The following is a 70,572-nucleotide window of genomic DNA, read 5'->3' as shown; positions in this document are numbered from 1 at the left end:
AGAACACACCTCCCTCCCCCAAAAAAGACTGTTGGCATATCTATCTATAATTCCAGTAATCTCTGTGTGTATGTATGTATGTATGTCTGTATGTCTGTGACCGCTGTTTCTCGACAACCACGGGTCCGATATACTTTAAACTTGCCAGGTATATTGCTGGGGACCCGAGGATGTGCCTTTTCAAGGTTTCATATTAATCGGACAAGTAGTTAGCGAGCTATGTCCAAAAAACGATTCAACCAATCAGAGAGCAGCGAGCTATCACGTGTGCCGAACGTGGCGAACAGACTCTGCCTCGGACGGCACATTTGAGAGCGTATTCATTTATTTCACGTTGGCAAACTATGTTGGCGTTAAACTATGTTTTAAAACTAATTAAAACTACTTTGCGATTCTTTCGCTTTCCTGCGCGTTTGTGCACGCTATGGCGATTTCTTTACCAAACTCCGCAAGCCGTTCGCTTTGGACCAAACCATTTCATGTAAATAGAGGGGGGGGATTGTCACCGTACTCGCAAGCCGTTCGCTTTGGACCAAACCATTTCATGTAAATAGAGGGGGGGGGGGGGGGTTGTCACCGTACTCGCAAGCCGTTCGCTTTGGACCAAACCATTTCATGTAAATAGAGGGGGGGGGATATAATTTTAGATATATATATAGTACGGGCATGCCCTAGTATTATACAAAAAGCGGACCTCTTATCTATCTATAATTCCAGTAATCTCTGTGTGTATGTATGTATGTATGTATGTATGTATGTATGTATGTATGTATGTCTGTATGTCTGTGACCGCTGTTTCTCGACAACCACGGGTTCGATATACTTGAAACTTGCCAGGTATATTGCTGGGGACCCGAGGATGTGCCTTTTCAAGGTTTCATATTAATCGGACAAGTAGTTACCGAGCTATGTCCAAAAAACGATTCAACCAATCAGAGAGCAGCGAGCTATCACGTGTGCCGAACGTGCCGAACAGACTCTGCCTCGGACGGCACATTTGAGAGCGTATTCATTTATTTCACGTTGGCAAACTATGTTGCCGCTATGTTGGCGTTAAACTATGTTTTAAAACTAATTAAAACTAATTTGCGATTCTTTCGCTTTCCTGCGCGTTTGGGCATGTTATGGCGATTTCTTTACCAAACTCCGCAAGCCGTTCGCTTTGGACCAAACCATTTCATGTAAATAGAGGGGGGGGGGATTGTCACCGTACTCGCAAGCCGTTCGCTTTGGACCAAACCATTTCATGTAAATAGAGGGGGGGGATTGTCACCGTACTCGCAAGCCGTTCGCTTTGGACCAAACCATTTCATGTAAATAGAGGGGGGGGATATAATTTTAGATATAGATATAGTACGGGCATGCCCTAGTTTTATAAAACCGCACATGTATTTTTGTATATATATATATATATATATATATATATATATATATATATATATATATATATATATATATATATATATATATATATTGTTGCGGATATGGGATTTGCATCCATCCATATCCGCTTGTAAATATTCCCCTATTTCCTCAATACTTCCCAACTATCCCCAATCCCCCATTCCCTAGTCCCATTTTCTGTAAACAACACTCTGTAGACCCGACCTCCCCCTATTTCCCCCATTAAATGTCGCACCCAGGTTCACCGCATCTCATGTAAGACAACTATAGGACATCTTGCTAGTTATTCTTAGTCTATGTCAGTTAAGGACTCGTTTCCATTAATTCTGACTCTTCGTTGCACCAGAATGTGATTGTATGGCACCGTTAGGAAGTTTAGGACCTCCCAATACCTCCCCGCAGCTCTTCCTCACGGTTCAGCAACAACAACAACAACAACAACGGCGGCGGCGCGGGGAGTGCGCGTCCTCACTCCGGCTTGGGGGGTAGGGGGTGTTGGGAGGGCACCAGGCCTTTCCAACGAGCCGCCATCGAACATGTGCTCGACGGGGTTACCAAGTAGGGGCTCGCTGTCAGCTCCTCGTCAAGGGCGGAGCCCGGTAACCCCCGCACCCAATAGAAGCGGCGGACCGGTCCCATCTGGGGCGGAGCCAACCAGCCGAGGGCGTGTGACTCCCCGCTGAGCATGCGCAGGAAGAGGGAGGTGACGTCAGATGCGCGCTGAGCTTGGAGAGAGAAGGACGCCACCTCCGAGCGCTGTGACACCTCCCCGCATCTCTGGACTGGACCGCGCTTTATCCTTTCCCTGAGCCAAGGTGCACCTTGTGCTATCGACTGCCTGTCCTTCCCTGCCATCAATCCCTGTGTAAGTCAGCCTTGTTCCGTTTGTCTGTGGTCTGTCTGGGATAGATAAGATTGTATCGAAGTGCCTATCTCTTCTGTGTCTTATACCTCACTCTACCTTGTAATCTACCCCTTTTCTCCACCACTAATTATATCCTCCTCCGGAGGTCTTGAGAACTGTACCCCTTGCGTCGTTTCATTTATCCCAGTCGTTGTGTCCTTTCCAATCATTGATTTAGCGTAGCGCGATTTGGCCAACGTTCGAGTGGAATCGGGTGAGTTGGGGGTAATCGGGTAAACTGTGCGAACACGGCGGCCATTCCGCTCGGTCAAGCAACATCTTTAGCCGTGTCCATAACAATTGGTGTCAGGAAGTGAGATTGGACCCGAAGCGCGCTTCACGCGCTCGAAATTATTAACGGTGAAATTTGTTTTGTTTTAAAATAAAAACCCGAATTTTGAAAGTCGCGCTATGGCAGATCAAGACGGCTGGGTTCCTTCCGGTAGAGGAGAGTGAGGCAGGGTCGATCCAGGACCAAATTGAGGGACAAGAGGAGAGCGAAGCAGTGAGGGCGGCAGGTTCGCAAAATGGCGTCCTCGCGCACGAGGTTACGGGCGCGCAAAATGGCGCCTCGCACATGGCTACGGCGGCCGCACCCGCTGCACAAGTGGGAGGGATGGCCCAAATGCAGGCCCTCATGGAGCAATTTATGGTACAAATGCAGGCGTCCCTCAACCTGCAGAAGGACGAGATGAGGGCTGATAGTGAGCGATTGGGTGAGCGATTGGAGGGCCAAATGGGGGTAATGAGGGACGAAGCGAGGGGTACCGGTGAGGGGTTAGACAATGGGATAAAAGAGGTAAAGAATGGGTTAACGGGGGTAGAAAACAGAATGGCCGCTCAAGAGAATCAAATGGAAGGGATGAAAAAGGGGTTAGAGGGGTTAGAAAACAGTATGGAAGGCAAATTGAGGGACATGAGGAACCAAGCGGAAAGGGAAGTTTAAAAAATGGGGCAGCAGATAGAGGGGGTCAGAATGGGGGTAGAAACTAAATTGGATGCTCACAGGGAGGAAATGGAGCAGATGAGGGTGGCATCTGGGCAGGAGATGCAAGTGATGGGAGAGGAGATCAGAAGAGGTGTGAGTGAGGAGGTCGGAGGAGTGCGCGAGGAGGTGAGGCACTGTAAGGAGCGCATGGAGAAGGAGGTGAGAAAGGGGACTGTAAAATTGCAAGGTGGTATAGAGGAGTTGACGCTGGGAGTAGAACAACTGACAGTGGGACAAAAGGAGTTGGGGGACAGGTAAAGAAGAACACAGCGGTAATAGAGGGTTTAAAATCGACACAGAAGGAGATGAAAAAGGACGTAGGGGTAATTAAAAAAGAGTGTCAGACGGTACATGAGGACCTGACGAGGAAAATGAACAAGGTGGTAGAGGTGATGGAGGTTAAAGAGCGGGAGGTGCGGGAGAACATAGAAAAAAATAAGGTGGAGTTAGAGGAAGAACTTAAGGGGGCGCACGAGGAGATGAAGGAGGTGAAGCAGAAATTAGAAGAAGTGGAAGAAGGGGTGAGCGAAATTAAGAAGCGACGGAGAGAGGATAAGAAAGAGATAAAGGAGGAAGTAAAAGAATTGGTCCAAAGTCTGTGTTCGGATCGTGATGATGTGCTCATTAACCGGATGAGGGATTCGCAGGTGATGGAGGAGAAGCGAAGAGAAAGAGGACCCGGTGTAAGTGGTGACCAATATGGTCGTGCGTATGATGCGCCAGGTGATTTAATAAGCTTGGGGGTCGAGATGGACCCGGATGTTCGTGAGAGGCCAAGAGTGAGGTGTATGGCTGGTCCGGAGGGTATGGAACGAGGGTGCGAGCGGGAGGGTCCGGTGATGGGAGAGGTGCGAGGTGTGAGTGAGCAAGGTTGTGGTGGTATGGAATGGGTAGCGGGTTGCGGAAGTGTGACCCATGCATCGACACCAACAGGGGTAGTTTTTAGAGGGACAGGGGAGGCACGGGAGCCCCTTGGGGGTAATGTACTGTGGGGGCCCGGCCGGTTCGGCCCCGCGCTGACCCCGCAAGGGGCGACGCACGGGGTCCGGCAGGCGGGCAACGACTCGCATACGAGGTGGTCCCACAAGGTCCCACTCGCGCCGTATGACGGCAAGAGTGATCTACGCGCGTACCTGGCGCAGTTTGACTGTGTGTGTAAGGGCAACGGTTGGGGTGAGGACGAAGGTGGAGTACACCTGGTGGCCGCATTGCGCGGCGCGGCGGCGGAGGTGCTGACGGCATTACCACCAGGTGCTCTCACCCTGCCAGCCCTCTGCGACGCCCTAATTAATCGATTCGGCATTGAACAGCAGAGCGAGCTTGTTAAAGCTCAGCTCGCGCTGCGAAAACGCAAGCCCCAGGAAGCCATCGGGGAACTTGCCCACGACATTCGCCGCGCAGTGGGGATCGCACATGCTAGCATGGCAGCGGATTCCCGGGAAAGCCTGGCGCTGGACCATTTTATCCAGGCCCTCCCGGATATTGAGCTCCGGCAACAGCTCGCCATGTGGCGCCCGCAGACTCTGAGCCAGGCGGCTGACGCTGCGGCCCGTTGGGAAGCAGCGAGGCCCCTGGCCCGGGGGAGCGAGCGTCACGCAATGGCGGTCCGCCAGTTGGGACCCCCGATGGAGGGCGGACCCCTTAGGGGGCCCGCCCCCGACGTGAGTCCTGACCTGGCGGGCATGGTCCGGAGGCTGGTGGACCAGCGCCTGGCGGGACCTGGACCATGGCAGGCGGCCCCGGAGGTGGCCCGCGGTGGACCACGAGCGGGTAATCCAATTCGGACCTTCAGGGGGGGAAATTTGGAATTCCGGAGACAAGCACCTTATCAGGTGAGGTGCTATACTTGCAACCGTCTGGGTCACCTGGCGCGGCACTGTCGAGCCACGCGCCGGGATGATCCCCGGCGGTTGAGGTCCTCAACTCCGCCCAGGGGGGAGCGGGTTAGCCGACCCCAGACACCCCCCCGCCAGACCCCGGGAAACTAGAAGGTGTCGGGCACGTAGGGCGGTGTTCGGCAGAAGAGGATGGAGGAGAGCCCTCATTGACGCGACAGGTCATTTATTGTGGCCAGATTGGAACCGGTAGCCTGACAATCAGATGCAAAATTGCCGGCGTGGGGGTAGATGCCGTAGTGGACACAGGAGCTAGCGCCACGATCATCAGCCCTGTGGTCCTTGATTCGAGCGCAGGTGGCTGGGATAAGATCCAGCGCCTGCAAAATTATAGTTTGCAGCTTGCTACCGGGGTAACGGCCCCGATCATAGGGCGTGGTTCTGTGACCCTCAAGTTAGGGTCGGTAAGGAGGGAGATAGATGTTTGGGTGGCGGAGGTGTGCGACCCATGTTTAATAGGGTTGGATTTGTTGACTGCCAGCGGTTGTAAAATCGACTTGTGCCAGGGGATCCTGCAGGTGGGAGTAGAAGAGCTGCCGTCAGGGGGAGTGAGCACGGCCGAGAGAGCGGAGCTGGAGGCTTCCGAGGCCGTGACCATTCCCCCAAGGGCCGAGGCGATAGTGCCGGCCCGGTGGGCAGCTCGCCCAACATGGCAGGAGTCCTGCGGCCTGGTCGAACCGGTGGCAGCGCAGTCCATACCGGGTTTGATTGTGGGCCGCACCCTTGTAAAAACGGACGGACCGGTAGTGGCCGTCCGAGTAATAAATATGAGTACAGAACCACGCACTATAGTAAGGGGCACGAGGGTAGCTGGCTGCACCCCAGTTGAGGAAGTCGCGACAGTGAGGGGCGAGAACGTCCAGCCGAGCCGGCCCCGGGGGGAGCCTTCAATAAGAAGTAGGAATTGGCCCGATCCCATTTGCGAGATGGTAAATCGTAGTAGCGTAGAGTTGGGAGGTACCCAGAGGGAGGCCTTACACAAACTGGTTGGGTCCCATTTGGACCTCTTCTCCCTGTCCACCGAGGATATTGGACGTACGGGCCTGGTGAAACATCAGATCCACACCGGTGAGGCCCGGCCTATTCGTCAGGCCGCCCGACGGCTCCCTTGGAGCAAGAGGGCGGAAGCTGACGAGCAGGTTGAAAAAATGCTCGACGCAGGCGTGATCGAGCCCTCGGGAAGTCCTTGGATGTCACCTGTTGTGCTGGTCAAAAAGAAGGATGGGACCACGCGGTTCTGCGTGGACTATCGCCAGCTAAACAACGTGACACTCAAGGACTCATATCCCCTGCCAAGGATTGATGACACCCTCGATGCCGTTGCGGGCTCAAATTGGTTCTCAACTTTGGACCTCAAGAGTGGGTATTGGCAGGTGGAGATGGATAGGGCAGGGAAGGAGAAAACGGCATTTTCCACAGGTAAGGGACTGTATCAGTTTACTGTGATGCCATTTGGTTTGTGTAACGCCCCCGCCACCTTTGAAAGATTGATGGAGCATGTACTGGGCGGCATGCCATGGCAATCATGCCTGGTGTACCTGGATGACGTCCTGGTACATGCCAAAACGTTCCCCCAGGCAGTAGCTAATTTGGACCAGGTGTTGGGGTGCCTCAGACAGGCAGGGTTGAAGCTGAACCCGAGTAAGTGCACTTTGTTTGCAAGAGAGGTGGCCTATCTAGGTCACGTGATCGGCCGCGAGGGGGTAAAAACGGACCCAGACAAAATTAAAGCGGTAGAGGAGTGGCCCGCACCACGTACCATCAAGGAGGTGCGGGGATTTTTGGGACTCTGCTCCTACTACCGGCGCTTTGTGGCGAAATTTGCGGAGTTGGCCCGTCCCCTCCACCGGCTTACGGAGAAGGGGACGCGATTTAATTGGACACGGGAGTGCCACGAGGCCTTCCAAAAATTGAAGGGGTGTCTAACATCCGCACCCCTTCTAGCTTACCCCACTAGCAACGGGGCATTTACCCTGGACACGGATGCGAGCCAGGAAGGATTGGGCGCAGTTTTGTCTCAGACACAGGAGGGCGTGGAGAGAGTGATTGGTTACTATAGTCGGGCCTTAAGTAGGCCCGAGCGAAATTATTGTGTCACTCGCAAAGAGTTATTGGCTATGCTGGCTGCCATGAACCATTTCCACCCGTACCTGTACGGGCGGAAATTTTTGGTTAGAACTGACCATTCCTCCTTGCAATGGCTCCTTCGGTTCAAGGAACCGGAGGGCCAAATTGCAAGGTGGTTGGAAAAGTTGCAGCAGTACGATTTTGATGTGGCCCATAGGGCCGGGAAGGCCCATGGTAATGCGGACGCACTCTCTCGGCGTCCTTGTCTGGGGGAAAACTGTAAATTTTGTGCGAGACACGAGGAGAGGGAGCAATTGGGCGATTCCGCCCCGATTCTCGTCGTCCGGGCAACCCGGGTGAGAGGGCCAATTTTGCCACGAACCGCAGATGAGGAATTCGGAACTTTGGCTTGGAGCGCGGCCCAGCGGGAGGACCCCGTACTGGGGCCGGTGCACGAATGGGTGAGATTGGGGCAAAGACCTAATGGGGAAGAGGTCACCCCCCTCGGGGCACAGACCAAGGCATATTGGGTTCAGTGGAAAACCCTGGAATTGAAGGATAACATCTTGTATCGCAAGTGGGTGGAGGTTCCCTCTGATAAAACTTCCTGGCTGGTGGTAGTCCCAAATAAATTTAAGACCGATATATTGCAACAGGTGCATGGTACCCGCCCCGGCGGCCATTTGGGCAGGACAAAGACGACATCGCAGGTACGCCGGAGGTTTTATTGGGTGAATATGGGGCGCGACATACAGGACTGGTGTCGGAGATGCGACGCCTGTACTGCCAAAAAGGGACCAGCACGGAGGATGAGGGCCCCCCTTCAATTACACCAGGTGGGGGCCCCCCTAGAGCGGGTGGCCATGGATATCCTAGGCCCACTACCCCGCACCCGCCTAGGTAATAAGTACATCCTCGTTGTGATGGACTACTTCACCAAGTGGCCGGAGGCCTACGCCCTCCCCAACCAAGAAGCAGGGGTGGTAGCGCAGGCCTTCGTGGAAGGATTTGTGTGCCGGCATGGGATTCCACAGGAGTTGCACACCGACCAGGGACGAAATTTTGAGAGCAAATTGCTAAAAGATGTGTGCAGTCTCCTGTCAATTCGGAAAACAAGAACAACGCCTTTAAGACCTCAATCTGACGGGATGGTGGAAAGATTCAACCGAACTTTAATCCAACAACTGGCACTGTTCACCGCCACCCGTCAGGATGACTGGGACGAACATCTCCCTTATTTGCTCATGGCCTACCGAACCAGCCAGCACGGGGCCACCGCATGCAGTCCAGCGTTGCTTATGTATGGGCAGGAGTTACGGGCTCCCGCCGACTTGCTATGCGGTCCCGTACCAGACACAGTGGTTAACCCGCCGAGGGAGGGGTACGCACGTCACCTAGAGGAAGGCATGGAGCTAGTCCATGCCTTCGCCCGCCGCCAACTCCATCTGGCGGGGGAAAAGATGAAGCGCAGGTACGACCACCGGAGCCAGGGGAGTCAGTACACTCCGGGGATGAAGATTTGGTTCTTCAATCCCCGGAGGAGGAAGGGTAGGTGCCCGAAACTCACCTCTCCCTGGCAAGGCCCGGGGGTCGTCCTGTCGCAAGTCTGTGACGTGGTAGTAAAAATCAAAATGGGGCCACGAGCCCTCCCTCGGATCGTCCACGCCGACCGGATAAGGCCTTACACCGGCGAGCAGGCGCCCCCGTGGATTGCCTCGGCTTTAGATGCCGAGGCGGGACCCAGTACCTCTGAATAAGGGGGGCTTATTAGTGCCAGAGGACTGGGGGATTGATGAGCGATGGGCCCGGTGGGTAAGGGTGGCATCCCTGCCACCCTTCCCATGAAGTGGGGGCAAATGCGCTATAGTTTATGGGGTGTATGGCAGTGAAAACTAGCCCGGGTGGGTTAGGATATTGTGTGTAGGGCCCTAGAAGATGACATTAGGTAACGTTAAGGTTAGTTAGTGACAAGGATACCTGTAGAGGGGACGCAGGTAGATTAGAGTGGATGATAATGACGAGGGAGCGCAATAGTTTAAAGGGACGACTGGGAAGCGCAAGTTTCAGAGGGGAGTAGTTAGATGAGATGATGCTGTGTGAGAACTGGACAGGTGTGTGGAGCAGTGTATGAGTAGTGAGTGTTGTGGATCAGCGCGAATGCGCTTGGGGGAGAGAAGGGTGCAGGCGGCACCGAGTATGAGAGCACAGGTGTGCAAGGACAGGTGTGTGGAGCAGTGTATGAGTAGTGAGTGTTGTGGATCAGCGCGAATGCGCTTGGGGGAGAGAAGGGTGCAGGCGGCACCAAGTATGAGAGCACAGGTGTGCAAGTACAGGTGTGTGGAATACATGGAGTATTGGAATGAGTGGTGTGGAGAGAGTTGGAGTAAGTGGTACGGAGTGGTGTGCATGGTGCGAAGGTGTGGATGGGGGAAGAGTGGACCCCTTTTCACGAGTACCCGGGGAGGGTAGTTTAAAGAATAGTTAGAAGGTATAGGTAAATTGTGGTTGGATATTGGCATTTGTGGTGCGGATGCAGAATGGTATTGTGGATGGGTGCATTGGTGTGGTGAAATTGGCTGGTCGTGTGGCCTGTTAGTATGAGTGTGAATGGTTGGGCACTCCGCCACTGTTAGATGTCGGCCAGGTGGGGCCGCAGGTGGGCTCTGGGAGCCGTTAGTGTCAGTGGGTGCCTGAGGATCCCGGGTGTGGATCGGGCAGCCCGTGCCAGAGAGGGCACTGAGGGGGTGAGAGTGCGAGAGGGCCTTCCCCAGTTAGTTAGGTTAGGGTGAGGAGCAGGTGAGCTCGGTAGGCAACAACAGTGGTGGAGGTGTGCAGGTGGGCGGACCAGCTGGGAGCGTCACACGACCCAGCCACCGAAATTGTGCGGGGGCACCGAATGATGAATCGGGGGAGTGAGACCCCAACTTGAGAAGCACCACAGTTTGGTCAATGGGAATTGGTTTTTAGAACCCATAGTGTAAGTTGGCCAATGGATTGGCAGGGAAAGACCCCGGGTAATGTAAAGTTGTTAAAGTCATTTAGGAAATAGTTAGGATTGATGAACCTGTCGCACCATACGCAGCCACTTACCTGAGGTGGTGATGATGACTCCACACCTGTGTTCCTTTGTTCTGTGTTGCAGGAAAGGAGAATTGCTGTGGATTTGTGAGACGCATCACGACGTGGATAAGACATTGGGGTGATTCCATCTCTCCCTCCTTAGGAGGGACTGATGATGAATTGGTGATGGCAAATTTTGATGAGAGTTGGAAATGGCAAATTTGATTGGTTAGGAGGGAGAGAAGACGAATTTGGTTTATGGGAGGAACGGGGAAGACAGTAGGGACGTTTGTTGATGTGTAAAGTAGATGTTTATGGGTAGTGTTGTGTTTTGTGGATACAGTAAGGGGTAAGGGAGGGGCAATGTAGGTTACCTGGTGGGGGGTGGAGGCGTACGGTAGGAACGTACCTGTCTCACCTGGTTCCCATGTGCCCTCAGTGTGCATTACCTTATATTGCATGCACTTTTGCGCCCTTACCACCTTACTCAATTGTCTTCTTTTGTCTCCCACCTCCGAGGATCTGGCTTTGGGGCAGAGAGAGAGGAGAGAGAGGTGCTGGCTCCGCAGTTGTGGGCCTGCACTTCCGCTGCTTGCTGCCTGGATCGATACACCATATGGACCGCAATTTTTGTGGCCGCCCACAATGGACCGCAGTTCTTTTGCGGGCAAGCACCACCCGTTGATGGACCTCTGGGTCAACGTGGCACCTATGCCATACAGGTGAACCACTTTTAGTTGGCCCCCTGACGGCCACAATTCAGAAATGGACGCGGTTGGCGCCTTTCTTTATTTCTAAAGAAGCCAGAAGGCCAAGTGCACTCCATGAAGGCAAGACCAGCGGCAGAACATCGGCCGGCTGCGACACCACCGGTGACCATGGACACTTAATTGTGCATTTTTATTGAACACTTTATTGGTGCACCGGATGGTGCCGACTGTACATAATGGGGTGGTGCTTTTGGTGCTTGGACGGGGTGCTCTGCACATTATTAAAGGCCGTAGGGCCACAGGGCACTCGTGGGTTGGTGTATCGATGCTGGCATGCGTGCTCTCTCTATGCATAACATCTGCATGTGTTCCTCAAAGAACAGGTCCTGGATCGTAGTGTAAATATCAGTGTAGTGTTGTATAAATGATGCTCCCTACCGGCTGTATGTTTAGTTTGAGGATGCTTTCCGCGATTCGGTTATCCTGTGGGTGTGTTTCTGTTAGGAGAAGGGTGCAACGTCGCAGGGGGACATATTTACTCATTTGTGAACATCTGTAAAACTGTCGCACTCAGGGTTGAGTTAATAGTAGAGGGAACTACATCTGAGTGCCACACTAACGTAGGCAAAAATTTATCGGGTCGGGTCGCCCCGAGGTAGAGAAGGGTGCAATGTTGCGGATATGGGATTTGCATCCATCCATATCCGCTTGTAAATATTCCCCTATTTCCTCAATACTTCCCAACTATCCCCAATCCCCCATTCCCTAGTCCCATTTTCTGTAAACAACACTCTGTAGACCCGACCTCCCCCTATTTCCCCCATTAAATGTCGCACCCAGGTTCACCGCATCTCATGTAAGACAACTATAGGACATCTTGCTAGTTATTCTTAGTCTATGTCAGTTAAGGACTCGTTTCCATTAATTCTGACTCTTCGTTGCACCAGAATGTGATTGTATGGCACCGTTAGGAGGTTTAGGACCTCCCAATACCTCCCCGCAGCTTTTCCTCACGGTTCAGCAACAACAACAACAACAACAACAACAACAACAACGGCGGCGGCGCGGGGAGTGCGCGTCCTCACGCCTGCTTGGGGGATAGGGGGTGTTGGGAGGGCACCAGGCCTTTCCAACGAGCCGCCATCGAACATGTGCTCGACGGGGTTACCAAGTAGGGGCTCGCTGTCAGCTCCTCATCAAGGGCGGAGCCCGGTAACCCCCGCACCCAATAGAAGCCACGGACCGGTCCCATCTGGGGCGGAGCCAACCAGCCGAGGGCGTGTGACTCCCCGCTGAGCATGCGCAGGAAGAGGGAGGTGACGTCAGATGCGCGCTGAGCTTGGAGAGAGAAGGACGTCACCTCCGAGCGCTGTGACACCTCCCCGCATCTCTGGACTGGACCGCGCTTTATCCTGTCCCTGAGCCAAGGTGCACCTTGTGCTATCGACTGCCTGTCCTTCCCTGCCATCAATCCCTGTGTAAGTCAGCCTTGTTCCGTTTGTCTGTGGTCTGTCTGGGATAGATAAGATTGTATCGAAGTGCCTATCTCTTCTGTGTCTTATACCTCACTCTACCTTGTAATCTACCCCTTTTCTCCACCACTAATTATATCCTCCTCCGGAGGTCTTGAGAACTGTACCCCTTGCGTCGTTTCATTTATCCCAGTCGTTGTGTCCTTTCCAATCATTGATTTAGCGTAGCGCGATTTGGCCAACGTTCGAGTGGAATCGGGTGAGTTGGGGGTAATCGGGTAAACTGTGCGAACACGGCGGCCATTCCGCTCGGTCAAGCAACATCTTTAGCCGTGTCCGTAACAATATATATATATATATATATATATATATATATATATATATATATATATATATATATATACAGTATATCTATATGTATATATATATACAGTCACGTGAAAAAGTAAGTACACCCCATGTAAAGTTTTGACTTTTTCAACATATTTCAACATACAGCTATTTGATCTTCATTTCAACAATATTGACAGATAAAGGTGATATAATATAACAAATATCATGCAACATTTACATTTTGTAGTCCATTGTATAATTTAAATAAACATAAATGCAAATTTCGCATGTGGAAAAAGTAAGTACACCCCTACATTTATCACTACTTCAAATACCTAAAATTAGAATCAGGTGCACCAGCTCAGGTGCAAATGATTAGAACATCGTGAGAGAGGATCTTGGAGGAACCTGTCTTATTTAAACCTCATACATTTAGTTTGGTTTGCTCTTTGTTGTTGAAGTGTGCGGCATCACCATGCCTAGATCAAAAGAGCTCTCTGAGGCCTTCAGAAAGAAGGTTATAGATGCCTACGAGTCTGGGAAGGGATTTAAAAAGATCTCCAAGCAATTTGAAATCAATCATTCCACTGTCCGGAAGATCATCTACAAGTGGAGAAGATTCCAAACAACTGCCAACTTGTTCAGGCCAGGCCGCCCCAGCAAGTTCAGCCCGAGAGCAGACCGCAAGATGCTGAAAGAAGTCTCTAAGAACCCCAGAATGTCATCACAGGACCAACAGGTAGCTATTGCCACTGTTGTTGTCAAAGTGCACGAGTGTACCATTAGAAAGAGGCTGCACAAATTTGATCTACATGGGAGGTGTACCAGGAGGAAACCTTTGCTGTCCAGAAAAAATATCAGGGCAAGACTAAAGTTTGCCAATGAACACCTCGGCAAAGACCAGCACTTCTGGAACAATGTGCTCTGGACAGATGAGTCAAAGGTAGAGCTATTTGGACACAGTACCAGAAGACATGTTTGGCGAAAACCAAAGACAGCATTTGACCACAAGAACCTGATACCAACTATAAAGCATGGTGGTGGAAATATTATGGTTTGGGGCAGCTTTGCTGCATCAGGTCCTGGGCAGCTCACCATCATAGAATCCACTATGAATTCTTCATTGCACCAGAGGGTGCTTGAGGATAATGCGAGGCCATCTGTCGGAAAGTTGAAGCTCAACCGAAGGTGGACCTTGCAACATGACAATGAACTGAAACATACCAGTAAATCCACCAAGGAATTGCTGAAAAGAAAGAAATGGAGGGTTCTGAAATGGCCAAGTCAAAGCCCGGATCTAAATCCCATCGAGATGTTGTGGAGGGATTTGAAACGAGCGGTGCATGCAAGAAACCCCTCAAACATCGCACAGCTGAAAGAATTCTGCATGGAGGAGTGGGCAAATATTTCTCCCAGTCGATGTCAGAGACTGGTAGACAGTTATGAGAAACGCCTACTTGAGGTTGTTTCTGCCAAAGGGGGCAATACCACCTATTAGAGCCAAGGGTGTACTTACTTTTTCCACATGCGAAATTTGCATTTATGTTTATTTAAATTATACAATGGACTACAAAATGTAAATGTTTCATGATATTTGTTATATTATATCACCTTTATCTATCAATATTGTTGAAATGAAGATCAAATAGCTGTATGTTGAAATATGTTGAAAAAGTCAAAACTTTACATGGGGTGTACTTACTTTTTCACGTGACTGTATATATATACATATATATATATATATATATATATATATATATATATATATTTATATATATATATATATATATATTTATATCTATATATATATATATTGTTGGGGATATGAGATTGGCCTCCATCCATATCCGCTTGTAAATATTCCCCTATTTCCTCCATACTTCCCAACTATCCCCAATCCCCCATTCCCTAGTCCCATTTTCTGTAAACACTCTGTAGACCCGACCTTCCCCTATTTCCCCCATTAAATGTCGCATCCAGGTCCACCGCATCTCACGTAGACAACTATAGGACATCTTGCTAGTTATTCTTAGTCTATGTCAGTTAAGGACTCGTTTCCATTAATTCTGACTCTTCGTTGCACCAGAATGTGATTGTATGGCACCGTTAGGAAGTTTAGGACCTCCCAATACCTCCCCGCAGCTCTTCCTCACGGTTCAGCAACAACAACAACAACAGCAACAACAACGGCGGCGGCGCGGGGAGTGCGCGTCCTCACTCCGGCTTGGTTAGCCGCCATCGAGCATGTGCTCGACGGGGTTACCACGTAGGGGCTCGCTGTCAGCTCCTCGTCAAGGGCGGAGCCCGGTAACCCCCCGCACCCAATAGAAGCGGCGGACCGATCCCATCTGGGGCGGAGCTAACGAGCCGAGGGCGTGTCACTCCCCGCTGAGCATGCGCAGGAAGAGGGAGGTGACGTCAGATGCGCGCTGGACTTGAAGGAAGAGAGATGCCACCTCCGAGCGCTGCAATACCTCCCCGCATCTCTGGACTGGACCGTGCTTGATTCTGCCCCTGAGCCAAGGTGCACCTTGTGCTATCGACTGCCTGTCCTTCCCTGCCATCAATTCCTGTGTAAGTCAGTCTTGTTCCGTTTGTCTATGGTCTGTCTGGGTTAGATAAGATTGTGTCTAAGTGCCTATCTCTTCTGTGCTTTACCTCTTACCTTGTAATCTACCCCTTTTCTCCACCACCAATTATATCCTCCTCCGGAGGTCTTGAGAACTGTACCCCTTGTGTCGTTTCATTTATCCCAGCCGTTGTGTCCTTTCCTTCATTGATTTAGCATAGCGCGATTTGGTCAACGTCGGGTGGAATCGGGTAAACTGTGCGAACACGGCGGCCATTCCGCTCGGCCCATCATAACATCTTAATCCGCGTGTCCGTAACAATATATATATATATATATTGTTGTGGATATGAGGATTGTGTTTTTTTATTGTGTTTTTTTATTATTGCTTTATTCTGGACCCTCCTTCCTCCAGTTGTGTATAAAGGTCAAAAGGGCGTCCCGTAATTAGGTCATCAACAATCACGTTAGCCAATCATAGATTTCCTCCTTGTTGGTAGTTTATTTCCTTATTCTGTGTATTAGGCTAAGGATTTGTCTTCCATTAATTGACACTCCATTGCACCGAATTCAAATCAATAGATCCCCTTTTATTCCCATTCCCAAAGCCTTTCCTGCTTGCAAACCGCATTTGCTGCAGCTGTGGGTTGCTGTTTTTACCGCGACTCCATTATGCAAGAGGTAACCTCGGAGAAGAAAGGCGTGTCCCCACCTCGTCATAGAGGGGAGGAGTGAGTCAGCCCCACTCAACCAACCAAGAACAAGGGGTTGGACTTGGAGAGGGTGTGGAGAGAAACATCGAGTAGGTTCGCGAAGGTTCAAGGGCGTGGCATATATAACCCGCACGACGACGCCCCCGAGAGAGATGCACAAGGAGAGAGAAATACGTGCAGCGACAACCAGCCCCTGCCGCGTGCAAAGAGATACGTGTGCCGACGTCGCCCTGCTCGCTCCCAGCCTGACAAGGACCGGCTTGCTGTGCGCCCTGCCAAGCCTTCCAGCTTGTGGTTCGACCTTCTCCCTCCAGCAAAAAAAACCAACCTGCAATTTCCCCATTAGTGTACGTGAGTTTGTTCTGTGCGTCTTGTCCCTGGGTTAATTAAGACTGTAGGTAAGCTAGCATTGCACTGTGTCTCCTTGATTCCTTCTGTCTTTATTTTATTATCTTTCCTTCTTCCTTGGTTTCTTTGGTCCTGTACATAGTAATAAATTATATTCGTATTGCAAAACCTTTTTGCCTTCTTCTTCTTCTTCACATCCGTGTCGCCTTTGTCTTTTCCCTCATTGAATATCTGTGGCACGATTTGGCCAACGTTCAGGAATCGGGTTAGTCGGGGTAACTGTTCTGGTGCGGCGGCCATCCGCTCGGCCAATTAACATCCTAGCCGCGTCCGTAACAATTGGTGTCAGGAGTGGGATTCGAACCTGGGACTAAATTTATTTAGCCCAAATTTTGGACACAATTGTACAATTGGCCGTAACAATTGGTGTCTGGGAGTGAGATTCGGGTCCCGAACCAAATTTTTTATAACATAAAAAAAAAAAGATTTGGTCAAAATTTGGAGCGGCCGAAATTTTGTTATAACATCCCAAATTGAATCGTGCCATGGCTGGTCAAGGTGATCGGATGCAGGTGGGTGAGCTAGAAGGGGGGTTAGGGGTAACCCAGGACGAGAGGGAAGAAATGGAGGAGAGCAATGAGGAGGTGGTTGAGGAGGTGTCAGGTGCACAAAATGGCGCCCTCGCGCACGTGGTTGAAGGGACGCAAAAGGCCGCCACCATATATATGTCTGAACCTTGTGAGCGAAATATCTTGAAAAACAAGCATTCTGAGTATTTCACTGCAATACATGTCCCTTACCAAAGTTCAAAGTGCCATAACTTTGTCAAAAATGATCGAATATGCAAATTTATGCACAGTTGATGCTGGTTTTCAAACTTGATCTGAGGTATGCTGAGACAGATGTGTGTCATGCCTCGCCTCGTTGATAAGCCCGCAACGTCGCTCCGTGGAGCAGCCTGCACGTATTGCACTGTGTGAATTATATAATTACCAACTCACGGTCTGAGGTACTAGCGATTCATGAGATATCCATTTTTTAAAAAATATTCTCGTTTAATTAACGATATCTGCCAAACCACGTGCCCTATCGCAAATTCCAAAACGACATTTTAGTAGACTGACATGCTGAACAGATCTGTGAAGTTTCCCCTCGATTGGATCAAAAATGAGGGAGGAGCTTTGTTTTAAAGGTTCATGCTTAAAATCGTCATAACTCTGAAACCATGTGACGCATCACCTCATGCTCATTGACTTTTTTGTTCATCATGGGTATGCAATTCTGCCTGCAAAGTTTGGCCCGAATCTTTTCAGGCGTTGCAGAGAAAAAGGGGTTTTCGGTTTTCATGAAAAACAATATGGCGGCCGAGCCACGTGACCTGTGACGTCATAATTACCATTACAATATTCTACAGACCGAGTCCCCCCTTCGGTGAAAATTTGATCTCAATCGGTCCTATTATTGCTGAGAAAATCTTTTTTAAAGGAAATTAAAACTTAAAATGGCACTGAGTTAAAGATCATCAGAATTATCAGAATTAGCAAAGTTCAAAGTGCCATAACTTTGTCAAAAATGATCGAAACGTCGGGAAGTTCGAACTTGATCTGTAACTCAACATGAGGAAACCATGTACCAAGTTTGAAATCATTAGCGTTAAGAGTTTAGACAAAAAGTCCGGAAAACTGTTCTTTGCGTGACGGACTGACAGACTGACAGACTGATGGACTGACAGACGGAGGGACGGCGTGCAAACCTATAGTCCCCTCTGGTGTACACTGGTAGGGGACAAATAACAGAGGCCATTACATACAGGGGATTTACCATTAATCCCTCGCTAATTAACATATTCCACCTCTCGTGATGGGAACGAAGATACGATCTTCCACGACATACGGTCTACCAGATCCCTACTTATGATACTTGGGGTTTCTTCTTCTTCGTGAGAGTCGGAGCATACTACCTATGCAATTCTACCTGGACTAAGGTATTGCTTACCCCCACAAACTTAACAAGTTCAAAACACACCTGGTCACAAGTGTGCCGCACTGACCGGGTCCTTAGTCGAGGTCCTCAGCATCATCCCGTTTCGGCCCTTCAACCTCGATACGGTCAGCTAAGGTGGGTCAGCAGGGGCACATACACATCCACATGCAGCAACTACACCTGGATGCGTACATAGCCCCACCCCCAGCCAGTGCAAACGCAGACTACAACAACAACAACACCTCCGCATCCAGAATCCACAGCACCAAACAAACATGGTGGAACACTCAAACACCCACCTTTATACCCTTCACCACTCACCAACAAAACACACCAGATCATTCATACACACACATACACACCCATACACACACATACACACACACACAACACCAACCAACCAACCACCTACCCTTACAACATAGACCACTCAACATACAAAAACACACACTCATGCAAATATTAATTCATGCAAAAACGCACACCCTCACCCACTCACTCATACACAAAATAAGAAATAATAATAGTAACAAAACAACAACAAAAAAAAAAAAACACACACAACCAACCTACACCGTTCGACGTGCCTCCATAAACTTCCTCCATATCCAAAATGAGCCTTTCAAGGCAACCTGGGCCACCTTGTCACACATCCTCCTTCTTTCTGTCCCACACACTCCCAGCCGAGCAAGAAATGCAGAAAAGGAATTGCCAATATACCCGCTACACCCCACCTCAAATGGCTGACACGAAACTCGCCAACCCTTCTCCCGGCACTCTGCCTCCAGCTCATTGTACGTTCCTCTCTTCCACCTCCTCAATGTTTTCTTCCCAAGGTACCGGCAACTCCCCTAAGATGACCTGTCTTGTTGCACGTGACCAAATGACAATGTCAGGCCGCAACCTTGTCACACAGATCTCCTCTGGGAATACCAATTGTGGCTGGCTTTAGGTCTGCCACCACCTGCCAATCACAAGCATCTGACAGCCCTCTTGCTTTCCACCTCCTCCTCTTTCCACCTCTTACCACTTGGCCCTCTTTGACAAACCACACCTCTCCCCCATCAGTCTCCTTCTCCACTCTTCTTTCTCTCGACCTCAGCACCTCTTGTTGCACCATCTGCACCACCACCGCCAGCACCTGATCATGTCGCCACCTGTATCTTCCTGCTGCCAATGCTACTGAGTATCATGCTGCACCGTTCCCACACCTACACACAAATAACATCTCTCCTCCTGCAACAACCCCCACAATCTCAAGTTTACTGGTGACGGAAGCACATCATATGTTGCCCACAACAGGAAATTCAACAATATTGGCTCCATCCTCCAAATCTCTTGCCACTTCAAGATCCTCACCCACACACCTTCCCACTTAGTCCAAGCACCTTGCTGTGCCTGACCGACTGCTTTCACATATCTCCCCTCCTCCTCCTTTCTTCTCACCTCCCTCTCAACCATCGTCCTCCTCTCTTTCACACATGCCTTTCCCCATCGCTCATGCTTCATCCACCCCAAGCCATGCTTCCCATGCTGTACCATCCCCATGACCTCCTCCTGTTGCAACCGCTCCTCCATCTCGTCCACCTCTGCTCTTGCATTCCACTTCCGACTTCCCTTCTTCTCTGGGAGAGCATTCTTTACCACTGCATCACTTGAATCCTGTAAGATCATGAACTCCCGCACCCTCACCACCTTAAACTCCTCGGTTAATGATGTCAAGGGAAACTGGAGTTTTCCACCCTGACCATAAAAGGCAATGTTCGTCAAACAGCGTGGCACTCCCAACCACCTCCTCACAAACCCGCTCACCACAACCTCCATCCTCTAAACATGCCCAATTGCAATATTATACATCATCAATGGCCACAATACTCATGGCATCAATCCAAACTTCAAACACCATACCTTCAACTTACCTGGCAAACCACATCCATCAATCCTCTTCAAACCTCTCAAAAGCTTGTTTCTGACCTCCTCCACTCTTCCTACATCATTAAACTCCACTGTATACCATCATCCCAAACTCTTCACAGGGGCCTCTACCAATGATGGAACCACCTCCCCTCCCAGCTCAAACCTGTGCATGTTATCCACCACTCCTCGTCTCACGACCACACTCCTCGACTTTCTTGCTTTAAATCCCATTCTTGCCCACCGCATCAACCTTTCCAGTCATCCCAGTACCTCTACTGCTGCATCAGCGGACTGTTGGACAACTGTCAGGTCATCCATGAAAGCAAACATTGCTGGCAACCTCTGACCAGGGGCTAGCTCCACTTCTTTCCCATGCCCACTCACCGCACATATCAACAACTCCATAACCAGCACAAACAAAATCGTGGAGATGGTACATCCCATCGTGATCCCCACTTCCAACTTCTGCCACTCTGTTACATCGGACTGTGTCGCAAACTGCATCCAAAACTGATCATAATATGCCATCAAAAAATCCCTAAATCTCCGTGGCACCCAAAATAAATCCATGGCATGTACACTGTCATTGCATCCCTGCATGTACACTGTCCATCAAGGCATGCGGCACTGACCCACATGCATTCTCCAAATCCAGCCATACCACCGCCACATCCTTCCTTTGCCTCTTCGCCTCCTGTAACACTTGCCAGACCATTGCCGAGTGTTCAATGCATCTTGGTGATCCTGGTATGCCTGCCTTTTGCACAGAACCATCCACAAAACCATTCCCTCTGATGAAGCCTGAGAGCCGTGCCGCAGAGACACCCATCAATATCTTCCCATCTACATCGAGCAATGATATTGGTCTAAACTGCTCCAGTGTCACAGCCTCCTCCTGCTTTGGAATATAAACTCCTTCCGCCCTAGTCCATTGACTGGGCACCACTCCTTGCCTCCATACCACCTTCAGAGCCTTCCACAGATACTGCCTGATGCCGTCACAACTCTAAAACACCTTGTATCGCACTCCACTTGGTCCTGGAGCCGATGCCGATGATATATATGTATTGTTACGGATCTCTCCATCGGCCTTTTTCCCCTTAAGAAGGGGGGGATTAATCCCCTTGTGTATGACTGACCGACGTTAGTCCTGAAGTTGCCCAAGCTCCCTCCGGAGAGGCAGGTGAGCAACCCCGTTCGCGACCGCGGACAAGATGTTAATTGCCGAGCGGATTAGCATCCGCGGCACGAACCATTAGCAAGTAACTGACCCGATTCTTAACGTTGGCCAAATCGTGCCACAGGTGTTCAATGTGGAAACCTCAAAGACGAACGGATGTGAAGAAGAAGGAGGTGAAAGTAGGAAGAACAAATATAATTTATTACTAACTATTATGTACAAGACCAAAAGAACCAAGGAGAAGGAAAAATAAGAAAATAAAGACAGAAGGATGGAAGGACCAGAAGACACAGTGCAACACTAGCTTACCTATACAAACTTACTTATACCCCAGGGACAAGACACACAAAACAAACTCACGTACACAAAAGGATGGAATGGCAGGAATGGGTGGAGGGATGAGGAGGTTCAGGTTCGTGCAAACGGCAGGGCTGGAGGTGACAGCTCCGACTCCTCGCACTCTGGTTCACAGAACGGGCGACAGGGAGATCCGAAGACCGCGGCACGTCGATGTTCGCGTGCACGCACTGGTTGTTCTCAGAGTGCTGGTTGGTATCGCGAGCAGGGCGTGCCGATTCTCATTCGCTTTCCTCTCCACGTGTCTCACTCTCTCTTCCTCAACTGAGCTCAACCTCACTGCTCCTCCTCCACTGAACTGAACAACTCCACTCAACTCTCTCCCGGTGGACTGCCAACTCTCTGACGCATCTCTGGTGGGGGCGTCGCGTGACGGGTTATATAGGCCACACCCTCGAACCTTCGCGAACCTCCCCGGTCGTTCTTTCTCCGCCCTCTCAAGCCAAACCCCTCATCCTTGGTTGGTTGATCGGGGCTGGCTCACTCCTCCCTCCGATGACGAGGGCGGAGACACGCCTTTCTTCTCCGAGCTGGCCGCGTGTTCAATGGCGGCAATGCAGTTGGCAATGGAGGCTTGGAGGGAATGAAAGGGAATTCTACCTTATTTCAATTTGATGCAATGCAGAGTCAACTAATGGGAAACACAGCCTTAAACTAACACACATAATAAGGAAATAACTATTTAGAAGGGTATATGGTGGGCTACGTGTATGTATATGGACTAACTAAGACGACGACCTTTTACCATTACACACAAACCGGAGATATTTACAAGGAATCATGACACTACTTAAAGGTAAAAAAACACATGGACACTGCTAGAATTTCCAGGAAAGTTATTTCACAAATTCCACCTCCAAATAACAAATTCCTGGCACCTTCAATCGAACAAATAAGAAATTCCTGGCACCTTCAATCGAACAAATAACAAATTCCTGCCACCTTCAATCGAACAAATAACAAATTCCTGGCACCTTCAATCGAACAAATAACAAATTCCTGGCACCTTCAATCGAACAAATAACAAATTCCTGCCACCTTCAATCGAACAAATAACAAATTCCTGCCACCTTCAATCGAACAAATAACAAATTCCTGGCTCCTTCAATCGAATAAATAAGAAATTCCTGGCACCTTCAATCGAACAAATAACAAATTCCTGCCACCTTCAATCGAACAAATAACAAATTCCTGGCTCCTTCAATCGAATAAATAAGAAATTCCTGGCACCTTCAATCGAACAAATAACAAATTCCTGGCTCCTTCAATCGAACAAATAACAAATTCCTGGCACCTTCAATCGAACAAATAAGAAATTCCTGGCACCTTCAATCGAACAAATAAGAAATTCCTGCCACCTTCAATCGAACAAATAACAAATTCCTGGCTCCTTCAATCGAACAAATAACAAATTCCTGGCTCCTTCAATCGAACAAATAACAAATTCCTGGCTCCTTCAATCGAACAAATAACAAATTCCTGGCACCTTCAATCGAACAAATAAGAAATTCCTGGCACCTTCAATCGAACAAATAACAAATTCCTGGCACCTTCAATCGAACAAATAACAAATTCCTGGCTCCTTCAATCGAACAAATAACAAATTCCTGGCTCCTTCAATCGAACAAATAAGAAATTCCTGGCACCTTCAATCGAACAAATAACAAATTCCTGGCTCCTTCAATCGAACAAATAACAAATTCCTGGCTCCTTCAATCGAACAAATAACAAATTCCTGGCTCCTTCAATCGAACAAATAAGAAATTCCTGGCACCTTCAATCGAACAAATAACAAATTCCTGGCACCTTCAATCGAACAAATAACAAATTCCTGGCTCCTTCAATCGAACAAATTCCTGGCACCTTCAATCGAACAAATAACAAATTCCTGCCACCTTCAATCGAACAAATAACAAATTCCTGGCTCCTTCAATCGAACAAATAACAAATTCCTGGCTCCTTCAATCGAACAAATAAGAAATTCCTGGCAACTTCAATCGAACAAATCACAAATTCCTGGCACCTTCAATCGAACAAATAACAGATTCCTGGCACCTTCAGTCCAGTGTGTTTACGTCGATGGAGTGCTGATCTGTCCAGGATTAATTTAACCCTTGTAACGATTCTAGACTTGTCCTGAATGTCCTGTAGCTTTGTGAAGAGTATGGGCCTCCATTTTTATCATGTGAGTTATTACACTTCTTGCCAGCGCTTGCTAAACCTCCCAAATGCTCCCTTGAAGAAGTTTGAGAACATTCATTGGAATACGTGTACCCATCAACCAATTATCGAGCAAAGTAAACAACAGATCCTCCTTGGGTATATCAGGCCCACACAGAATGTATCTTGATGGAAACAATTGGGTACGTTGTTTGGACCAAAATTGGTTCTCTGGACCAAAAGCGCTGAAAGGTCCAGCCAGCCCTAAATGCACAAACGCCTCTGGAATTTTGGTCTCTCTTTATTAGGCCAGAGTTGTGTACCAGTTCACTGGTAATTCCCTGTGTGTCGTAAAAGGCGACAAACAGGGTTGGCGGCAGGAAGGGCATCCGGCCGTAAAACATTGCTTCAAAAAGGGGACCAAAAAAACAACAACAACCACGGTCCCCGAAAAAGGCCAACCCCCGCTTTGCGGGGAAAAATGGCCTCTAAACGTGTTTTTTTTTTGTTTTTTTTTATTAGGCCAGAAATATTAAGATATATCAGTGACAAACATGCACTACGTCGGCCAGGGCAAAAGACACAGACATTGTTGAAAAGAAAGCTTTTCTGGGGCTGTTTTTTGGCAGATGTTTCTCACGGCAACAGAATGAATCTGGAGGATCTTTGTAAGACACATGGGACAAGTGTGGAAGTTTTTAGAGCAACAATGTCATTACAGTGTTTCAGGTTTCTCCTTGCTTGCCTCAGATTTGATGACAAAACAACTTGCCCTGAAAGCAGATTAGTTGATAAACTGCCACTTATTAGAGATCTTCAATGAATAGAGAACTAGAACGACACTCTTCAACCGATATGCCTCCGCCCACATTATTACATCATTATAATACTTGTACAAAGTTTGATTTAAATCCATTCAGCTGTTCTCAAGTATCACATTTTTACCTGACATGACCTCTGACATCCCCAAAATCACCGCACTCTTCACCTTTGATGCCAAAATAGAATCAGTTCATCTTTGCATCATAATATATACCTATACCAAGCTTGGGCAAATCCCATCACTGGTTCACAAGTTATCACGATAACAGGATTTTTACGGAACATGACCTTTGACCTCTTAACGCAAAAATGTAATCAGTTCATGTTTACATCATTCTACAAACTTGTACTAAGTTTGATTTAAATCCCTTCGGCTGTTCTCAAGTTATCACATTTTTACCTGACATGACCTCTGACCTTTGACTTCTTGATGCCATAATCCAATCAGGTCATCTTTGCATCATATATACCTATAACAAATTTGTTCAAAATCCCATCACTTGTTCACAAGTTGGCATGGCAACAAATTTTACTTAACATGACCTCTGACCTTTGACCTTGTGACCCTAAAATATAATCAGTTCATCTTCACCTCATTATACATACCTGCACCAAGTTTGAGTAAGATCCCTTCAACCTTTCTTAAGTTATCACGTTTGCTAAATAATTGTAACTCAACATGACCTCTGATCTTTGATCTCTTGACCCCAAAATTGAATCAGTTTATCTTTGCATCATAATGTACAACTATACCAACTTTGGTGAAAATCCCATTACTGGTTCACAAGTTAGATTGGTAACAGAATTCTTACCTGAAGGGATGCCTGACATTTGACCTTTAACTTCTTGACACCAAAATCGAATGAGTTAATCTTTATATCATCATACATACCTGTACCAAGTTTGAATTAGATCCCTTCAGCCGTTCTCAAGTTATAGACCTATTTCAGACTGTGACCTTTGACCTCTTGACCCCAAAATCCTGTAAGATCATCTTTGCATCATAATACATATTTGTACCAACTTTGGTCAGAATCCCATCACTGATTCATAATTTATCATGGTAACAGGATTTTTACCTAACATGATCTCTGACCTCTGGCCCTTGAACTCATGACCCCAAAATCCTCCGCCAGACTGAACAGTTTACTTTTTGTATCCATCATTAGGCCCGATCTGGATTCGGACCTGAACCAAAATCTAATCAGCTTGTTATTGTCACCTAACCAACAAATCCTCCTAGTTTGGTCATAAGTCGTCCATAAGTTTATGAGATATTGTGCTATATATCATTTTGTCCCTCTCAATGGTGAAGAATCACAAAAAAATATTCTCGGATCCGGATTCAGATCTGGATCTTCACCAGAATCGAATCGTTTCGCCCGTCTCACACACCCAATTTCTCCACCGAATTGCGGTCCAATCCGTCCACAATTTCTTTTCAGATATATTGTTCACAGACAGACAGATGAAAAATCACTCATAGAGCGACACTTGGCAAAAGAGAACAAAGAAGAATGGCACTCAGTGGAGCATCCTTTTGACCTCACAAATAATTGGTGGTTGAATTATATGACCTGACATGCAAATCACCTTTAGATTTCAAGTCAATTGGATGAAAATTGAGGATTTTAGAAATTCGGCCTATGTTGACCTAAAATATAATTTGTGGTTGAATTCAGTGACCAGATATGTAAGTCCTCTTCAAATTTCAAGTCAATTGGATGAAAATTGAGGATTTTAGAAATTTGGCCTATGTTGACCTTTTGCCCTAAGTTGACCTCAAATATACTAGGTGGTTGAATTCAGTGACCAGATATGCAAGTCCTCTTCAAATTTCAGGTCAATCGGATGAAAATTGAGGATTTGAGAAATTTAGCAAAGTTGGTGACCTTTGGCCTATGTTGACCTTTTGACCCCAAAAACAATAGGCTTCTTGCTTTTGACCAACTCTACCATTTGGTGAAGTTTCATGAAGATCGGTTGAAAATTGTGACCTGTAGGCCGGTGACAAACGAAAAATCAGTCAGAGACCGAGGACTTGCTGGAATGTACTTTTTTATCGGCCATTTTGGACAAATATGGCGGCCGAACCACGTGACCTATGACGTCATCATTATTTGTTTTCTAAACTAATTTTATTCCTTGATTATGCTCAAGAAATTTCATCTTGATCGATGAAGTTTTGCACTTGTCGAATGATGACGTCATAATTAGGCACCTATGACATCATCATTAACATATTTTATTCCCCATGGAGATTTCTTTACAATGAGCTATGTCTCAATTTTTTTCTATTCAGCACTTTTGGAGATACAGAGGTGTAAAGTTTTTCGGTTTTTCCAAGATGGCGGCCGAACCACGTGGCCGATGACGTCATAATTATCATTAGAAAATTCAATTCTACAAGTGGAGTTGCACCTATGGTGAAATTTCCAGTCAATCGGACCAACGGTTGCAGAGAAAATCATATTTATTCTGTGCGGACAAACAGACAAACGGATTCAGATGCAATACCCTCTCCTCTGGCGAGAGTAAATATGTGGCCATGCATTAGTAACACTCAGAAAGAGAGAGACAGACAGAGGGGCAGGGTGCTGGGGGAGGGAGAGAGAGAGAGCGAGACAGACACTTTCTTCTATAATAATAAAAGGCAGTGTCCGTTCGTCCGTCCATCTGTCTCCTCCATAACTCCAAAACCATGAAACTTAACGGCCCCAAACTTTGCATGCACACACCTGGACCTCCAGCAGATTGCAAGGATGAAAACTGGGTGTTTGGTTATGTTATAACATCCTTTTTGAAGATGATTAACGAGGTGCTCATAAGAAAATAACCCGATGTGGTGGTGTACCAATATGGCAGCCCGCCATCTTGGTCAGCCCACTGCACCTTGCTGGGTTCTTAAGCCGCCATTTTGTTTCGGCCTACTCAAACGTGCCTTCTCTTGGAAACACGATCGATTATCATTACATAACTGAAGCATATCATCGATTATCATATCATCAAAATGTATTTAAGTGAGGCTGGGATTCTCGTTCTGGTGTTAGTTTTTTAAAATCTAACTTTATCAAGTAAAAGGCATCTCGCAACTGGTACCCCACTGCAAAGCCGCAATGAGCCGGCGAAACCAAAGCCTCTTGCCACTATTTTACCCATCACTATGGCATAAGTAGGTTAGGTAGTTGGTAGGTGTAGTAGGTCCTGTAGGGCAAAGGGGGGGCATTAAGCTCCAGGGGGCATTAGGCTCCACTACATTGTAAATCTTGAAGGTAAATATAATGCATTTACAATGTAGTGGAGCCTAATGCCCCCTGGAGCTTAATGCCACCCTTTGTCCTACCTGGTAAGACTTGGTAAAAGAGAAGAGCAGACAGTCCTCCCCAATTCCTACATACAATAAATGTCACAAGAAGCTTAAGGAAGTAACTGTAAGATGTGCCAGCTTAGGGCCTATTTTAAGAAATTTTAACTGGGCTTAACATACGTTTTTCACAGTATGTGTGTAGTCTTCTAACTCCAGTCGCTGTCAGGGCTGGTTCTCTCCAGGCACTGCGGCTTCCTCCACGAGAAGAAGTTAGCTTGCAGTAAGATCAGTGCCGACAGATCAGACGATAGCGCCGTTTCAACGGCAATATGTGACTGTCGTTAATCAAACCGAGCTTTCTTTCTTTAATATGTAAACCGCTTATACCGGTTGGTGCAGGACAACATCATAAATCAGACAAACCTACTGAGCATGGGAGCATGGGATTGATACCGGTAGGTGCAGGACAACATCATAAATCAGACAAACCTACTGATAATGGGAGCATGGGATTGATACCGGTAGGTGCAGGACAACATCATAAATCAGACAAACCTACTGAGCATGGGAGCATGGGATTGATACCGGTAGGTGCAGGACAACATCATAAATCAGACAAACCTACTGAGCATGGGAGCATGGGATTGATACCGGTAGGTGCAGGACAACATCATAAATCAGACAAACCTACTGAGCATGGGAGCATGGGATTGATACCGGTAGGTGCAGGACAACATCATAAATCAGACAAACCTACTGAGCATGGGAGCATGGGATTGATACCGGTAGGTGCAGGACAACATCATAAATCAGACAAACCTACTGAGCATGGGATTGAAGCCTAATTCGACTTTTTAGGTCTACCACGAAAGAAGAGAAAAATTTCGAAAATGCCCCAGTCGCGACTGTTGTCGCGAAGGGTGCACTAACCGGAAGTTACGTAGTTCCGCGGGCGCCTATTGAACTTTTTCGCAATTTTTTATGCATACTTCCGCATCCGCAAGATGGCGGCCTCCATGGAGCGATTTGGTGCGTCAAAGCTTCGAAATTCTCAAAGGATCCAGCAAAATCTGGCTTTTCAACAAAAGATTGTGAATCAAAAAAAGTCGGGTTAAACAAACTCCTATTGAACTTTTTCGCAATTTTTTTATGCATACTTCCACATCCGCAAGATGGCAGCCCCCATGGAGCGATTTGGTGCGTCAAAGCTTCGAAATTCTCAAAGGATCCTGCAAAATCTGGCTTTTCAACATAAGATTGTGAATCAAAAAAAGACGGGTGAAACAAACTCCTATTGAACCTTTTCGCAATTGTTCATGCATACTTCCGCATCCGCAAGATGGCAGCCTCCATGGTGTGATTTGGTGCGTCAAAGCTTCGAAATTCTCAAAGGATCCTGCAAAATCTGGCTTTTCAACATGAGATTGTGAATCAAAAAAAGACGGGTGAAACAAATTCCTATTGAACTTTTTCGCAATTGTTCATGCATACTTCCGCATCCGCAAGATGGCAGCCTCCATGGTGTGATTTGGTGCGTCAAAGCGTCAAAATTCTCAAAGGATCCAGCAACATCTGGCTTTTCAACATAATACGTACGCGTTCATTCACAACACCGGCTTTGCCGGCTATAAGAGATCGGTGCCGGTGATAGATATACGGTGGTCCTTGTATAAGAGTAATACTCTCACATTTGGGGAGGTTCTAGCTCCACATATTTACTGGACAGAATTGAATACAAAGTAATCTGACTTATCAACTCTCCCAATCTGACATCAAAACTCGACCCGCTCAAATTACGCCGCAAAGTTGGCTCTCTTTCTCTTTTCTACAAATATTATTTCGGTTTTTGCTCCCAATAACTTCCTGCTTGTGTACCTCCATTAGCGAGACTACGGAATACTCGACAAGCCACTACATCTCATGATTATTGTGTGGCCATTGGTAACTCAAGGGTGGGCCGTTATGATGTTTGTTTCTTCCCCTCCACTGCTAAACTCTGGAACTCTTTACCTTCCCCTTTTCAAAGATGTTTTTTTTTTTTTTTTACTTCCTCAAAATTCTTAACGCTTCTCTTTCTTCACTATTCCATCAATGCAGCTCTTTTATTTAAGGCCTGGCCACATTGAGGACTACATAACCTTCAACATAAAAAATAAATAAAACACCAAGCCCAAAAACATCAGGCTTTAACTTGTCTGATCATCCATGCTTAATTAACTTGGGATGGAGTTTCCACCTCGACCCCCCTCACCTGTGGCTCGATAATCGAGAATAATTGGGGAGGCAAGAAGAGGGTGAAATTGAAATCATAAATGACCTGGTGTCAATCCACTGCAAGACTTAGGTCTCCTTCGAGACACGTTGTGGGACACTTTTGCAAACCTAAATTTTACAAGTACGTCAATTAAGTCATGGGACTCACCCCACAGCAGCAGCGGAGAAAGAAAAAAGTTTTCACCACTCAACCAACCAATCAGCTAAAAGTGAAGAAAAAACCGAACACCTACGACCTACGTCAATGGAAACAGCCAAATGTGTACTGCATGATGTTTTCTGTCGTTCAATGGCAATATATGAAATGATCACAAGGGGGTCATATGTCATGGCATGACAAGTTCTGCCCATCTCATGTACAGAGACATGACAGATGTAAATAGACACCTTAAATTTATTCATTTAATCTGTATGAACACAGGTTTACTCAGTGATTTGTACTGATATTGGACTATTTTCTTTTCCTTTTCCTTTGCTGCACCTCTGCTCTGGAATGACTTGCCTTCCTCTGTTCGACATGTTGACTCTCTTCCTGCCTTTAAAACCTCCCTCAAAACCTATCTGTTTCACAAGTCTTTCAAAGTCTAAGTCCTGTTTTCCCTTTGGTTTGAGGTGGGACAGAGATCGAGAGTATGTCTGTGTACATGTGCGGGGGAGGGAGGGGAGGAGGAGGGGGAGTACACATCTGTGGGTTTTGAATGGGGAGGGAGAGGAATAGGGCAAGAGTGAAGGTGTGTCTGTGTGTGTGTATGTTTGTGTACATGTGTGCGCGTTCGCATGATAATGTAAAGCGCCACGAGGGTCGTTAACTCTGCCTGATGGGGCTATATAAGACTCCTATATTATTATTATTATTATTTATTTGCAGAAACGAGTTCCTGGGTCTTGTACGATAACTATGCCTCGAACCCAGGGAGCACACGAACTTTGCCATTTTAAAGAGGACAAATTGTTGGCCAATCGGAAGGTGGAGTCAACCAGGATCAGATAGCTCAGAATCTTGGCATTCCGCTTTCTACGGTCAATCGGGTGATTGTGCAATTCACCCGCGAAGGCAAGGAATCAACATCTTGCCGTTCTGGTCCACCTAGGCCTTCAGAAAGGTGTCTTCAAGCTGTCAGGTGGTCCATTGAGAAAACTCCCCGTTGCAAGGCAGCAGAGGAGGTCCAAGTTAGCTCAAGAACTGCAGTGCGGTACCTTCATCAACTGGGCTACTATAGGAGAGCAGCTAGGAGAAAATTTCTTCGTAGACCAGCCAACATTCAAAGGAGAAAGAAGTGGGCTGATGAGATGGCCAACAGACCCTTGGAGTTTTGGCAAACTGTCATTTTTTCCAGATGAGTCCCAATTTGCTGACAGTGGACGCGTATAGGTCTGGAGACTTCCCAGTCAAGTTATCTTTGACTGTCAAACACGGTGGTTTTTCAGTGATGGTGTGGGGAGCAATCTGATTCGTTGGTCAGTCAGAGCTTGTGGAGTGTGTTGGAAACATCAACTCTACGATATGCATTTCTATCCTTGAGGATGGACTTCTCCCAGTCTTTACTGGTCAGATGGTCAAAAACAACACTCTCCTCATGGAAAATGGAGCTCCATGCCACACTGCAAAAAATACCAAAGAATGGCAGGACAGAAATGGGATCAAGTGACTTCCATGGCCAAGTCAGTCTCCTGACATGAATCCCATTGAACATCTCTGGGCCATATTGGATCGAGCTGTGCGGAAAAAGTCCAGGAAACCAACATCACGGGCAGAATCGCTAAACCTTTTGCGTGAAGCCTGGGCAGAAATCCTACAAGAGAAAATTTCGGAACTCGTTAGTTTTATGCCTGAAAGAGTAAAAGCGTTGAAATCTGCAAATGGCAAATCGACAAAATAGGAGTGTATGTACCTAAATGGATCAAATGTACTTCAAATATTCAATAAATAAATTTCTTTTAAAATCATGATGTCTATTTACTTCTGTCATGTCTGTGTAGATGCTTAAATATGCGAAATGTGGTTTATCCAATACGTGCAAACAAATTGAAATTCAATTCATAAACATGCACAGATGATGTCAGTGTGATATTGTACTCCTTCGCTACTTTAACCAAGGATTGGGGTGGAAAAATAGGAAGGGGTGGGGGAGGGGAATGGGAGAGAGGGATAAACTGCATGCTCAACCAAGGCTTAACAATATTTTAAAAATTAAATAATTAATGTCCTTTCTACTACAAAGACTCCACCACATCTCAAGCTCTGAAGGCGATAAAATAAAAATGGTTAATTTACTTTGTGCTGGTAGGATCAGATGCGGCGTGGACACACAACCATCGGGCCCGCTGGGCCACCGAGACATCGGAACAGATTCCCATGGAGTTTCGTTTGTGTACAGGTTTGTGCATGACCAGGAATAAAGCATTAAACCTTGTGATGCAAACCCCACTTTATTCAACCTACACCACCATGACAGAGTAAAACAACTGAGGGTTGTACTGGTTGTTGTTGCTCTTTATTGTTATGTCTTCAAATTCAAAACCAGGGATAACCCTGATTATGTGAAATAGTAACGAAGTACCAATGGTGGGCTTTACCTCCTCAAGGTCCTGCAAAACATCTGTGCAGTCACTTTATCATCAACCCATGATGACATCATATGCTAACATCATATGCTAACATGGCCAGTTCCATTGCTGCCCAATGTTTATAAAATTTAGTATTTGGCACAGCGAAGGCATGCTGAAGTAGATTTGAAATTAGGAAATGTCTGACTGAGACGCAAAGATAGTTGAGGTTGGTTACTCCAATAATCTTATCACAATATTCATGAAGCAATAGAAAGCAATATTTAAAAAACAAAAAAAATCTGTTTCTTTCCTTTTCATCCCAATTCGGGCATCCTGCCAAACTCCTGCATCGACATCAATGTGCAACATGAAGGTTCAAAGTGACGTTGAGGCATAGTCGAGATCTCAATCCGTAGCTGGCACCGCGAGACACGTGCGCCATGAGGTACTGATGCCGGAGTGGGAATCGGAGTGTTTCTTGCAAAAGTGAAAAGTTTTAGAATCGAGGAGTTACCGAAAGTGGTCACGCGAGCTCGTTCAGGCCGCAAGGCCGACGGAATTCCTGTCCTCGCTCATGGAGCCATTTGTTTGCAACTGCGGAACACGCAATCGCACGCCATGAGTACCTCATCGAGAGCAAGAAGAAGAGATTCACAAAACATCCAAACAACACAAGTCCCAATCCTTAAATGACTGGTCTTTTCAAAAATAATTTTACCTGGCCTTGTGATGGAACAAGTCAATATTTTCACATCCTTATGAATAGCAATACAAGTTCTACCTTTACAAGACTGTATACAAATACAAAGAACCTCATGGAAAGGTCAGCATGGGGTCATGCAGTACCTTTTTAATCATACACCATGGCACATTCTAATCAAGGTGTGAGAGACTATTCCTGCAATGAGTGCCTTCAATAAATAATGTGCGTTTCATTTCATATGCACCTGGGCTATGAGACTTTTACTCTGTGGAGGAAGTAAAAGAAAAACAGAAGAGACAGCATACCAAATGACACACATGTTTTGAGATCAACTGGTCTGGGCACGTCCCATGTTGATAGCTTAATGACGTAAACACCTCTGCATCAAAATCAAATAAGGTGGTCAAAACAACATCACCAACCGAGTATTACGTACATGCAAGGTGCCACCGCTGATACAACGATCCAAGTGCAAACAAAAGGACATGATTGGCTGCACGTACCCCATTTGCTGCCCACAAGCACGGGGCAAGCGGCATGCCTCGTGGTGTAATCTCCCTCGCCGCTCCGCAGCATGTTGTACCAAAAAACAGCGGAACCCTGAACGGCAAGCACATATCCACACCTTCACAGGACCGGCCACACACTCAAAGGCTGCACTTGGAGTATCAACCAAAATATTAAAATAATTTGTTGCTCCGCACTGTCAGATTTAAACCCAAAAAACAAATTGGAGTAAGGGCATAAAAACCAGAAGGTGATACACAAACAACACACCTTTTTAGGCCAGACGGTCGCACCGACATCAGGGAACACGGTCGCTCCACCAGCAGGAACATCAGTCAGCTGATCACAGGGTGCAATAACACAGTAGTGACAAACAAATCACTTTCCTTTATCCAAGGACTGAAAGGTGGTTTAAATTGCAGTTCAGACGTAACAGTTGGTATAAAAAATAACAAAATAAAGTAAAATAAGAACAAAATAATATCTCAACATGTCCTGGATATATATATATATATATATATATATATATATATATATATATATATATATATATATTAAAAAGCCAAATTAAATTGGTATACTCAAAACTCAGTCGATCAAATAATTGTCAAAATGCAATTACTACCGATGTACGTTTAACACAAGATGCAGAGGAGAACCATTCTCCCAAATATTCACAATCTAATACATTGTTCCAATGCACAAACCCTCTGTTACGTCTCCCTATCACCAGAGTTGTGTTTTGAGGTTCAAGGAGAAAAACATCAAATTGGTGATCATATTAAATGCACAAGCACAAACAGGTGCAGTGTCAAAATGAAATGTCTCTGCAAGGCCAGCAGGCGTTTGACAAACAGTTGAGCACACAAACGGACAGTGAAGAAAAGCGGTGTTCGATGAAAGCCTTACATAGACCAGGAATGTGGCAATACGGTTACCCTCGGTCCTGAGGTTCATGTCAAATGGTCGCTGTGGACAAGGAAATGAAAACATGAAGAATGATTAGTTATTGGATCACTGGTAGGAGAGCAACGTTGATGAAGAACGGTTATAACACGACAAGCATGTCCCCAAAGTTTATAACCGAGGCTACTGTTCCCTCATAACGACTTGCTTTGTATGTTATAAACTGCACTCAAAAATGCATCTCAACATTTTTACCCTCGTCAGAGGAGAAGGTATTGCATTTGAGTCCGTTTGTCTGTCTGCACAGAATAAATATGATTTTCTCTGAAACCGTTGGTCTAATTGACAGGAAATTTTCACCATCGCTGCGCCTCCTCCTGAAGAATTTTATTTTATTTTATGATAATTACGACATCATAGGTCATGTGGTACGAGCGCAATCTTGAAAAAACCGAAAAACTTTGCACCTCTATCTCCGAAAGCGCTGCCTAGAAAAAATTAAGACATGGCTCATTGTAAATAACTCTCCATGGGGAGTAACATATTGTTGCGGTTTTGAGTCTGTCAAGTGAGCCTAATAAAGGTTAACGTTTGCCCCCCATAGTTAGTTACATTAAGCAACATGTAGCCTCGCGATAGTATAGTTACGTCTTAGTATTTGTAAGCTTAGTCCTTTTCCTTTGTTAGTTCTGCATTGAGTAGAGCCAGGAGAATAGGCCCTACTTCTACCGATCATTCTACATCCGTAGGCTTAATCCATTTTGCTGAACGTTGGTTGATCATTGGGCGAGTTAACACGAGGCAGGCCTAGGAAGGTCGGGGCGGAGTCGAGGGTGGAGCGGCGGAAGCGCTGACGGTAAGCACGAGCCGCCAATCATAGCTCGGAGGTGGTGACGGCGGCGTGGCGTCAGAGGGCGTGGTGAGAAGGTTTGAGTGAGTTCCAGAAGGTTCGGGGGCATAGCTATAAAACCGGCTGCGCGAAAGCCCTCGACAGGACTTGCGGCAAACGAAGGACTGAACTTGAGGACTAGCGCGAGAGGACTTGCATCGGAGGGCTTGAAGGACTAGCGCGGGAAAGCCGAGAGCAAAGGAGGACTCGCGGCAGTTGATGAACTTGATGAACTTCACGCACTTGCACGAGAGCGGTACAGATACGCGGGCGCAGCCAGACGCGCTTGAACCTAATACCGCGCTTTTGAGACGCGCAGGTGAGAACGGCTGAGTAACCGCCAGCCGCGCTAAAGTCCGCCCTTTGCCGTTCCGCCTCATCATCTGCTCTGTTCGGGAGACGCGCTACGAGTCCCTGCCTTCGCCTGCCACCATCTTCGCGGGACGTGCCGGGGACCGTGGAGAGCCGGACGGAGGCCGTCTCTGGACGACGACGTGGACGCGTTGGGGAGCATCTACCCTTCTGCAATTCCCTGTGTGAGTGTGAGCCGGGCCCGTTGTCGAAGGGATAAGTTAAGACTGCTAAGGTTGCTCTGTGTCTCTTCGTCCTTGAACTTGTATATACGTGTGGGAATAATTAAACCCGTTTGTTCTTCCTTTCTTCCTTTCTTCCTGATTCGATCGTTCCTGTGGTTTCCTCATTTGACTAAGCATGGCACGAATAAGATCGCTCCAATCGGGTTCCACTAATTAAGACTGCGCGGACCACGTGTATGCAATCCGCTCGGCGTACTCACATCACACGTGGTTCGTGCAAGGCTTGTTTCCTCGCTCGCAGGGCAGCGCGGGGAATTAGGTACGAGCGAGAACTAGTCCCGAAACCCTACACCGCGTGTGTCCGAGAGGGACGTCTCAGTTCCGCCAGGCCCAGAAAGACAAGGGGATTAATCCCCCCTTGATAAGGGGATTAAGGGCGGCGTAGAGAACCGCAACAATATGTTAGTGATGACGTCACAGGAGCCTCCATTATGACGTCATAATTGGACAAGTACAAAACTTCATCTGATCAAGATGAAATTTGAGCATTATCTAGGGACAAATTGGTGGAGAAAAAAAATAAATAATGATGACATCAGTCACGTGGTTTGGCCGCCATATTTGTTTTAACCGCCTTAAAAACCACTGAAACACGTCTTGGCGAGAGTCTGCAATCTCCGATTGCTCTTTCTTGTTAATTTTGTGTTCAGTGCTTTTAATTTTATCATATAGTTTCGTATATTTATTTTATCAATTTGTGTGTCTGTCGTCTCTGGATTCTCCATTAATGTTGCCTGGTCTCCTTTAAATATATCTTTCATTTATAAATTACAAAGAGGAACAAACAAGACGATATAAAAACTCACCCGAGAAAAATCAAAGTGTGGCTCGTACTGACCACCAATTCCATAGTTTGCAACCTGCAAAACACCAAGAGGATAAATTCTCCATCTCATGCAATGAGGCCGACATGTTACATGCAGAAAACATTTTTTAATTTACCTATACAACAAAATACGAGCAAACAAAAGCATGTTATGTTTCACGATACAACAGCCTTGTGTTTTTGTATGTTAGAATCCAGAAATCGGATAGGCACCATGTCAGCAGACGCAAGGATCTCATGCTCCAAGACAAAGTAACGGTTTTTAGAACCTTCACTAGTACATTTTAGTATATATTTCCCTTATAAATGTTCCCCTGTAAATATCCCCATCAATTGGCTTGTTAAAGATCGCACCCTAGTTAGTGCATGTACAACACATAGCGAACCATAGGACGGCTCCGTAGTTATTTCATTATTATGTGTTTCAGTTAAGGATCTGTTCCCAATAGTTGAATCTGCATTGCATTAATCAAATAAGATAGGCCCCTTTCGATTTCCCCAATTGGCTCACCCGCGTCTCCGCAAAGTAACGATCAAGCAGCGTTCGCTGCTCCTTGCCTTGATGCGGTTGTTGGCCCCAAACCGCCATTAGCCATGCGGTCAAGCCGAGGAAGGAGGGGGCGGAGCCGCCAGAACAAGGTGTGGCACGTCGACTCGTCATTGGAGGTGGAGTCAGCAAGCCCTTACCGGCCAACCAGGGCCGAGGTGAGCCAACCGGTAGGCGTGTCTTCAGAGCCGGCGGCCTGATTCCAACATGCACAATAAAAGCGGCTGGGAGGGACTGCTTCAAGAGAGAGACGTGATCCGGCAGATGAGGGAGGTACCAGGCGAGCATACCGCTGGATCGTGAGGCAGAAGAGTGGGTCCGTGATGGCGACAACAATACAGTAGTCAATTGACATTGTCTGACCGTGTGTGAAACCGAATACGTGGAGCTGCTGCTGGCTGCTCGCTTCCAGCCTGGAGCGTGGACCTGGAGCGGACCTCCTTGCTGTGCCTTTGCCCGAACCTTCCAGCCCTGCTGTCCCACTTGGACCCTTCTCCTTTGTCCAGTCATTCCTGCCTGTTATTCCTCTTTCGTGTAAGTCTGTTTGTCTGTCTGGGGCGTTAATATAAGACTGCTTAAGGCTGCCCTGTGTATCTTCTTCTTCTTCTGTATATTACTTGCGTTTCCTCTTCTTCTTTGGTTTTGTAAATAATTAATAAATGCCTGTTATTTCTTACCTTTGGTTTCTTCTTTCCCCCGATCGCTTTCGTCCTGTCTCCAATTGAGTACCTGTGGCACGATTTGGCCAACCGCAATAGTCGGGTTTAGTCCTTTGTTAATGGCTCGAGCTGCCGGTTGCTAAACCGCTCGGCAATTACCATCTTGTCCGTGGTTCGAGCGGTACTTGTCTCCCTGTTTTGCGGAGGGATTGGTAAAGGTATTCGGGAGAACACCTTGACCAATAACCCTGACCAATTTCACCCCGCAAAAGAGCGTTGTAAGTACCAGAACCAGAGACGGCCAGCTTAACAGGCCAAGGGGATTAACCTCACCCCCCCCCCCCCCCCACCTTGCTAAGGGGAGTGCCGTCACTGAGATCCGCAACAGTATTTTCAGTTTCAGGTCGTCGAAGCCGTTCATAAAACTCTATATAGTACAGTGTATCTTTTCAGGAGAGGCCACTTACAAAGACACAGTGACAAGAGCTCTTACCTGCAACAGTTCTGCAAAGCTAAGGTCAAGACCGGTTAGGCCCGAGATGCGCCGGTTCAATTTCACTACGACTTCACCGGTCTCTTCGATGAGCCAGGCACTGACAAAAATAAATATCGTACGGTTTAGCACATTCGTACTCATTTCACGTGGACAACCCATTGACATCATCTAATATACAGGACCATGGTTAGCTAACACACACACCTTATTCTACTGGAACATCAACAGCATTCGTGGATATGAAAACAATTAAAATGGGAATTAATTAGTACAGGGATAATCTAGAACAGCACTCGGTAGAGCATATACCTCCGCCAGGCTGAACAGTTTGTTTTGTATCCCACCGATAGGCCAGATCCGGATTTGGACCTGAAAGAAAATCTAATCGGCTTCTCGTCACCAAAACAACTCATCCACTTAGTTTTGCTGCAAGTCGTCCATAACATATTGAGATATCGTGCTATATTTTGGTTTTGGCCCCATCACTCAATGGTGAAGAATCGCTTGAAAAATTCTCTTATCCGGATCTGGATTCAAATCTTCACCCAAAGCGAACCATTTTGTCATTGTCACACACCAAACCTGTCCACCAAATTTTCGCCGAAGCAGTCCACAAACAAACAAACGTACACGGGTGAAAACATAACCTCCATCCACCTTCAGTGGCAGAGATAGCAAGTGCTTCTGAGGTATCAAAAGGTACAGGTGCGCATCATGCGCTAAGCATTATTTTGCGTTTTTTGAAGTAGAAATCTATGGAAATGCCCACTATAGTCACCATCGAAGAGTGTGGTTTTGAATTTGATGTGCAGATATAAAATGGGACCATTAATGACATTCATACCTTTTACTGACGCGATAGTCAGCAGTCTCCAGGACTCCAGTGACCGTGTTACGCACAGTGGCACGCTGAAGCTGAAATGCACACATTCATACGAGGACTTCATGGTGCAAGTCACATAATAGTCCCAATTGTTCGTTCCATTTTCCAAGGTGTTTTACAAATCATAAGGCTCGAGGCATACCAGGGGTTCAGCCAAACGCTGCATGTCCGTTGTGTCCTGATCACTCAGCACATCATAGTAACGGACAATGTAGGGTGCATCCCATTCATCTTCGGCCCGAAAACGAAACAACGGCACTCCTTTAAGGACTTGATAATAGCACGACAGGCGACGTGCCCTCTGGGAAGGCTGCGCCAGATTTGGGAAACAAACATTGTGGTTCACCATTCTCCCATCACTTCAGCTTGAAAGATATAATGCACACCGATAATACTTGCTCCTCAAACTAGTCTCACAGAAGCAAGTCAATCAAAGAATAATTTACTTGGTCTCTGTCTGACAGCCGTCACAGACGTCACAGATGTATAAAATGCACACAGAGGCCGAATAAGTTTCCATACCAAGCTGGGCCCCTTTCCCTGGCAGAGCATCTGGTATATTTCACTCTCGCCAAGTTCATTTGATCTTTCCTGATCGTCCTCTTGTGCCTTGCGCTCAGACAGCCAATCAGAATCCACCATCATCTCCTGGCCCAGCCAATCATAAGGCAACCGACCCTCACGCTCCATCTCAGCCAGAAAGTATTTCTTGTTATTTTGAGCACGTTCATTTTCTGGATCTATCAAGAGACAAAATGGGGACAGAAAATGGGGCATAGAAAAGTAACGGCTAAAATGCACCAACTTACCGAAAAAAAAGAGCGTAGTTAAAAGAAGAAACTAGAACGGCATACCTCCACCTGGTTGGCTACATCACTCAATGGTGAAGATTCACTTAAAAAAAAAATTATTCTCACATCCGAATCCACATTCAGATCTTCACCAAAATCGAATCTACAGACCTGGCATTTAATATGGAATATTTTTTTTTTCTTGACTTGGGTTTACTTTCTTAACTCAGTATATCAATCTGGTGCGTTTCTTTTACACTTTGGTGATTTATTTGTTAAAAGAACCATGTCACTGATTGTCTGTCGCAGCAAGAAGTCAACAACAGGATTATATCACAGGTGGCGTGGCAAAATGTACGGACAGGTGCATTTGACGATTGGCTTCACGGTCGGGTATACAAGGGTTGTTGCGTTCTGTATTAATGGAAAACAACTGCTGCACGTCTCCAAAAGTTATTGCCGCTTCCTCTGGAGCTGATCCGTCAACTCGACAATGCTGTTTGTCATGGAGTGGTGGCTTTACGAAATTACGGCATGAAAGAGCGTGCTATTGCTCGGCAGTATGGCATCACTCAAGGTCAGGTGTCAAAGATCCTGAAACGAAATGCTCAGAGGGGTGTCCCTACTCCAATACCGAGGCCAGGACGTCCCTGCAGAACCACAAGGAGGGATGATCGCCAGCTGCACCGGTTAGTCCGCAATGGCCGTACCAAGTCAGCTAATCGGCTTAGGGCTGAGTGGCAGCAACTGACAAATGTGCCTGTATCCAGAAGGCTAGTCAACCAACGACTGGTTCAAGCAGGCTATCGTGCCAGGCATCCCCTGAGAAAGCCACGCCTGACCAGACAACACCGCCAGCACCGATTGCAGTGGGCCAGACAGCACCGTCAATGGCAGCCAGGACACTGGAATCACGTGATCTTCAGTGACGAGTCTAGATTTCTGGTCTATTGTCAAGATGGCCGCGTCCAAGTGCGCAGACAAGTGCATGAAGCCTACAACAAAGATTGTATAGTGCCAAGAGTCCAAGCTGGAGGTGGTGGGGTGACTGTTTGGGCTGCTTTTCATGCAGGGGGCAAAACTGACCTGGTTGTTCTGAATGGAAACCTGAACCAGTTCAAGCACAGGGCCATTCTGGAAGAAACATTGCTTCCATTTGCTCGTGCAGCCTTTCGAGGAAACTTTGTCTTCCAAGATGACAATGCACGGCCTCATCGTGCTCGCATGATCCAACACTTTCTTGCTGACCGTGGTGTAGAGCATATGGAGTGGCCTGCCATGTCCCGGGATATGAATCCGACAGAGAACTTGTGGGCAGAATTAACGCGTCAAATCGACCACTTGGACCAGCAGCTGACATCTGTGCGTGAGTTGCAGCAGGCTATTGTCACTGCATGGCAAGCGATTCCTGTCCAAACCTTGGCAAATCTCATGAACAGCATGCCTCAACGTGTACGTGCTCTCCTGAATGCTCGTGGGGGTTACACGAAGTACTGAACTGTAATTTTACTGTCCGTAATCCCAGTCGTAATTTAACTTTTGTTTTTGATAAAAAAATTTTTGGCTAATGTGCAAAATAAAGAGATACTTCTGGAAAACGTACAGAAGTTTAACACAGTACTGTCCATGAATTGAGTTCGATATCAGTTTACATCACTTTCAAGGATCAATTTATTTGTTTCGAAATGTCAAATGTGGTTTTTGTTTCTTTTAAAGGTCACATTAACAAAATCTAGAATAATTTCAACATAATTCCAATGAACTTTTGGTTCTAAGTCAACTTGAAAAGTAAGTTCACCCCCACAAAAAAAATATTCCATATTAAATGCCAAGTCTGTATTTGTCCTTGTCACACACACAACCTCTCCACCAAGTTTTGTCCAAATCCGTCCTCAACTTTTTGAGATATCCTGCTATGTATCGTTTTTGGCCCTATCTCCCAATGGTGAAGAATCACTCCAAAAATGATATTAGCCGGATCCGAATCCGGATCTTCACCAAAATCTAATCATTTCGTCCTGCTGACATACACTACATCTTTGCCAAATTTCGTCCGAATCCGTCCACAACTTTGAGATATTTTGTTCACAAACAAACAGACAAGGGTGAAAACATAATCTCCATCCACCTTTGGTGGCAGAAGTAACGAGAAAGAGCAATCAGATTGCAGATCCTCACCAAGAATTGGTTTTGTGGCTTCACAGCTCCAAGCTTTCAAGAATAATACTCAGTTATCTTTTCAGCTTGTTCTTGTGTTTAGCAAATTAATTATACAGGGCCTTCAGGAAGTATTCACACCCCTTGTCTTTTTCACATTTTGTTGTGTTACTGCCTTAATTTAAAATCGATTAAATTTGGATCTTTTTTATTTCTTTAGTTTTTTTTGTTTGCAAAGTCGAGGCTCGTGTAAGAGCTAACACATAAAACACATAAAAACAAACAGAAACACACATGAGACATATAATAAAGGGAGTGGGAGACAAGAGGGGAAGAGAGAGGAAAGCATAACAACAGTAGAGAACAGAGACATCAGGAGATCTGTGGAAGGGACAGGGTGAGGCGGGGTACACAGTATAAAACAAATGGACATTACTCGGACTTTCAGCAAAGAAAACGGTATTTGAAAAAGGTGGATTTGGGGTGTACTAACGGAGGTAGAAAAGATCAAGGTTTTGGATGGGGGAAGATAAGAGATTGTGGTGAACACACCACCGCCACAGCAGCACCGCAACCTCAGTTTAACCACCACCAGACTACAAACTACCTCCACGTCACAACATCACAACTGGCCTCCGCCACCACAAGACCGACGTCAAACATTGCACTTTATTTACTCACCATTCACTCGCGCTTACGCCTCAACCACGCAGAGTCAAACCCAGTCCCATTACCACAAGACCTCCACACCACGTGACCACCGCAACGCTTCAACCACCTGCCTGTGCCTCACTGCTGCACAAAGATCCCATTGCGCCCACATTCATTGCTCCATGACCCACAAGACTCACTGCCAGCTTGCGCAAACCTTGCCATAGTTCCCTCCCATCAGCAACGACCCTCCGCTACAAGTATGCTCAATGTTAAGTGAGGAGCTGAGGACTGTGGCACATCCCTAAAATCAATGAGGACAATTCAAGACCAACAGACTTGGAGAGGGTGATGTCACACTGAGGCTCATCGGAGCCAATTGACACGCCGCACCAGGACCGAAGAGGGCGGTGCGTAAACCTTGCTCTCGGCAGCCACGCCAGGAAATATTGAGTAGTCACCTCTTCAGACGCATATAAGTCAGAACTGCAAATCCGACTAGACAGTATATAGTTTACAGCAAGTACAGAGTTGATGGCACGGTTGGGGTTCAACAGGCAGTTCAAATAGTTCCACAGGATCTGACAGACAGTTCAGAGGACAAAACACCATAGTACGAGACAGGACGGAGGCGCCAACCTGCAGCGTTTGACCTGTGAGAGTAACAAGAGAGAAGCAGGAGAGGAACATCTGATTGGAGTTAACCCAGAGCTAGATGTGCCATGAGACCCGTGCTCATGGCTAACAGAGCTAGGCCTGTAACAGTTACTGCCCAATTACACTGGTCGACAAAATCGAACTCTTTTCTCTCATCAAAGATGTAAAGACTCTTCTACACACCAGTTTTGCATGCCGATTCCAAATCTGTTTTTGGTTGTCCTCTGGCACATCTTGTTTTAGTGATGACCGATCAAATTTGAAAGGTTATTGCCATTAGGCAATAACCTTTCAACAATCACGAAAAGTTCTACGTGCTAGAGGAAAACCAATAAATAGATTTGGAATCAGCATGCAAAACTGGTCTGAAAAAGTATTTTCTTTACATCATAATCATCATCATCCCACACTGGCTAAACTTTGACTTGGCTCGGAAGGACAACTCGTAGAGTTTGAGTTCGGAAACAGCACTAGTACAGGATCGAATGATCAGTTTATCTTTAACAATGGCTGTGTCCATATCTCAGGTTTACTCACCCAATTGCAGAAGCCAGTCAGTGAGTGCTGCAGCTCGCCGTGATTCACTAATCTGATAGAGCGAGAAGGCAAGGTAGTCGAGAACCTTTACAATAGTCACTTGGCTCTCTTCATCCTCCTGAAGACCAAAATCCAAAGCTTCCACACCGTCTCCAGGGGAGGTGACATTGGAGGCTGCTGGGGAAGCCACGTTAATTCGCAATTGATATGTGCCGCTGGGATAGAAGGGAAATAAAGTTAAAAAGCAATAAACCTTTCACACATTTTGCTCCATCAAGTTCTTTCCAGATCAAACGGAATGACAGCACCACCGATGCAAACACACACCAAGACGTAAAGCTTCCTCAAGCCACTCTGCTGCATGTAGGTAATCGTCATCAGAGTATGCGACGCGGCCCACAGCAAAGCAAGCAACCGCCGTTAACTTTGGTCCTGCGCACAAAAACAAAACCTTTAAATTATTGAAGATATTGTTTCGGTTCTCTACGCTGGCCTTCTTCCCCTTATCAAGGGGGGATTAATCCCCTTGTCTTTACTGGGCCTGGCGGAACCGAGACTTATTACGTCCCTCCCGGACACATGCGGCGTAGGGTTTCGGGACTACTTTTCGCTCGTACCTAAGTCCCCGCGCTGCCCTGGGAGCGAGGAAACAAGCCTCGCACGAACCACGTGTGGTTTGAGTATGCCGAGCGGATTGCGTACACGTGGTCCGCGCAGTCTTAGATGTTGGAACCAGATTGGAGCGATCTTATTCGTACCATGCTTGGTCAAATGGAGAAACCACAGGAACGATCGAATCAGGGAAGAAAGGAAGAACAGATGGTTTAATTATTTCCCACATGTATATACAGGTTCAAGGACGAAGAGACACAGAGCAATCCTTAAACAGTCTTAACTTATCCCTGGGACAACGGGCCCGTCTCACACTCACATAGGGGATTGCAGATGGGCAGGTGTTCCCCAACGCGTCGAGAGATGGTCCCCGTCCGGCTCTCCACGGTCCCCGGCACGTCCCGTGAAGATGGTGGCAGGTTAAGGCAGGGACTCGTAGCGCGTCTCTCGAACAAGCAGATGATGGGGCGGAACGGTAGAGGGCGGACTTTAGCGCGGCTGGCAGTTAGGCAGCCTTGTTCACTCGCGCGTCTCAAATGCGCTATACTCGATCCTAAGCGCGTCTGACTGCGCCCGCGTATGTGTAGCGGCCGATTCCTCTTCTTCAATACCCTCCGAGCTGGTTAGCGCGCGCGTTCTTGTGCAAGTTCGTCAAGTTCATCACAACGCGAGTCCTTTATCTCTCTCTCTCTCTCTCGCAGCAAAGTCCTATCAGGCAGCAGTCCTCTCTATCTCTCTCTCTCTCCTCTGTGAGTCCTGTCGAGGGCTTTTGCGCAGCGGTTCTTATAGCTACGCCCCCCGAACCTACTGGAACTCACCCCGATTTCTCACCACGCCCTCTGACGCCACGCTGCCACCACCACCCTCGAGCTCTGATTGGCGGTTCGTGCTTACCGTCATTGCTTCTGCCGCTCCGCCTCGACTCCGCCCCGATCCTCCTCTGCCTGCCTCGTGTTAACTCGCCGAATATGAACCAACGTTAACGCAAAAGGGATTGAGGCTACGGACGTAGGATGATCGGTGGCAGTAGGGCCTCCTGGCTCCTACTCAATGCAGAATTAACAAAGGAGAGGAATTAAGCTCACAAATACTAAGACATAACTATACTTGCGAGGCTACATGTTGCTTGTGTGACTAATTATGGGGGACAGACTTTAACCTTTATTAAACTCACTTGACAGACTCAAAACCGCAACAATATATTGTTGCGGATCTGCCGCCGGCCTTCTCCCCAAGGGGGGATTAGTCCCCTTGTCTTTGACTGACCTGGCGCGACCGGGGACCTATTACGTCCCTTCCGGACAGCGCTAAATAGGGTTTCAGGACCAAATTCGCTGTTACCTAAGTACTAGCGCTGCCCTGGAAGCGAGGAAATAAGCCCCGCACGAACCACGTGTGTTGGTGATACACCGAGCGGTTTGCGTACACGTGATCCGCGCTATTATTAATTACTATACCTGATTGGAGCGATCTTATTCGTACCACGCTTAGCCAATGGAGAAATCACAGGTACGATCGAATCAGAAGGAAGAACAGAATTTATTTACACTATACAATGGTAGAAGACCATTACAACCCTGGTGTTGGCTTAGCGGTGAGGGTGCCAGCTTGGGATCCTAGGATCCTGGGTTTGAATCCCGGTCGATCGCTGAATTAACACCAGGGGGGTCGACTCAGCCTGTCATCCTTCCGAGGTCGGCAAATTGAGTACCAGCTTGCTGAGATGAATGATCCCGGTGTGTACGCCGGTTTAGAATAGGTACACTGTATCCCTGCACATCGCAAGAGGCGACTAAGGGTTGGCGTTAGGAAGGGCATCCGGCCATAAAAACATTGCCTCAAACAGGGAACCATAAATTGTCATGGGGCCCGCAAGGCTAACCCCCGCTCTAGCGGGGAAAATGGCCTTAAAACGATCATTCATATACAATGGTAGAAGAAAAGGGGACACAGAGCAGCCTCATACAGTCTTACTTAATACCCAGGACAAACGGGCCTGTCTCACACACACTCACACGGGGATTGCAGATGAGCAGGATGATGTGTACCAGCTCACCCAAAGATGGCTCTCGTGCAGTTCTCTCCGGTCCCCGGCACGTCCCTTGGAGATGGAAGTAGGTGAAAGCAGGAGCTCGCCGCGTGTCGTCTGAATGGAGCGGGTTATCACGGGGCGCACGGTAGGGAGCGGACTTTGGCACGGCTGGCGGTTATTCACTTGCGGCTATGGCCGCGCTTACTCGCGTGGCTGAAAAACGCTATATGCGTTACCGGCGCGTCTGGCTGCGCCCGTGTACTTGTACGGTTCACGCCTCTTCTTTTATCTCCTTGCGCGCACGTTCTAATGCGAGGTCAGAGTTCAACAACGGCGGCGAGTGATGCACTCTCACTCGTTCTCTCTCTCTCTCTCGCCCCCTGCAGGCCGTTTGCGTTGGGCGTGGCGTCATGGCGGCTGTGAGCAACTGCTCTGTGTTGTAGTGAGTTCTTTGTGAGATTTCCTCCTCTCCTGCCCTCCCCTGCCCCCCTCCCCTCCCTCTCCTTTCCATCCTGTGTACTTTGGCATTTTGTTTCCATCCTTTCTACACCTTTGTCTTCGAGAGAGAGAGGTTTGAGAGCGGACCCATTTTGGGTGCGGCCTACCGGCTTCGACGACGCTTTGTAAGCCTTTTTGTGCTTATAATGCACGTTTATTATTTATTCTAGTTTGATTTATTTCGGTTTGGTACCTACTTGTCCGGTTCGGACAAGTGGGGGGTGTTAATTCGCTGGGAGGCGAATACACGCTCTCGGTTAGAGGCGTTCGACAACTTAACAAGGAAGCATGCATTTGTGTGTGTTCCACCCGAAGGAACTTCCACCGAGGACATTGTTTTGTCGGTGGGGAAAATAATCAGTTGTGAGAATGTATGAGCAGCGTCGAGAATGAATCAAAAAGTTATTATATTTGTGTCCGATGAAAAATTCGTTCACGATGTTGTTAGTGCGGGATTAACCACAGAGACAGGTCTCTTTGTCTTGGCGTCGCCTATGAACACTCCATCGATGAGGGTCGTCATATCTAACGTACCCCCATTTATAACCTGCAACCAGCTGATGCCCGTTTTGTCCCGATACGGAACAGTTGTGTCGAAAATCACAATGATTCCGCTCCGGTCTCAGGATGAACGTGTTAAACACGTGATGAGCTTCAGACGGCAGGTGTATATGGTGCTTCCGGATCGAGGCGATGACACGGGGTTAAACATCACGTTCAAGGTAAAGGTGAACAACCATGAGTACCAGATGTATGCGTCATCGGCCTCATTAACATGTTTCCATTGTGGAGCTTTTGGCCATGTGAAAAGGTTTTGTCCGAAGGTATCGTGTGTAAGGTGCGGTGAAGCAGGTCATAGTGACGCTGATTGTAAAAGAGATAACACCCCGGTCTCTAACGTACGAAACAAGGTAAACCGAAATACCCGAACGGTTCCTACCGCCGCTCCCTCGCACTCGAGGAGTAGGGATAATACTCCTGTTCGTGTTAGTGAAAATGACAACACCGCTGATTCGGTAAATAATGAAATAATCCCAGATAACCCACCTGTTGTGGCAGATGCTACGTGCAGTGAGGAGATGGAAGAAAATCCCATTGTGGTGACAAAAAAACGAAGAGCACCTGGTGCTTGTAACTCCAACATTACTTTGAAAAAGGTAGTGTTGGATAAAGAGAGTGTGGGTGCAGACGCCCTGGAACGTCTTTCTCAGGTGTCCACAAGCTGTATTGACACCAGGGAGAAGGAACCTGAATTAATTAATTCTGAAACAATATCGGGCAGCACCGAAAACTTGGGAGAAAAAGTAGATGGTGAGACTAAAGATGACGGTGAGCTCATTAGTGAGCCGCCACCTTCACTACCTGCTGAGACCGAGCGGAATGGGAATGTCTCAGCCCCAAGCTCCTCTTCACCAATGCAAGATCTAAATCATGACACTGGTTCGTCAACTGAGCCAGTGAACATCTCCCTACAGGAGGGTGAAGCAGAGATTTCAGCTCCTGCTGAATGTCCCGGGTACCAGAGTGAAGATGACTCTACCATAGAACATTCCAGCAAATCTTCGGACTTGGCTGGAATCAAAATGGGGACTGTGCAGACTGATATATGTGACCCGGGCGGAGCTGTTTCTGATTTGTCAGAATCAGAGGATGAAGTTGAGATGACTGAGTTGTCTCAATCTTCATCAGATCAGTCATCCATAGCCCCTCAACTTATTATTTCTTTTCTGAATGACACCTACCAACAGCGAAATGTGATTGTAAAAGATCATTTTCCTGATTTAATTTCATTCATCCAGGTTGCAAAGGACATAATTAGGAGGCTGGATGAATTTCATTTAACAAGGTCGCTGTTTCATCGGCTTAGAAAGGCTGTTACAAAAGCAGGGAGGGAGATTTCCCAACAACCGCTCAAGCCTTTTGATAATCCATGAAAAAAATCATCTTTGGAACCTTAAATATGAACGGCGGAGGTGCAAGCCAAAACCACCAGGTTCAGGTGAAAAGTTTATTTGAGCGCAAGAAAATTGATGTACTCTTACTCCAAGAAACCCATATAATTCAAAATGTGGAGTACGACTGGTGTCGCCTCTTTAAAGGACAATGTTCTTTTAGTAACATGTCTTCTTCTTCTGCTGGTGTAGCCTTTTTACTCAGACCAGGCCTAGTACCTGAGTCATGCCTCTTCCAGGAGGTGATTAAAGGCCGGTTTATTTCATTGGAACTGGTCATTAATAATTTTCGGTTTACACTATTCAACGTTTATGCACCAAGTGAGAGTGTGGAACGAAGAGTTTTCTTTTCATCTTTGATTCGACACATGCAGTCGATAGACCTCAACAACTGTATTTGCATGGGGGGTGACTTTAATTGCACCTTTAAACCCAGTATAGACCGAAATACAGCAGAACCTCATCCCGAAGGTAGTACTGATTTGTTAAATTATTTTTCGGCAGTGGGTGTGCTAGATGCATGGAGGCTACATTACCCCAACAAATCTGAGTATACTTGGGGACGATGTGCCAATGGGAGAATGACCTTCGCTAGACTTGACCGTTGGTACATAAACTCACAGTTCAGGAATGCGGTTATCTCTCCAAATCATTTTCCATCTTTGTTTTCTGATCATTTAGTTACCATGGGCCTCTTTTTCCCTCAACCCTTACGCAAAAGTGCATACTGGAAATTCAATACCAGTCTTCTCGAAGATGCTTTGTTTAAAGACGCCTTCCATGCTTTTTGGGTCATCCAACTTTCAAAAAAGCCCTCTTTCTCTTCTTTAGCATTATGGTGGGATAACACAAAAGCTCAGATTAGAGTGTTTTGTCAGCAGTTTGTTTCAAATGAAACTGACGTAAAAAATATAACAATGGCTTGTTTAGAAGCTGATATTATACGGTTAGAGTGTAAACTGGCTAAAGATAATAACAGAAGAGACCACAGGTTATTGGTTGAAAAGAAGGCTCAACTGAGAGAGCTGATTCAGGAGAAAGCAGCAGGCCTGTTAATCAGATTAAGAATAAACAATTTAAAGGTATCAGACACCCCGAGTAAATCTTTATTCCAAATGGATTTTGTAAATAAGTCACCCAAAACCCTTTTCTCTGTACAAGACTTTAGGGGAAACATGGTTGCCAACCCTGGAGATGTAAGGTTGTGCATTAGAGAGTTTTTTTTCAAAAGTTTATGCAAAACAAAATGTTTGTGAGCAAACCATGGAATTTTTAACTTCTCACCTTTCATCCCTAACTGAGCCTCAGTGCCTGGGCCTGGATTCAACAATTACTTTGCCCGAGCTAACGCAGGCCCTAAGTGAAATGGACTCGGGGAAAGCTCCTGGGATTGACGGCCTATCGGCAGAATTTTTCTTGGCTTTTTGGGACCTTTTGGGCCCTGAATTATTGAATGTCCTGGAATCATCCTTGGTGCTTGGAGAACTCCCACTAAGCTTCAGAAGAGCAGTGGTGTCGCCGATTCCAAAGACTGGGGATCTACGACAGATAAAGAATTGGCGGCTGGTCTCGTTATTATGTACGGACTACAAAATATTGTCAAAAGTGTTGGCCAGTCGGTTGAAGACGGTAATCGGTGATCTAGTCCACCATGATCAGAATTACTGCATCCCAAACAGATCTATTTATGATAATATTTTTTTGATTAGAGATTTAATGGAATGTGATTGCTTGGAAAAAGATTTTGGGATAATATTCCTTGATTTGGAAAGGGCTTTTGATAGTGTGGATCATGTTTTTTTGTATCGTGTGCTAGAAGCATGTGGCTTTGGTGTCAATTTTAGGGCCTACGTGACTTTGTTGTACAACAATATATTTAGTTTATTTAAAATAAATAACGAACTCAGCTCTCCGGTACAGGTTCAAAGAGGGGTGAGACAAGGATGCCCGGTTTCTGGGTTATTATTTTCCTTGGTAATGGAATCACTCCTAATTTTATTTAGGAAAAATATTTCAGGAGTGACTGTATCCCCTGGGAGTCCTTCAGTAGTTGTATCGGCTTATGCAGATGATGTCTGTGTGGTTGTTAAGAAGGAGAGTGATATCCCAGCACTTGTTGAATGTTTAAATCTTTTTTGCCTCGCTTCTTCTTCGAAGTGTAACTGGGACAAGAGTAAGGCCTTATGGATTCCCTGTCTCAAGAACATTCCACCTGGAAGAGTGCTGGTACCACCTGTGCATCTACCAACAAAGTTAAAATGGGTGGAAGACGGAGTCAAATACCTTGGGGTTTTCCTGGGATCTCCACATTACGTCCTCAAAAATTGGGACGGGATTGTTGAGCATGTCAAAAAAAGACTGGGACTGTGGAAACGAGCTCTGCCCCACCTTTCCTACAAAGGCAGGGTTCTAGTGGTTAATAATTTGGTGGCTTCTTCCCTGTGGCATAGGTTTATCTGCCTTCAGCCGCTAGAGGCACTACTAATACCTACTAAAGGCAGTGCAGAGGCTACTCGTGGATTTTTTTTTGGAGTGGTCACCATTGGTTACTCCCAAATGTCATATGTAGCCCCTTGTCTGAAGGTGGCCAGGGACTGATCGACATAAAAAGTCGTATCATGGCTTTTCGGCTGTGTACCATACAGCAGTTGCTGTACAAGGAACGACTGCCAAGCCGACTCTTGGCCTATCACGTGCTGCGAAAAGCAAGCGGGCTCGGATATGGCCTTGAACTTTTCTTAGTCCAACTCCAACACGTCGACACATCTCATCTACCATCATTCTATCAGAGCCTTCTGAATGCCTGGCAAAGCCTTTCGACTAGTCGACAGCAAGAAACCTATGCTACAAACATGTTTGTGGAAGAACCCCTTTTTTACAACCCGCCTTTTCCTGCAATTCCAAGAAGCCGAGACTTTTATCAACACTTTATTACAGCGGGCATAATCAAAGTGTTGGACCTCCACCATGATTCTGGTTGGGGGTGGAAGTCGGTGCAAGAGATAGCTGATATGACTGGAATATGGTCAAACAGAATAATCAGAAGAGTCCTAAAGGAAATAGTAAAGAAAAGCTTCCAACTTGGACTAAGATGGACCCAGGAAGTTTTGGTGACATCCAATGACTGGCATTTTCCTGGTTTATTGGTACAGCCTAGTCACGGAGACTTGCCCCCAATTAGTGAGGGACAAAACATTTTTCAGAAATGCAGTAGTAAAGACCTGTATCGGTTATGCACTGCAGTTCTGCTTGGGAACTCACCGTTAAATGGAGTGGCCAGGTGGAAAGGGCTAATGCCGGAAGGACTCCCATCTGAGCCTGCATGGGAATCAATATACAGTAAGCTGGTAAGCAAAAGGACAGGTGATCTCCAGTGGCGAATGATACACTGGATCATTCCGTCTAATAAATTGGTGAGTCATTTCGCGCCCACATCTACGTGTTGCCCGTTCTGTGTTTACACAGAGGATGTGTTCCATGCGTACGTTGATTGTGCAAGGCTTGTGCCTTTATTTCAATGGCTGAACTACATGGCTGGAAAAATGAAGATCACTTTTTCTCTGTGATCATTTATTTTTGGTTTCAATGATATGAAAGAACATGTACATATGTTGTTTTTGTTTTTAGTGGCCACGGCGAAAATGGCAATTTATTTATCGAGGAAGGAAAAACTGAAAGGAAAGCCGATTGGGCAATGTGATGTCTTGTTCTTTTTTAATGCCTTGATATCTGCAAGACTCAAACTTGAATTTTGTGTTTCTGAAAGAAAGAAATGTATTGATGAGTTTATGAACATCTGGTGTTTTGATGGGATCTGCATGGTGCAGGAGAATGAATTAATGATATATTTGTAGGTTTGTTTGGATTGAATCAGTGTGTGGTCGGTTTTTCTGTTGTTGTTTTTATTTTCTAGTTCATTGTACTGTTTTGAATTCCTGTCATAATCTTTTTCTTTTCTGTATTTTTGATTATTGTGCCTGTATTGAATAGTATCTTCACCGACTGGCTTGTATTTTTATATTTTTGTAATAAAAAGTCTAAAAAAGTCTCTCTCTCTCTCTCTATGTCCTTTGCCACTGCCGTATGCACGCTAGTCCTCTTAACAAGCTCCCTCTCTGCAAATCCGAGTCCTTCAGGTCCTCTCGAGGGCTTTTCGTACGGGCTTATATAGACCCGCCTCGCGAACGTTCTGGAACTCACCAGCCGCACTTCACCACGCCCTCTCACGCCATGCCGCTAGAGCTCTGATTGGCTGGTGGCTCTTACCGTCATCCCCCACGCCGCTCACCCCGACCCCGCACCCCTCCTTCGCCTTCCGAGGCCCTGCCTCATGTTAGCTTGACTAGGGGACAACCAAATGGGGCACGGGATGGATTACGCCCATAGAGGCAGAATTGGAGGTTGGAACAAAATGAATGGGGCCTACTCTCCTGTCTTTACACAACGTAGGTACTAAGAGGGGAAATGGCCTATTTTTACACATACTAAGACATAACTATACTACAAATGGGCCTATATGTTGCTCGTGTGACTACCTATGGGGGGGAAACCTTTAATGACTTCAATGTGCCAATCTCAAAACCGCAGCAATATATATACATATATATATATACATACACACAGTCACATGAAAAAGTAAGCACACCCCATGTAAAGTTTTGACTTTTTCAACATATTTCAACATACAGCTATTTGATCTTCATTTCAACAATATTGATAGATAAAGGTGATATAATATAACAAATATCATGAAACATTTACATTTTGTAGTCCATTGTATAATTTAAATAAACATAAATGCAAATTTCGCATGTGGAAAAAGTAAGTACACACCTACATTTATCACTACTTCAAATACCTAAAATTAGAATCAGGTGCACCAGCTCAGGTGCAAATGATTAGAACATCATCAGAGAGGATCTTGGAGGAACCTGTCTTATTTAAACCTCAGACATTTAGTTTGGTTTGCTCTTTGTTGTTCAAGTGTGCGGTGTCACCATGCCTAGATCAAAAGAGCTCTCTGAGGCCTTCAGAAAGAAGGTTATAGATGCCTACGAGTCTGGGAAGGGATTTAAAAAGATCTCCAAACAATTTGAAATCAATTATTTGACTGTCCAGAAGATCATCTACAAGTGGAGAAGATTCCAAACAACTGCCAACTTGTTCAGGCCAGGCCGCTCCAGCAAGTTCAGCCCGAGAGCAGACCGCAAGATGCTGAAAGAAGTCTCTAAGAACCCCAGACTGTCATCACGGGACCTACAGGTAGCTCTTGCCACTGTTGATGTCCAAGTGCACGAGTCTACCATTAGAAAGAGGCTGCACAAATTTGATCTACATGGGAGGTGTGCCAGGAGGAAACCTTTGCTGTCCAGAAAGAACATCGGGGCAAGACGAAAGTTTGCCAATGAACACCTCGGCAAAGAACAGAACTTCTGGAACAATGTGCTCTGGACAGACGAGTCAAAGGTAGAGCTATTTGGCCACAGTACCAGAAGACATGTTAGGTGAAAACCAAAGACAGCATTTGACCACAAGAACCTGATACGAACTGCAAAGCATGGGGGTGGAAATATTATGGTTTGGGGCAGCTTTGCTGCATCAGGGCCTGGGCAGCTCACCATCATAGAATCCACTATGAATTCTTCACTGTACCAGAGGGTGCTTGAGGATAATGCGAGGCCATCTGTCGGAAAGTTGAAGCTCAACCGAAGGTGGACCTTGCAACATGACAATGACCCTAAACATACCAGTAAATCCACCAAGGAATGGCCGAAAAGAAAGAAATGGAGGGTTCTGGAATGGACAAGTCAAAGCCCGGATCTAAATCCCATCGAGATGTTGTGGGGGGATTTGAAACGAGCTGTGCATGCAAGAAACCCCTCAAACATCGCACGGCTGAAAGAATTCTGCATGGAGGAGTGGACCAAAATTTCTCCCAGTTGATGTCAGAGACTGGTAGACAGTTATAAGAAACGCCTACTTGAGGTTGTTTCTGCCAAAGGGGGCAATACCACCTATTAGAGCCAAGGGTGTACTTACTTTTTCCACATGCGAAATTTGCATTTATGTATATTTAAATTATACAATGGACTCAATGGACTACAAAATGTAAAAGTTTCATGATATTTGTTATATTATATCACCTTTATCTATCAATATTGTTGAAATGAAGAACAAATAGCTGTATGTTGAAATATTTTGAAAAAGTCAAAACTTTACATGGGGTGTACTTACTTTTTCACGTGACTGTGTGTGTGTGTGTGTGTATATATATATATATATATATATATATATATATATATATATATATATATATATCAAGTAATGAACGGCGGTTGGGAATTATATCCACGATATCCATTTTTCCGTTCTCCAACCTATAGCTTTGTCTTTAAAAACTCAACGTTTCGGCCAGCAACCCAGCGTGCGCCGAGCCTCCACTAGCCTTCATCAAGAGAAGTTCCCTTGTTCACCTCCTCCCAGATATATCTGGGGGGAGGGGTGGGCCTATTCTATCAACCAATCACAAAGCTGTGTTGCGATACCTCGTGACCATGGACCCATGCTCGGCTTATGTTGCAAGTGTTTTGTGCGTGTTTGAGCGGTGTATTGTAGACAAAGTGTATTGTAGAGAGACATCGATGCGTGGAGGAGGACAAAGACAAAGTGGGACATAGCCGACACAGGCAACACGGACAACAAAACACAACACAAAAATGATGCCAAAGACATCACGTGCAGCTCATTAAAATCATCCCGTACCCCTTGGCTAATCACTGACAGTCAAAACGGCTGTTCAACAGCTGTGCTATGAAGTGACCATTGAAGGTTCAAGTGACCATCCGTGACCGTTTTGTCTGACTGAGGACACTATTGTCCACAAACAAGTTCACACATTTACTACACGCAGTGTTATTGTTGATATTTAAAGGTTTCAAAGGTGGTAAGTTTCTTTTGCGTTTCAACATATATATATATATATACAGTCATCCCTCGCTATATCGCGGTTCACTTTTCGCGGCTTCGGTACATCGCGGGTTTTTCTCGCTAGTATATGTAAAATTATATCGCCGATTTTTCGCTATATCGCGGGATTTTGCGGTATAAATGTATTTTTATATACTATTATTTTAAATATTTTTGTGGTAAAATAAGCATTTACTAGCCTAAAAAATTAAAAAACGTAAAAAAATAAGAAAAATACAGTAATTAAAACATATTACAAGAAATAAAATACTGTACATAGTGTACAGTAGAAGGGTAGACAAAGAGACAAAGAGTCGTGCGTATGGAAAACGCAGATGCGGCAGCTTCCACTTGCGCTAGTTACCCACGTAATGGGTAACTGTAATGCTCTTTCTGGCTGTGCAGTACATTCATCATCGTCATCACCTTCATCGTCATCAGTACTGCACAGCTAATTCATCATCATCTTCATCACGCAAGTTGTAGTATTGAAGAGCCGGGGCTCTTGCTTGATACGGATGAAATGACGGGCAAGACACAAACTCGTCCGAGAAGATATTTATTCTCAAAACCAACTCGGGAACACTGAAAAGCCCATTTATCGGGCTGCATTATAAAGCACAACCAGGAACCGAAAGCCACGCCTCTCAAGCGTGGCGTGCTTCGGCGGTCACGTGATCAACAGGTGTAGCTGATTATACCCGCACGCGCGGCACGCTTTGGCGGTCACGTGACCAGCCACTCTGGCACCGGGGATCCCCGCCGGTGACGTCACCGGCTGGAGCAAGGAGATTCTGATGCTGGTCTTGCTTGGGGAACCCATGGGTCGCTAGAGTATCTTCAATCGTGAGTACCCATTAGAATTTTATATGTTGTTAAAATTACGTATGTTTAAGAGTGTAAAAAGTGTTTAAGAGTATAGGAAGTGTTTATAAGAGTATGGGAAAGGTTAATAAGAGTGTGGGAAAGGTTAATAAGAGTGTGGGGAGGGTCATAAAGCTTTAAAATATATATAAATAATAAAATAAAAATATGGTCGCTACTTCGCGGATTTTCGTCTATCGCGGGGGGTTCTGGAACGTAACCCCCGCGATAAACGAGGGATCACTGTATATATATATATATATATATATATATATATATATATATATATATAGTTGCGGATCTCAGCGCCGGCCTTTCCCCTTACCAAGGGGGGATTAGTCCCCTTGTCTTTGACTAGCCGACGGGACCCGGGACCGATGACGTCACTCCTGGACAGCGCGAAGTAGGGTCGTCGGACTAATCACTAATACCTAAGTACTCGCGCCGCCCAGAAACGAGGAAATAAGCCCAATCCCGAATCACGGGTGTTGGTGGAAACGCCGAGCGGTAGCGAACCCGTGGCCCGAGCCGTTAGCAATGAATAAACCCGATCCAAGCGGTTCTTAATAGTGCCACGCTTTCCCAATGGAGGAAATCACGGAAACAGTCGAATTTGGAAGGACAGGAATAACAAGGTTTATTTACACTTTGTACAATAAGAAGAAGAAGAAGAATACACAGTGCAGCCTTAAACAGTCTTAACTTATCCCAAGACAAACGGGCCCGTTCACATACAGACACACTCACACGGGGTTACAGACGAACAGGTCGATGGTCCATGGATGGCGTCCAGGCAGCTCGCTCTCTGGTCCCCAACTCGCACCGCGAAGTAGATGAACACAGCGGCCAGGAGCTCTCCACGAGTCATTGGCGCACACGGGATTATTACGGGGTGAACGGCAGGCTGGACTTTGGCGGCTACACTCGCGGGGCTGCGTACGTAATAAACGGACAGTTCAATACGCGCCTCAATGAATGCCTCGAAACTGTCATGTGCACGCCGGTCCTCTCAGTGCTGTTCTCACACGAGTGCTCCGGATCAGTTCTCTCGTTTCAGCCAGTTCGCTCGGTCCTCATAGTCCTTTTACAAAGCGCAATTCGTTGGTCCTCTCAGCACGCCCTTTCCCCACGAGTCCTGTTCAAGGGCTTTGTGTGAAGACTTATATAGCCTTGCCCAGTGAACCTCTCGAACTTACTCGATGCGTCGTGCCACGCCCTATCAAGCCATGCCCTCTCAGCCCTGGTTGGCTGTTGCCCTTACCGTCACCGCCTCTGACGCGCTGCTCGACGCGGCCACACCTCGACCCTCGCGATCCTCCCTCTTTTCAGGCCTACCTCATGGTACCCGACTAGTTTGAGCGAGCAAAGGGCAGCTAATGCTGCTGGCAGCCAAAGCACCACACACGGAGGGATCAGCCAAAATGGGGCGCGGGATGGAGTTTGCCCATTGATGAAAATGAAGGGTGGCCGCAAAATGAAAAGGACCTAAGCTCAATTCTTTACACAACGCAGATATCACTAGGGAAATGGCCTTCTCTTACACATACTATGACATAACTAATTCTAATGGGCCTACGTGTTGCTTGTGGACTAACTATGGGGGGGTGGGGCAAACCTTTAACCTTTAATGACGTTACATGTACAATCTCAAAACATCAACAATATATATATATATAAAGTAATGACTTGCGGTTGGGATTAAAATCAAATGAATCCATTTTTAGTTCTCCAACCTTTAATGAGCAAACAAACTGCTCGATATTTCGATCAGCATCACGGATAAACATGCATCCACTGACCTTTCTCAAGAGTAAAGCAAAACAACTCCATACCCTCCCTTATATAAGGGGAAAAGGTGGGGACACCGAACCACCAATCGATGCCATTCTGGAACAACTCGTGCAATTCAAATTTAAACCGTAAATCAAAACCGTTGAAACAACTTGAAACAAAACAAAACAACTTTTCAAACAATTTGAAACAAACAAGGCAGTTGTTTCAACGGTTTTGATTTACGGTTTAAATTTGAATGGCACGAGTTGTTCCAGAATGGCATTGATTGGTGGACTCGAACCAAAATTGTTCTTTTTTTTCTTTTCTTTTTTTTGTATACAAGATTGAGGCTCGTGAAAGAGCTAACATTAATCACACAAAAAGTCAAACCGACAAATAAAACATATAATAAGGGGAGCGGTAGGCAAGATGGGGAGACAGGGGGAAGCACACAAACACAACATTTGAGAGCAGGGACATCGAGAGATCTGTGGGAGGGAGAGGGCTTGGGGGGGGGGGGGGGGGGGAGTTGGGAGAGGTATAAAACATATGGACACTGCAAGGACTTCCAGGAAAGAAGTTGGAATTTCAAAAAAGTGGATCTGGGGTGAATTAGCGGGGGGTAGAAAAGATCAAGGTTTTGGATGGGGGAAGATCAGAGATGGTGGTGAACAGCTGTTTTAAAGACCTGGAGGGAGGAGTGGGATTGAAGTGAGTGGGGGAGTTTGTTCCAGAGGTGGGAGAAAAGAGGAATGAAAGAGTGAAGCTGAGCAGAGAGCCTAGATTTTGGCAGTTTAACCATAAGAGGGTTGCTGGCAAATCTTGTGCGACCTGTTGGAATATTTGGGGGACAGAGCACAGAGAGCTGGGGGAGTAAGGCCGGAGAGGAGTCGGTAGAAGACAGAAAGACCACCAACCTGCCTGTGGTGAGTGAGTGAAAGGCCCTCGGAGTTAGCTTCATCGCGGGAGATTCCAATGATCCTGAAAGCTTTGGTTTCAACAGCGTGAAGCCGAGCTAGGTGTGAGGCAGGAGCACCGGCCAAGAGAGGGGAACAGTATTCCATTGAGCTGCGGATGAAAGCCTTGTATGTGGTGAGGAGCTCAGGCGTGCGCCAAGGAAGGACTTCGCACGACGGAGGATGGCCAGTCGGCGACTGGCTTTGGAGGCCAGCTTGGAAATGTGGTTTTCCCAGGAAAGATCATGGCAGATAGTGAGACCCAAAAGCTTGAGCGACAGAACTTCTTGGAGAGGATTTTTGAGAAAGTAGATGGGAGGGTTGTCCAGTCGGTCTTTTCGGAGAGACCTAGTAAGAGTGTGAGATTTATCAGGATTGAAAGACATGTTCCACTTGTTTGACCAGTCTGTGATTTTTGTCCAGGTCTGCAGAGAGTGAGGAGGCTGCAGACTGCTGATCTGAGGGATGAGGAATGGAGCGGCAGAGAGTGGAGTCATCAGCACAGAGATACAGAGGATTTTCCAGAGAGTCGGAGAGATCATTGATGAAGACCAGAAAAAGCACAGGGCCCAGAACACTGCTTTGGGGAACTCCAGCCTGAACAGGAAGGGGAGATGAGAGAAATCCATTCAGGGCCACACGTTGACTATGACTAGAGAGGAAGTCCGCAAGCCATGCATGGAGATTTCCATGGATACCATAGGAGGAGAGTTTGGTGAGCAGAGCTGGGTGCCAGACCGTATCGAAGGCACGTGATATTGTCAAGGGAGACAGCTCTGATTTCCTGTTTGGCATTGAGGACCTCCATCCATTGTTGAGACAGCAGAAGCAGCATGTCCAGAGTAGAATGACCTGGTCTGAATCCAAATTGATGATCAGAGATCAAGCCATTGGAGAAGAGGAAGGATTTGATATCCGAAGCAATGATGGATTCCATGACTTTGCTGACAATTGGGAGCAGGCTGATTGGTCTATAGTTGCAAGGATCTGTTTTTGCACCTTTTTGTGTAAAGCGGTAATGTTTGCTGATTTCCAAGATGCTGGCAGATGACCTTGAGCAAAAGAGAGGGTGTGATAGAGCAGCAGAGCAGGATTTTAGGACCCGTGGGCTGATGCCGTCTGGCCCAGTTGCAGAATCAGAGTCGAGGTTTGACAAAAACTTCTCCACCTTGTCAGTAGAGAAGGACACAGAGTCCAGGAGCAGTTGGGTTCGACTGGGTAAGGTGGGAACAGAGGGAGAGAGATGGGTTTGGGACACAAGATTTTGAGGCAAACACAGAGTTGAGGCATTCGGCTTTGTCACGTGCGGTGTCAACTGTGTAGCCATTTGAGGTAAGGCAGGGGATGGAGGGGGAACAAACACCAGAAACGGATTTGACCAGACACCACCAGGATTTGGAGGAAGGAGACAGGTTTGAGAGTTCATTCTTGAGTGTGGAGATCGTGCTTCCTGGCACTCCTGAAGGTAGTCACACACTTGTTCCGAGCTTGGTGGAAGGAATTGAGATTGCTTTCAGTTGGATTAGCCTTCAGTTGGATCTGTAGGCCCTTACCTTCAAATTGGTACTGAAAACGAAACTTTTGCATCAATTTGAAATGAAAAAAAAAAAATTACCCATGCACGCCCCCCACTACTTCCTTTCTTTAACCACAAGGTGCATATAACAAATCAAAACATTCCTTGTTGAACATCCCATTTTTGAAATCTTTAAGCCAGCGCAAAAATAAAAGGTTTCCTTTTTTATGGTAGAGTGGTATTTTTAACCACATGCTTCAGCTAGTGCTTTATAAATACAATGACAGAATGCTCTTTGAACCCGACCCCCTCCTGAGCAAAATGGGGGAAAACACAGTGAGGCTGGCAGGGGGCGAGCGAGGTTAAAGGATGACAGGGGGTGAGCGAGGTTGTTTAAGGATGGCAGGGGGGGAGCGAGGTGGTTCAAGGACGGCGGGGGGGAGCGAGGTGGTTCAAGGACGGCGGGGGGGAGCGAGGTGGTTCAAGGACGGCAGGGGGCGAGCGAGGTGGTTCAAGGACGGCAGGGGGCGAGCGAGGTGGTTCAAGGACGGCGGGGGGGAGCGAGGTGGTTCAAGGACGGCAGGGGGCGAGCGAGGTGGTTCAAGGACGGCAGGGGGCGAGCGAGGTGGTTCAAGGACGGCAGGGGGCGAGCGAGGTGGTTCAAGGACGGCAGGGGGCGAGCGAGGTGGTTCAAGGACGGCAGGGGGCGAGCGAGGTGGTTCAAGGACGGCAGGGGGCGAGCGAGGTGGTTCAAGGACGGCAGGGGGCGAGCGAGGTGGTTCAAGGACGGCAGGGGGTGAGCGAGGTGGTTCAAGGACGGCAGGGGGCGAGCGAGGTGGTTCAAGGACGGCAGGGGGCGAGCGAGGTGGTTCAAGGACGGCAGGGGGCGAGCGAGGTGGTTCAAGGACGGCAGTGGGCGAGCGAGGTGGTTCAAGGACGGCAGGGGGCGAGCGAGGTGGTTCAAGGACGGCAGTGGGCGAGCGAGCTGGTTCAAGGACGGCAGGGGGCGAGCGAGGTGGTTCAAGGACGGCAGGGGGCGAGCGAGGTGGTTCAAGGACGGCAGGGGGCGAGCGAGGTGGTTCAAGGACGGCAGGGGGCGAGCGAGGTGATTCAAGGACGGCAGGGGGCGAGCGAGGTGGTTCAAGGACGGCAGGGGGCGAGCGAGGTGGTTCAAGGACGGCAGGGGGCGAGCGAGGTGATTCAAGGACGGCAGGGGGCGAGCGAGGTGGTTCAAGGACGGCAGGGGGCGAGCGAGGTGGTTCAAGGACGGCAGGGGGTGAGCGAGGTGGTTCAAGGACGGCAGGGGGCGAGCGAGGTGGTTCAAGGACGGCAGGGGGCGAGCGAGGTGGTTCAAGGATGGCAGCGGGCGAGCGAAGTGGTTCAAGGACGGCAGGGGGTGAGCGAGGTGGTTCAAGGACGGCAGGGGGCGAGCGAGGTGGTTCAAGGACGGCAGGGGGCGAGCGAGGTGGTTCAAGGACGGCAGGGGGCGAGCGAGGTGGTTCAAGGCCGGCAGGGGGCGAGCGAGGTTCAAGGACGGCAGGGGGCGAGCGAGGTTCAAGGACGGCAGGGGGCGAGCGAGGTTCAAGGACGGCAGGGGGCGAGCGAGGTTCAAGGACGGCAGGGTCGAGCGAGGTTCATGGACGGCAGGGTCGAGCGAGGTTCATGGACGGCAGGGGGCGAGCGAGGTTCAAGGACGGCAGGGGGCGAGCGAGGTACAAGGACGGCAGGGGGCGAGCGAGGTTCAAGGACGGCAGGGGGCGAGCGAGGTTCAAGGATGGCAGGGGGCGAGCGAGGTTCAAGGACGGCAGGGGGCGAGCGAGGTTCAAGGAAGGCAGGGGGCGAGCGAGGTTCAAGGACGGCAGGGGGCGAGCGAGGTTCAAGGACGGCAGGGGGGCGAGCAACGTTCACGGCTCCTTGCCTTGCATATAGCCATCGGTGAGGTTATGTGCTGAGAGTAGATACGTTTTCTGTAACCTGATGAGTGCTTCGGCAGCTCCACGTGTGTCCTCGACAGACGGGAGATCATCACGAACTTCTGCCAACGTGTCTAGAAAGTCTACAAGACACACAGTCACAATTTCACGACATGGAAAAGTCGACCTTTCTCAAAGCATGCAACACAGGATGACATCACATCAGTGATCCAAGCCTAACAGTCAAGAGATTGTTGCCTTCGTTGCATCTAACATTCCCTCCCCACTCCCACACACTTCAATTGTTATTGTCATCCGATATCAAATACCATCACCCAACCTTGACGGGCACACCCCCTCCACACCTTTAAATGATTAGCATCACCATACAGTGGACATACATCCGTTTCCCCTCCCACTCTCCCCCGAGGGAGGAACAAGGGGCCAATTTTAACTGTGCCCTCCCCTCTCCTCCTCCTCCCCCTCCCCCTCCCCCTCCTCTCTCTCCTCTCTCCTCCTCGCCCTCGCCCTCCCCTCTCTCCTCTCCCTCCCTTCCTCCCCCTCCCCTCCTCCCCCTCCTCCCCTCCCCTCTCCTCCTCCCCCTCATCCCCTCCCCTCTCCTCTCCTCTCCTCTCCTCTCCTCCCCCCCTCTCCTCCCCTCCCCTCCCCTCTGCTCCCCTTCCCCATTCACACCATGTATCCAAAATTTGGGGATTCACCAAGCGGATTTGTTTCTACAAGGTTCGTACAAATGCACGCAGGTACAGGGGCGCACATGCAGAATCAACGCAATTTAGGATGAATAACTTTGTGCCAAAAATAAAGTTGTGCGAAAGTCTTTATGTTCGTTTCCACACATTCGCCACATCCATAGAGCTGTGAAAAAAAACAAAATACAAGCACAAACGAGCACGCGGCACACACACAGGAAAATACTACATCAATAGCTTAGGCCAGATAAATAAAAAAAAGAGTTGTTGATCGTCCCCACCCGACCCTACGAAACACACCTGACCCGAAACTTTTTTTATTTTTTATTTTGAAAAAAAACATAAAAAACGATCTTTTCACATTCAAATTTGGCGCCGCTCTGCACCGCATGCGCAGTGCGTGCTGCGCAGAGCGTCGCAAATGCCTCGGGCAACTTCACCCATTTTACGTTGGCCATTCATGGCGGCCATTGTGTGAGATTTTTCCCGCTGAAATCTGTATTGATTCGTGCTAGAATCGGCTTGAAATGCCTATTGTGATCGCATCAATAGCCCGTGAGGGCTCTTCCAAGACGGTGAAGGACTGGTTTGCGTGCAATATCGAGTTGGATGTTACAATCTCGGACTTCTATGCAGAGTTCTCAGACGGCAAGTATGATGGGGATAAGGAGCCATTGCCTGACGATACACGCGGTACTTTTGTCAAAGTATTCGCCGGCCCCAGTAAAACTGACATGACGAAAGTTTCACCAGCTTGCAAAGTTTCTGATGTGACAAAGACTCTTGGCTCATTTCTCAAATTTGTGTTGGCTGCAGACACGGCCACGGATCACAGGATGGAACCCGATAGTCGACCAACTGTTTTTAGTGTCCTCATGAATGCTGCCCGTGATGATGCTTCTTGTACTTGCCTGCCACCTATATTATAAAACTAGCCGAAACACGTGGAACATCCACGGAAGGGAGGATGTGGTGTATGGATAGAGTGTACCATTAGGGATGGCATAGGGGATTTGCTTGTCCGAGTAAGAGTTAGGAAGAAAGATGAGAATGAAGAGTGCGTATATGAACAACGATCGCCGACACCGGCACAAATGCATGCTCTGGATTGTCCAATCAGCGGACGGCTTGCTTCGCCTTTGCCCAGCAGACGCCAATACGATGGCGTCGTAAGATGGCGTCGTATCGGCAGTTAATCGTATGCTTTTGGGCCCCAACATCGGCTAATTCAGATTTTTCGAGTATGGCTGTACGTGATAAACAAAGAGCGCGGTTCGTAGATCGTAAATACATTAGTGCCGTGGGCATCGGGTCACTGGGTGCGGCGTAAAAGGGATAACAAAGTCGAGTCCTTACGCTATTATTATATAGATGTTCTCTCTTCCAGAGCTTTCGTAGAGCTTGGCATATGCTGTAATTTAAAACGAAGTAATTCTCTTTCAGGTTGCTACGACTGAACAGTATCTTCCATCCAAGAATGCAGCTCCAGAAAAAGGCCACGGATGTCCATTCAACCCCAGTGCACAACAGGCAAAGAACTCCGGGATCACTCTACAATGCAATGACTGTGGCAAGTGGAGACTCGTCTATGCAGCACGGAAGGTCAAGCTACAGAAACCGAATGAAGCTGAAGCTGCTATGGACACCATTCTCTACAGCTGTGGAAGTGTGTTCACGGAGATCAACAACAATGGTGATGACGATCCTGAACAGGATACCAGACTCGCTGATCTTTGTGTTCGTGCCAATCTGAACTGTGCGTCCCCTATAGAACTAGCGTACTACTCTGCTGGCTATGAAATGCTCTGCATCCACTGTGGTACTGAGGAGAATTTGGTTGAAAAGGCAGGGCAATACCCTCAATGTAACATTTGTACTGCAAAGCCAGTAACAAAGCGTGGCAGAAATCTTGTTCAACATGCTCGATAGTTTCAAGGTGCCGAGGGCATGGTGTTTATCTGTTTTTCCGATGTCATGGTGGATATACATGTACAGGTGTCTTGCCCTTTCACTACCAAGCTCAGCTAGGACGTTCAACATCATCCAAAATCACACAAACACTGTGTTTCATAGAGATTTGGGCAATGTCTGTAAATCTGTGAGATGAATGAAGAAATAAAATCATTTTGAGGAGAAAGGAGTCTTTATTTCATATTTTTCCATGTCAACAAAACTCAATGGAAAGTAGGGAAAAAAATATATAAAATAAAAACAAAAACCTCCCTCCCTACCCGAACTTTTGAGAAAAAATGACGCTCAACAACTTTTTATTTTTATGTGGCCTTAGCAAAAGGAAGGGTTTAGTGGGAATAGAAAAGTATCGTGGGTAGGGAGATTGTGAGGAGGATGCCAATCTTGAGGGGCGAATGGGGAACAGAATGAAGACTCAGAAGGGCAATTGCAAACAAAGTAAAATATGATGGAGAAATAAATGTGAAAATGAAAAATCTACACTTCAGCGAGCTAACGACGAATGGGTTGGCAGAAGAAATGAGCGGAGGTGCAAATGACAAACGGGGAAGGAAAATACCTTAAAAAGGGACAACAGAACATCACAGCATTATCAAACAAGAAAGGGAAATCAGAGATTGCACACTCGCAAAGACATGTTTTTAGTGGTTTTTAAAGGCTTTTTGTTAAAACAAATATGGCGGCCGAACCACGTGACCGATGACGTGATCTTCTTTTTTTTCCGGCCGTGACCAAATTTCGGCCGAATCTGTCAATAACATTTCATACATTCTGATCACAAAGATAGATAAACAAACAGACGGGGGGTGTAAACATGCACATTATGCAGCACATGTGCAGGTACACACGTACACACGTACACACACAGCAACACACACACACAGCAACACACACACACAGCAACACACACACACAGCAACACACACACACAGCAACACACACACACAGCAACACACACACACAGCAACACACACACACAGCAACACACACACACAGTAACACACACACACAGTAACACACACACACAGTAACACACACACACAGTAACACACACACACAGTAACACACACACACAGTAACACACACACACAGTAACACACACACACAGTAACACACACACACAGTAACACACACACTAACACACACACACTAACACACACACACTAACACACACACACTAACACACACACACTAACACACACACAGTAACACACACACAGTAACACACACACACCGTAACACACACACACCGTAACACACACACACCGTAACACACACACACCGTAACACACACACACCGTAACACACACACACCGTAACACACACACACCGTAACACACACACACCGTAACACACACACACCGTAACACACACACCGTAACACACACACACCGTAACACACACACACCGTAACACACACACACCGTAACACACACACACCGTAACACACACACACCGTAACACACACACACCGTAACACACACACACCGTAACACACACACACCGTAACACACACACACACCGTAACACACACACACCGTAACACACACACACCGTAACACACACACACAGTAACACACACACACCGTAACACACACACACCGTAACACACACACACCGTAACACACACACACCGTAACACACACACACCGTAACACACACACACCGTAACACACACACACCGTAACACACACACACACTGAGACATGGCAGAGCTCGGTTACACCTACTGAAACACGTGGCAGATCGGGGGTGTAAATATAACCTCCACCCACCTATAAAACAACGGAACATTAGTCTAGTAGGAAGACTAGGTCCCCCTGCACCCCCCGGAGATATACTTCTAATCAGTGTTTCTAGATTGGAAAAAATGTGTAGAAAATGACTAGCTATGGCCCCAAGCTGAAATAATGTCCCACATACCATTTTTATGCAAATTACTGCCGCCATTATCAAAAAAAGACTAGGTCCCCCTGCACCCCCCGGAGATATACTTCTAATCAGTGTTTCTAGATTGGAAACAATGTGTAGAAAATGACTAGCTATGGCCCCAAGCTGACAAAATGTCCCACATACCATTTTTATGCAAATTACTGCTGCCATTATCAAAAAAAGACTAGGTCCCCCTGCACCCCCCGGAGATATACTTCTAATCAGTGTTTCTAGATTGGATAAAATGTGTAGAAAATGACTAGCTATGGCCCCAAGCTGAAAAAATGTCCCACATACCATTTTTATGCAAATTACTGCTGCCATTATCAAAAAAAGACTAGGTCCCCCTGCACCCCCCGGAGATATACTGAAACTGGCAGTGACTGGTGATTGAAATGCGGTGCCTTTTTGTGTTTCAGGTCGAGGTACGTGAACTCCCCACGATCTACAGCAACCAGGAAGAGACTGATACCAGGGTGGTTCTGTACCTCCATCATGCTGCTACCATCGGATACAAGAACGCTGTAGTCAGAACACCGGACACAGACATCCTCCTGATCCTGCTCCACCATGCCCACAACATCAAGCTGACGGTGTACCTGGATACAGGGTCAGGGAAGCATCGCCAACTTGTCAACGTCTCTGAGCTGGCAGAATCCCTGGGAGAGGACTACTGTGCCACTCTCCTGGGGTACTATGTGTTCAGCGGAGAAGACTGCACCAGTGCCTTCAAAGGGAAGGGAAAAGTCGGGCCCTTGAAAAAGCTGGAGAAGAATCCCAGGTTTCACAGGGCATTCGGTGAATTTCACAGGGTATTTAGAAAAATAAAACTTTGTGTTAACGTCTGTGTAGACGGACCTTAATATGAGTCTATTATTTCGTAAAACTGTGATTATTTTGTAAATAAAGCACTAATTAGCATACTAGTATACCATAGACACATGTAATCATGTTATGAATAGTTCTATCATGATCTATGCCCTTCAAAACATGGGTCTAGACACCTTCATTTTTCAATTATCTGCAATATTGGCTGAGATATGTCAAAAATCGTTTTTTTGATAATGGCAGCAGTAATTTGCATAAAAATGGTATGTGGGACATTGTTTCAGCTTGGGGCCATAGCTAGTCATTTTCTACACATTGTTTCCAATCTAGAAACACTGATTAGAAGTATATCTCCGGGGGGGTGCAGGGGGACCTAGTCTTTTTTTGATAATGGCAGCAGTAATTTGCATAAAAATGGTATGTGGGACATTTTTTCAGCTTGGGGCCATAGCTAGTCATTTTCTACACATTGTTTCCAATCTAGAAACACTGATTAGAAGTATATCTCCGGGGAGTGCAGGGGGACCTAGTCTTCCTACTAGACTACATCACAACATTATCAAACAAAGAGCTATTTATGATCGAATGAAACAAAAAAAGATAGAATCAGATTACCTTGAGCTAAATGCTCTTGCAGCACACGTTCCACATGATCAAATGTTGGCAACCTTTGAAGGAGGCGAAAGGCAGCAATGGGATGTCCCACGTAGGTCTCAGGGTCCATGTCGGCAAACCCTCTCTCACCCTCGAACTGGGAAAGAAGGCTGCAGCAAATGGCACCCACTCAAACATATTCCTTCCATTTCTTTATGAAGACAACACAACATGGCACGCACATTCCCTCCATATTTTAAATTCGGCTCAGACCAAGAGATTCAAGAGATTATGGCATTTTAGTTGTTGAACGTGTGGGGAAATTAGAATAAAGGCATGAACACTGACAGGAGAGTTGTATGGGGGATGAAGGGGGAGGGGGATGAAGGGGGGAGGGGGTTGGAAGGACATAAGTGGGAGGGAGGGTAAGGGAAGGTAGCGCCATAGAATATGAGAGTTTTGCGACTTGTCAAAATCTCTGGGCACTTCCGGACGTTTCCAGGTGGTGCTTGTGCCTTTATTTAATTACAACTAAAATGCGATGAGCTCGAGAATTTCTTAACCCGAGATAAATTTCAAAATTTAACTGCAGAATTGAGCTTGCGAGGAGTTCCAACTGCTAAAGAAAATGTTAATT

At 47.0% G+C, this 70,572-nt stretch overlaps 1 protein-coding gene across 3 annotated transcripts; it reads right to left on the bottom strand.

Annotated features, from left to right (window-relative positions):
- Window positions 1-32,936: 32,936 nt before the first annotated feature.
- LOC137439062 (prolyl 4-hydroxylase subunit alpha-2) lies at window positions 32,937-70,105 on the bottom strand (the record flags this gene model as incomplete). Of its 3 annotated transcripts, none has more annotated exon segments than XM_078767721.1 (13): window positions 32,937-33,607; window positions 34,220-34,316; window positions 34,494-34,562; window positions 35,133-35,192; window positions 37,421-37,474; window positions 39,140-39,239; window positions 39,987-40,057; window positions 40,168-40,335; window positions 40,548-40,765; window positions 44,819-44,995; window positions 45,146-45,250; window positions 63,906-64,043; window positions 69,957-70,105. In XM_078767721.1, coding segments are annotated over 13 exon segments (1,477 nt in total), but the record flags the coding sequence as incomplete, so codon positions are not given.
- Window positions 70,106-70,572: the final 467 nt, after the last annotated feature.

The sequence above is a fragment of the Myxine glutinosa genome, chromosome 13 (assembly GCF_964187855.1).
Source record: "Myxine glutinosa chromosome 13, kmMyxGlut1.1, whole genome shotgun sequence".
Taxonomy (NCBI): domain Eukaryota; kingdom Metazoa; phylum Chordata; class Myxini; order Myxiniformes; family Myxinidae; genus Myxine; species Myxine glutinosa.
This window is presented reverse-complemented; position numbering and strand designations above follow the sequence as displayed.